At 46.8% G+C, this 72089-nt stretch overlaps 1 long non-coding RNA gene across 1 annotated transcript; it reads right to left on the bottom strand.

Moving 5' to 3' along the window:
• Positions 1-11491: 11491 nt before the first annotated feature.
• LOC148053253 (uncharacterized) lies at positions 11492-35780 on the bottom strand. The gene is made up of 3 exons (XR_015708757.1): positions 35348-35780; positions 34450-34530; positions 11492-12912 (listed from the first exon to the last, which is right to left on the bottom strand). It is a non-coding gene; the product is annotated as an uncharacterized LOC148053253 (long non-coding RNA).
• Between the last annotated feature and the right edge of the window lie 36309 nt (positions 35781-72089).

Below are 72089 nucleotides of genomic sequence, written 5' to 3' on the forward strand. Positions count from 1 at the left end.
TAGGCTCTGTGCTAGTCAACATTTTCATCAATGAGCCAGAAGCTTGAAATTACCACTGGTAATCATTTGTTGATGACACAAAGATTGGCAGATGGGTAAACAGTGCTGAAGGCATAGCAATGACACTGCCTGACTGTATCACTTGATAAATTAGGCCCTTCAAACAACATACGTTTAATGAAGCAAATGCTAATACATGCACCTAGGAACAGGGAACGCAAGTCTTTCATACAGCCCAGGGATGACATTCTGGAAAGGGATGATTCTGAAAACAATTAAGAGGGAGAAGAGGACAACTGAACTTACCAAGTCTAGGGCTCTCTTAGGGTTAATACAATCCCTTGAGACATAAAAAGGCTCATAGAAGAAGGCAACCTTTCCATGGTACTGCTGAAAAAAATGCCAGCATGCTGCAGTCAATTCTGCTTGCAGTTTTTAGAAGATGCTTGAACTTTGAGGGAGGGTGCTTATAAAAGAACCACATAGAAATCTCTATGGATGTAGGAAATTTTCTTATAGAGTGTGACTTAGAAAAGAAAAAAAAACTAGGCTGCAAGGGACTGCTTCAGGCCACTCAAAGCAGGACCAACTTCAAAGCTAGCAGGTTGCTCAAGGGCTTGTCTGCCCAAGTTTTGAAAATCTCTGGCAATCTCCAATGCTTTACCACTCTCCACAATGAAGACTTCATGTTCAGTCAGAAAATGCCCTTGCTGCAACTCCATGAGTACCCCTCCATGAGAAGTCTGTCTCCACCACCCATTAGATAGTGGAAAACAGCAAGCAGCTCCCCCTTAACCTTCGCTTCTCCAGGCTGAGCAATCCCAGTTCCCTCAACCTTTTCTCACACACCATATATGTCCCAGCTGCCAGCTATTTTAGTGGTCCTCTGCTGGATTCTCGCCAGTTTACCAGTATCTTTCTTGTACTTATGGACCTCTATTTGTTTTGCCTATCTAAAGCCAGAGTGAGAGAAGATTTAAAGACATGAGGCCTCTGTAAGCCAGAAGGAAAGGAAGATCAAGGATCTACAACTGAAAGCTGAAGCCAGATAAATTGGATTACATTGTGGGTGCTTAGCTACTAAGCAGCCAGTGCAGGTGCTGGATTCTCTAGCTCTTGATGTCTTCAAATCAAGGCCAGATGCTTGTCTGGACATTATTCTTCAATCAAACAGCACAATCTTGCCTGGGCTCAAGGCAAGGCTAACAAGACATGAAATTGTGAGTTGGTGATATGTGAACTGCAGGACCCAGCTGCCTCCAAACTATGAATTGTTTTTGGAATAGTGCTTTCAAGGTCCAAACCATTGTAAATTCACAAAAAAAAAAAAAAAAAAAAGCACAGACTGACTCATGGGAGAAATAAAATAAGCAAAGAAGAAACCAAATATACTGTATATCGGACAGGAGAAAGAAGTTTGTAACAGTGAATGTCCCTGATTGCGTTTTCCCTAGCTGGACACTCACTGGACTTCTGGGGCCTGTGTCTCAGGAGGCTTTCTTGGCCTCTCAGAAGAAGATCCTCCAGCTGAATAACCTTTGGCCCTAAGGATCAGATGCCCAAGACATTCCAGTTCCTTAAAAATACTGTCTCTCTAATCAAAAGCATGTGATTGGCTTGAGGCCACAGTTTGCAATTTCAGGGATACATAATAGATATAAGTACACAGAGGTATGCTTTGCACAGAGATTTTGGGCACCATTTGTCTTTATTCAAATGGTAGAAGTGGCATATTCAGGCTTCAGAAGACAAATTCCTGAAAGGAGCACCTTCCCTTGTTGCTCACTCACAGGGCCATGAAGTGAATCTGTGTCAGGTTAGACTCTAATCTCAGATTCAGGAGATTTACAGACTCAGTCAGTGGAAAGAAGAGTTGATGTGATTTACCTAAGCTTCTGTGACGCATTTGGCTTGGTATCACACAATATTTTTATTAAGGAAATATGTAATACAAGGCACCCTTGAAACGATTAACAGTCAACTAATAGGTAGGGTTTCAAGTGTCATTCTAAATGGGGAGCTGTTTCTCACCTACTTCCTGCAGAATTCCCCCAGACTTCAGCTCTAGACTCTCTTTTTATTGATGGCCTGGAAGAAGACATACCTCCATCAATAATAATAATTAATAATAAAGTCTCATCCAGCCTTAGAGAGGTGTGACATATGTGTTAGGCATGACAAATTGCCCCCTAAAAAAGCCTATATTTCTCCAAAGCTTAAAGGGAGGCCAGAAAGCCAGCTCAGACCAGAGGTGTAATTTTAGGTAGCTAGTTAGGCTAGGTGGATCCCACGCTTAGACGTTGAGTTGACACTTATGGTGAGATCCACAAAAAAGACAGGAGTGTTTTGATCAACATCTTTAGGGGAAAAGAAATTTGACAATTATCCACTAGACTGAAAAGCCTGTGAAGACAAAGCAAGATTTTATATCTGGTAAAGAAAGAGGCAAACTAGAAGCGAGGCAGCAGTCAACTAGCTACTGGGGCCATGCACTGAAGGTTTTGATGAATTCTCTGCCATGGATAATCTTTGAATCAAACCGTCTGTTTTCTAAAGGCTCCTCTGTAATCCAAGCAAGTGTAAATTCAGGGTTGCTCTAGTAGCTTGTGGTATGTGTGAGTTAAAACTAAATGATCCCCTTCTGACCTTAAAAACTTAAGAGTGTCTCTATGCCATACCTGCAAGTTCTGCAGTTCTTAGCTTTGGAAGGGGTGTCCTTCTTCTGAAGTTTTTATTGAAGGGATAAGAATGTAACTGGGCTGTTTCTCATGACCTGGCAAGCCACGTTAACTCATGATGTCTCTGAAGAGGGCGTCTTTTTGTCCAGTGGTAGTGACTAGAAGCAGAGATGGCTGTATAAACACAACAGTTTGACATTGCCTGTAGTATGATTTTCTGTTTGACATTTTTGAGACTAAGTTGTACCTGCTTTGGCTGGCAGATTGCTGTCTGGGAAAGGGGAATTGGAGGCTTCGTCAAAATGTAGAGCAAGAAGCACCCAGGCCAAAATGCAGTCTGTAGGCATGGCAGGAGGAAGCAGGGCATTTTATATGGAAGTTTAGAGCTCTGCTAATTTATTGTCTGGTCTTGTGCTTCCTACTCAACAAACAGGTGGCTCTAAGAGCTCTTCCATTGAAGGGTCACTGCAGAGATTTGGTACAACTCTCCAGGAGAAAGGCTGAGCATTACTGGAGTTTTCCTTAACAAGTCCTTTGCTAGTGCAAGAGAATAGAGAATGAGCAATAGCTTACACCAGTCTTGCTTTCTTGTACTTTGTGCTTGTGACTTTTGATTCTTTTTTACATTAGTTACAGGTCCTTTTCTAAAGGACTATTTTCAGGATGTTAGGAGGCGTCCCATAGTCATACTATGTCTTATGTGTGGTGGTGCAGAGAGTACATGTGTTCCTACTGGAGAAGGCAACAGTTGTCTAGCTGTTGAATGGTAGACTTGATGACCAGAAAGACGCTATTATGCTCCAGCGCCCTGGTGAGGCCCCCCCTTCCCAGGGCAGGCATTCCAGGCTGCAATCTGACTTTCCCCTGCTGAGACGGTTGCTGAACCAGCCCTTATCTCAGAGACATTCTGGTATGCTGTAGAATCAAATATATCGGAGAAATTCAATCAGCTAGAACAATAGGTTTGCATTGCTAGCTTGAACCTGTGTGTTGGGAGGCAGTGATTCAATACATAGTACTATGGAGAACCATGCAAGGAAACCAGTACCCAGTGGTTTACACACAACAGGACTAGCTACACACACCTTTTATTTCCCACTTCATGTTAAAATTCAATCTTCCTTCTATGAGAACAAGCATATGCATTCTTACTCTGTCATGGCCACTCCACTAGGCTATTCAGCAGGACAAATTCAGAATAGTAATAGCTGGAAAATAACCATTATATCCTGAATTTGCACAAAACTGTAAGCTCACTCTGCAAAGAGGTGACTTTGTTTTCCCCTCAATCTGGTTTTGATGTTCTCTTTCTCCTTCCTTTTATGCAAAGCTCTCCACCCCAGAAGGCAGGCAAGCAGCCAATCCACCTCTCTGCCCCACTCCAAAATAAATGTTAGATGCTAAAGAACGCACAAAAGGGAACTGTGAAAGGGTTTGTAAAAAGGGTTGCTGTTTTGGTTTTTTTTTTTTTCTAATTTTGAGAGGTTTTGTGTGTTTTCCACAGTGCACACTACTTTGTTCCACCGAGGTTCCTAAACTGTGGCTCAGCCTGACCATCTGACAGGTCAGAGGACATCTGCCACACAGATAGACCTGATGGTACAGTAAAAATGTCACACGCCTTTCCTCTGCTACATTCCTCCTCTGATGCAAACAACATACCGTGGGCTGATAAAACGAGGACTGCGTTGAGAGATTTGTCCAAAATATTGGATACCTCTGTGGTAGATCTGAAACCTTGCTTGTCAGATCCATATCCAGGGTGATGCAGATCTGGCATAGCTCCACCCAAGACCAGATTCTCAGCTGGAAAAAACCCCTTTGCTGCAGCAGAACTAAAATGATTTACAGCAGCTGGGGATATAAGCCTACAGCACACAAAATGGTGTGTGTACACATTGGATGCTCTGCTTGCCCTGTTCAATCCAGAGAGTCTTTGCTCACTGGCGGTTATTCACTGGCCTCTCTTCCTTTCCCTGAACTGGTGCATCTCACTGTTCCATGTCCCAGATTTATGCCATTATAAGAAGCCTGGGAATTATTGGGCTTGAGTGGTGATTGTTACTACTCTTACAGAGATGCAGCCCGAAGAGCCCGCATTAGGAACACCAGCCCCTCAGCTAAGCAGGCACCATCACAGTGCACAGCCAGGAGAAGATGTGGAGTCCCAGTAGCACAACTTGTTTCCCAATGCGCTCCACAGAGGTGCCACCGAGGCTATGGTGCAGAGCGTGTCGTCCGGGGTGGGACGTATGTGCTCCACACAGCCCCTCCGAGCTCAGAGAGGCTCTTGCAACGCTGATGTTACAGTCGTATCTGTGGATGGTCAGTGCCTGGATGGCTCAGATCCAGGCTCCCTCACGAATAAAGCATGTGGAGATACTGAAACTCCAGCTGTTGTGCCCAAATTCCACTGTCTGCTGCAGGGAAAGACAGATTGCTCACAAAAGGGCAAGTGTGAGTGACTGGCCACAGAGATCTGTTCTCCCCAATCCATCAAATATTTCCATGTGCTCCATTCCAAAATATTGGTGTGCCAAGCCTTGGGAGCTTTATATTTAGCAAGGATCATAAATCACAGATGCAGGGGGCAGCTTCTGTAATGTTTCCTGGCTTATCAACTGTACTACTAATAGCTCAGAGGGGCTTGTAAATTGGACTGTGAACACCACAATGCAAGCAGGAAAACAACGCCATTTACCTCTGGCGTAGGCTGGGAAGTGCTTTCTAGCGACAAGTCCTCTAGGCCCTGTCAGGAACCTCCTGGCAAGGCTCCCAGGGGGCTGTGAGATGTCAGTGAAACAAATGGGACCCCACCAATTCACAAACCTGAGGGTTCATGGATTTCCCTGGATTTGCACTGAGGATCTGGGCGTAGGCTCCCTGTTACTGCTGCATCCAAAGGGGAGCCATCGGGCAGAAGAAGAGGGGAGATGGAGGGGGTGAAGGGGGCTTCTGGCGTTATTTCAGCTTCACTGTAGTCTCCGTAGACACAAGGGCATGCCAATATACCCCAGAGGTGCACAGAGGTTTGCCACAGCACATGTCCTAAGGCAGAAAGTGATAAAAAAGTCAGAGGGCTGGTCTCTTTCTTCTTTTTCTTTCCTCTTCGTTTTGTTTGTTTTCTCAGCTAAGAAGCCTCACACAGGTCCTATTCTTTTCATTGGAAAGTGGCTTGTAAATTCAGCATTTTGGATAAATAGCCTGAGAGCATAGGAACACTCTTGTGAACGGCATCAGCCTTCCCCTGGCTCGGAAGGTCATCAGCCTTCCCAGCACATTCAAAAGCGATCCACTGGTGTGCTATCGCAAGGAAGGTTTGAGGCCTCCCCCTTTGTAATTCATTGTTTTATGCCTCTGAATAACTCAGTGTTTGATTTAATAATAATGCTTTTTATTCCTGTAGTTCCATCCATCTAAGGACCAAGAATTGGTTTACCAACATCAAAGCATCTGTCCTCTTGCATTGAATTTTGACATCAACTGATTTTCTTAGAATCAACATTCTGACAGATTTTCCCTCTAGCAGCTTGTCCTGGCCTTCAAAAATTCTTTTAAGCAGAATCTGAGAACGGCTTTCCTGCTTTCTTCTTGAGTTCACAGCAAAACGTGCCAAAAGGGAGAAAGTAAGCATCCAAAACAATGACAGTAATATGCATGAGGTCCTGCCAAATGCAAGGAGTGAACAGCCTGAAGGAGATAACCAAATACTTGCTTATTCACAGGGCTTGTTCACTAGTGGCCAGATTATAATTTTAGCAATAGGAGGTACCCAGTTTTGGACAGATGGGATCTGTGAGCTGGCATGTCCCTCCCAGAGCTTCATTGTGACCCCATGCGGAGAAGCACTCGCATCACTGAAGCACACACAACTGTACCCGGCCTGAGGGTCTGCCTGCTAGGGCTGGCTTCACAGGAGCTGCACCGTGGGAATACAGTGCCACGATGTTATTGCATTCAGTTATCTCAGAATTAAGCAAAGGCTCAGTTCTCTTGAAGTCCTTTGGGAAAACTGCCTTTCCGTAATTTCCCAAGTCTCTGGAGTTTTTCTGACTTCTCCCTCTTGCCTAAGCTCTGTTTCACCCCACGGTCCAGCCAGGGCCATCAGTGGAGCTTTTCTAGGTATTAATGCACGGGTGTTCTTTTGCAACTGACTGCAATAATCCCCCTGGACCTGAGAAAACTTGCCTGTGGTCTGTTACAATAAGGGTTTTGTCAAGCCTGTTTTCCTTTGTTCCTTTAATTGTGCCCAGTCCTTACCTTATTTTAGAGCTGGCTGTCCACAAAGCAGTAGCATCCGCAGTACAAATGTCTACAGGGCAGGGCTTCTTTGTCTGTAACGTACCCAAATATCACACTGCTGGCAAGCTGACAGGACTGCACACTCTGGATACCCTTCTATTGTGCAATGGGATTTTACTCCATTTACTTTCCGTGAACTCTGTTAACATTATGCAGGGCTCTGTTTGCACTCCTGTGTCTATTTTAAAATGACACACCTTGTGGACTTCTGTCATTCAGAATTTTACAAATACTTCACCTTTTTTATGACATGTTGACTGTCGAAGCTAACAACAACACTTTGTCATAGTTTTCTCCTTCTCTGTTGCCTCTGGCGGAGCTTATTTAACTCTTTCTGCAGTAATTAATCCCTCCTTTGCAGCCTTTCCTCACCACAAATCTAGAAAGACATCTACCACACACCTATGATCGTATAAATCTTGCTCTTCTAATCCTTCTTCACTGCAGCCATGTTTTGCCACCGATGTCTTTCCCGTGGCCACCAGCTTTTCTGGATTTTATACTCTCAGCCCATTAGGCAGGGTTTCTTATCTATATCATTTCTGTGAAGGGAACCTTAGGAGTTTGGACCCCGCGGTGCTGAGACCTGTGTAAAAACAGTCTGGAACAGTGGTCCCTGATCCAGGACAGCTAACAAATCTTTTTTGGCTCATGTTATGTTTTAATGCCTTGACATTACTTAAAAAAATAAATTACGGTGACCAGACCAAAAGCTTCCACTAGAGGCATTTCTCTGGGTACCTCCTGCCCCTGTATTTATTAGAGAGCACAGTTTCATATTGCTGAATGTCTTTGGGCTGTCAGAAGAACAACCTGTCATTCACAGCCTAACAAAAGCAAGAAAATGCTCCTCCTACACTGTATTAAATGACGTTCTGTGTTTACAAGCCAGGACAATCACATAATGGAGACAGTTATCCTCTGTCTATTGAGACTTCTTCTCTGGGATGCTATGCTCCTGCCACCCACAAACATTTAAAAAACACAGCTCAGGCACTCAAAAACATAAATCTGGGCAGAAATTGCAAGATTTCAGAAATATGTTTGGTAGGGAAGAATTTTCTTCATTCTGATGCTGATATCAAGTATTCAGACACACCAGGTTCAACGTATTAAACTTTTTTCTGGAGCTTCAAGCATTACAAACATGCATTTAAGTTGAGGCAATCTCATGATTTAGCATTGCCTGATAATACACCCAGTGCCTTTTGATGATATAAAAGGAGCTGCTGGAGGGATGGAAGAGGGTGATGTCAGCCTCAGGTAAGATGCGTTTAACAAAGCTGGTAATAGCCCAAACACTCTGTAGACAAAATCTCTCTTGAGGGTTGGGGGAAAGGAAGCAGAACAAGTCAGTTCAGCCCTAAAGCAGGTAGCAAGGCAGAAGGATTTCTTCCAATATCTGCCCACAGTGCCTTAGCTCTAGTTCCACAGCCACGTTACCTCCCCGAGAGATACCTATTTCATTTGAAATACTCCGAGGCAAAGGAAACGGTGGTCACTGGGTACAATCACCAGCAGCCCTGCATGATGTTTAAAGGCCAGAGCTGACCCCATAGCTTCATGGAGGACCTTGCCAGGGTGCACAGAGGAGCCCACAGGCAAGGCACAGCAGGTAAGCCTTGGAGAGGGGAGGTGGAGGAGAGGATGAGGCCAGGGCAGCTAGCCCCAGCCCTTTAGAGGCTGCTAGCCCCACTCCAGCTCCCTGCTCTGGATTCTGCACTGTGCAGTGCCCGGCCCCCGGGTTGAAGGCCTTGCTTGGCATCAGATGCCCAGAGGCACTGCATGGCATATTAAGCATCATGTAGGCATGTGATCCTAAGTCGCTGGCAGCATCCCAGCAGACTCATATTCCCATTGCATTCCTTGGATATCTCCCAGCCGCTGACTTGAGAAAGTCACTAACCTTAGTATGCTTCGTTGTTCTGGCGGGGTGTCTCAGTCCAGAGGGTGTCTCGTGATCTCTACTGACCACTGCGTGTGCACTTGTGCAGGTCAGCCCTGGAGCAGATGGATAGCTCTCCGTGGCATGCACTGGTCCCTAGCACCCACCACCAGGAACCAGCACTGTGGTGCGGCTGGACGAGTCTTTCCAGCCAAAGCATGTCATCATCATTCCCACTAAGATGTTCTCCCAGGAGTGAGGAGAGGGGCAGTGGGCAGTCTAACAGGGTTTGAGCCCTAGTATGAGCAGAGTTTGGAGAGTGGATCGCTTGGGGAACTAGAGCCACGGGAGCATGCTAGCAGGAGCTGGCTGACAGGCAAATTGTCGTCTCCTCGGGGCAAGCAGTGTTTATTCCCCACGCTGCCTGCAGTCCTCTACTCCTGAAAGCATGAGGTGCCTCAATACTATAGCAAGGGCAGTGACAATACAACCAAGACATGATTTCTCCTCTTTGGCCGTCAGCGGGGTTGGCCTGGCAATGTGGACACATTAGCCAGAATGCTTTTTAGGGTCTGTTTGCCTTGGACTCAAAGCCACAAGCACTCTTTGTAGCCTGCGGCTCTGCCACACAACAGTCCACACGCTTTTTCTCCCTGGGAATCTGGGCTGCTGATGTATCCAAGATCCTTCCCCAGATGTCTTGCCAGCATCCACACCCTTATGCCAGAGCACTTATTCAAATAGGAAATAATCAGGCATGGGTCCTGGACTGCTGCCGAGGCACAGGTCTGCCACTCTGCAGATAGGGCCTGAGGGTTTCTCTTAAACTCAGCTGCAGAAGAACAAAACACCTGAATATTGTCCCACTCATCTTTCCTCCCCTGGCTCTGAAAAAAGCAGGGATGATTTTTTATTATTCATCAGACCGAATAGGCCAGGGCAACCCGGCACTCTGTGCTAGGAGATATCTCTGAGGATGGGAGAAAGGGAGCAGAACAACCAAGCCTGGTCCCAAAGCAGGCAGCAGTGCTGAGGGATGAGCATGGCCAGGGCAGCTGTGCTCAGCGTCTCACTAGGCATGAGACACTGGCAGGGCTCCTCTGCAGTGGGAGCTGTGCAGCCGTGCTGGTAACTCCCCATTTGGAGATTGCTTCTGAAGAGCAGGTCTGTGTTTAAGGTAGACCAGTGATCCCACGTGCTCACCAGTGGCTGTGTGGGGGATCTGAGGGCAGTCTCTCACCTGCACGTCCTGTGGTCTCAGTGCAGCAGGTGGGTGCCGTGTGCTGTGAGATGGCCAGAGACTGTGAAGGGACACCTCCTGCCTTTGGTCACAGCTGACAGACAGGGAACTGCTGAGCCCAGATGTTGGACCAACAAAGAATCGGAGAAGGGGAGTTCTATTTACTTGAAGGATGGAGAGGAGGAGATGAAGACCGCAGCAGTGAGAAGACCCAAAGAGGTTCAGTGACAAGCTGCCAGGGAGAGAATGTTATCCTCAAATCTGACACAACAGCATGGTTGCTGCCATGAAATACCAGCTTTCACAGCTCAGGGAAGAGGAGAACTGTCAGCTAGAAAGTCATACAATCAAAACATGGGTCTGATGGGGAAGGGAAGGAAGGTGCTGTACAGACAACACAAGATTTACAGAAGTATACATCAAGATTGCTTGATAGACAGATTTTTGGATGAAGAAGATGAAGAATGCCTGAAGAAGAGACTGTGGAAAACACCAGCCAGTGGAGGAGGAAGAAAGGCTTGCTGGAGGGCAGGTGGGTACAGACAACTTGACCAGTTGCTCACACAAGAACAGAAGCAATGACAACAGAAAGGGACACAAACCCTCTGGTGGTGCAAGAACCAGAGCCAGGACAAGAACCGGCTGACTTAGGTTGGGATGATGGACCACTTTTAGCTCTTCATCATTTCCTATTATCTAGCAATTTTATTTGTACTGACTTGGGTTAGGAAGTTAGGAAATGCTTCTCTTTTTCAAGCATTATTGCATTTTTATGAGTTATTAATGAAATGACTGTAGGCTCCCATGTGTCTGATACTATTAAACTCTTCATAAGCTTAGAGAAGCGGGCCAAGGTTCAGTGACATTCAGACTACAGGGGGTACCAGAGATTTCTCCCTTGCCTCTTTTTTAATGTACAATAAGTAGAAGTTACAATTACGACAGGAATGGAAAATATCCAGGACACTTGCAGAAGGCAGGTCCAGTTTAATTTTATCAAACTGTTTGATACAAAATGAAACTCAAATATACTGATGATATATATTGCAAGATAACTCTCCAGCTGAAATGAAATTACTGACATATCATGTGGAAGAGGCTGTGTGCTATCTTCGAAAATATGCAGAAAGAGAGAGACTAGCATCTTCCATTTCCTGAAATACATGGATTGGAAAAGTCAGTATAAACTTCAGAGCCTATTTCTTTCATGCAGCAAAACAGGGAGGCTGAGACAGCAGGAGCAAAATAGTAAGCAGCCACCAAGCCAATCTGCAGGCACAAGGAGGGTCAGGACCAATTATTAAATTCAAAACAGCATCTTGATTAGGGACTTTCATTATGAAGCCATTTATTTGTTCCATGATTTAAGCAACAATAAATCACGTAGCACGTGAGGTAGGGAGGAGACATGAGGAAGATGTTCAGCTGGTGGGAAAGGCAATGTTTTTCCAGCACTGGAAGTCTACCTGCATCCACTTAGAGTTTTGCATACAAACAGCTACATTAAACAAACGTGCATCCAGTGAAGCCCACCAGTCAAAAGTTGCGGTCTAGAGACTTCACATTGCCTCTGCAATCTACATTCACAATCCTGAGAGTATGGCACCATGCAGCACTTAATTCCATGAACACCTACTATTTTTCCATAGGGTTTCTGCTGTTTTAACTGTATGCGTGGTTATTCAGTTCAGCTATTTGTCCTCCTTACCCGGTGCATGGCCTGCAGGCCTGTTTTCCACAAGCAGCCCTGTAAACATCATTACTGAATTTCTTTGTGGTCTTACCCTCAAATCAGAGAGCTTCAAAAAATCGATGCATGTTTCTTCATAGCATGCATGGGAGAGGGGATGGTGCTGCCCCATAATGAGAGAGATCAAAGTTGCCAGAAGTTTCTTGCTAATTGTAGGTGCCAAAATGAAGGCACTCAGGGCTTAATTTCCCAAAGCTGTTGGCAAGCTTACAGCATTTTATACATTCAGCATGCAGCTCCCACTGATTTCCCCTCCAGGTGTGCGTGCTCAGCACTGCCACGAATACCATCTACAGGAAAAACACAGCACACAGTGAGTGACAAACAGAGAAAGTCTGAGTGGACTCTACTGCTGCCCAGACAGGGAGGAGAGCATCTGTTTCTCCAGCGCAGCATCCCTCTGCCTCACCTATCAGACACTCCTCACTGCTCCTGCCACGACAGCCACACCAGTGGCATCGGTGGCCCTCAGGGCAGGTGACCCAGAGCAGCTTCCTTCTCCACAGCCCGATTCCTTCCCAGATCAGCCAGCCCTTGTGTGCTGAAGGAGGCAGAGGTCATACCAAAATACAGTATGTGCTCATGTAACCAGAGAGCAGCAGCATGTCTCTTGAGCACAAGGCAGAGACATTCCTCATGCTTGGCATCTCCTAACCAAGTGATCAACTCTGCAACTATAACATGAAGCGCTGCAATGAAAAACTGAAGCTTTTAAATTAAAAAAATGGAAAAAATATTTTGTTACATGGATTTGTATTGATCACCCATTTTGGCTGCCATGGAAGTGTTATTAGTTTCAGTCAAGTAATAAAGGTCTGCACTGCAGATTTGCTGCGTTAAACAAGCTGTTCTTTTCTTCATGGACCAGCCGCTGGTTACAGGAAAGGAGGGGAGGGAGTAGGACACCCATTTTGGCTGAGAGTTTCACAGCTATTTGCAGACAACAGACAAATAGGAAGACTGAGGTCTCATGGGTTCAGTTCCAGGATGCAGATAGTCATCAGGACGAGCAGTTGCACACCATTCTGCTCTTACATCTTCCCTCACTTCTTTGCTTCTGTAGACAAAAGAAAAGATAAGAAGTATTAATAGCAATCAAGTCCCCACCTCCATATAAAACCATAAATGATAAGAAATAAGAACAACCTGGTACCTCTCCTAGACAGATAACATTACATATATTTTCAGTGTGAGTCTGGCCATTGAATCTTGGTCATGGTAACAAAAGTGTCTGAAGAAAGGTGAGCTACATGTAAGTTTAAACAGTAGCTGATACTCTTGGTGTGAGTTTGATGCATGGTCGTGGAACGTAAAAATTGCAATTGATTTTGCTAAGTAGCTATTTCAAAGTGATAGAGGTTTTTGCCGCACTCTCTGGGCAGCATCCGTTTCAGAATGCCTCGGAGACGTTGCCTCATTAATTTTAATGAGAAGCCCAGACGTGCGTCTGACACAACCATAAATTGTTCTTTCTCTGCGTGCATGTATGTGTGTGTTTAAAAGAGCTCCCTGTGTTACCCTGTGAAGGACCTGACTGTGTTACATGCTGACGTATTTAGGCACACGTCATCCTGGCTCCACCACACAGTTCCCTTTTCATGCTTTGGCCACCCTTTACAAATTACCTTCGTGCCTCTCCCTGCCATGCCCCGCATGCACAGACCTTCTTCCATCTCTCGGAGAGAAGAGGTCTTCCCACTCCAGACACAACTCTAGATAGAGGCCATACTATCACCCCCAAAATTCCCTCGCTCAGATACAATCCCAACAGCCATATATTCACGTCAGTACCACTCCATGCCCTGCACTGTCCTGTTTAAACCCTGCAGCCTCTGAAGAGCCCCCTCAAAACCTCTCGCAAGGGACAAGGTTAAGGTTGGCCCCACGCTGCAGGGCTGAGGACAGGTGATGACCCTGTCAGCCCAGGATGGGGATGAGGGAGGTGAAATACGGCAGCTCGCTCTCCTGTTTTCCCCATCTGACCGCCCATCCCACTCTGTGGCTGACCTTAGAGACACGAGCCGCCGATGGAAACCATTACCGAGGGAAAACTCCTCACTGAGAATATCCATTGTGGGAGGGATTCGGCTTTGTACCTCCTGTTAAGGAGTGTCGTGGAAAACCGGTGTCCTCAAAGCAGCCCATTCACCAGCAACTGTGAGCTCAAATCCCAAGTGTCTGCTGTGGGCAGTGGGCGCTGGCTACTTAAGTGACATTGCCAGATGGTACAACAGCCGTCTGTCCTGGCAACTATGCCATTTTATCTTACATAAGAAACGAAACGAACAGCAAAAGGTCACCTCCCATGGTACCTGTGCTCCTAAAGTGCCTTCCTCTCAATGCCTGCATTTCAAAGATGACCCATTTCCCCTTCCAGAAAGATCTTTGCTCCCTCCCTTTGCACAATAACCTTACTCCGTGACATGCTTAGTCCTCCTGGGGAGCAGCTCTGCCTGTGTTTCTCATCGAGGCTCCCCGCCGTCCCTTTCCTCAGCTACTTGCTAGGCATTCCACCGTCACAACCAGTTATGAGACATTTTCAACCCATCATCTAATTCTGACACTACCCAGATCATCTCAGACTGGGGAGGAGATGTTTGGCTTGGTCTTTGCAGGTTTCACTTTGCCTGACTGGTATCTACTCGCTCAGCAAATACCCAAAATTAAGGTAAACTTTACCATCTCTCTCTTTCCTTGTAGGACTCAATTCTTGCCCAGTTTGTCAGCCACTTGGGTATTCCCATCAGTGAGTATATTTATGTTGGTTTTAATCCATCTCAAAGCATTAAAGGCCACCCACTAGCTCTTTAAAAAGAGATGCTGCATCTGTTCAATGAGCAAGTTATAGATCTGCATTTGTAAACTTTGATTTAACCCAGATACTCGTGTGACTTAGGCTTCCTCCATTCTCTGTGTCCTGATTAGCATCTGCCTTTCTATAAACATCCCATGTAGCTTGGCAACACAGACTCTTTGTGTCCTGTGTGACCACTTATGAGTGCATTGCCATTTTGTCTTAATTATAAAAATAGAAAGTCTCCTCTGGGACCAGCAGTATTTCAGAATTCTAGGGTGTCCGTCTCACCCCAATGTCACAAAGCAGCCTCCTCTCCAGCCTGACTGGGTACATGTAAATGGAAACCTGAAGAACCACAGTTTTTGTCTCATCATCAAACCTATCAGTTCCAAGCCTTTGTCCCCTCAACCATATGTGCATAAATGCACTTTGGTTTTGTATGTCTTTGCCCTTTGCCAAAAGCAGCATACTTCTGTTAAATGGGATGCTTTTATTGAAAGTTTGTAACTAAATCTCCTTTGTCAACTCATTGTTTTCTGCTGCAATTGCTTCCATGTTTATTGCAAAGTAATCTATTCTCTACTTTCTGTTTACCCTGGCACTGGCTTTTGTGCCCTGGTACGCATCTTTAAGTAGATTCACTACCACTGGCTCACTGCTTGTTAACACTTCCAAGTACTGGTTTCACTAGATTCCCAGATTTCTGGTGCTACTTGTCAACTCAAGTCCACTTCTAGCAGTAACCTCCCCCTGTGGCCAGTCTCCATGAATCACCCACTCTCAGATCAGCTGCCAAACGGCTATTAACGAGCAAGGTTTAGTTTTAGCCAGCAAGCTGATAAAAATGGTCCACAGCATCTCTTGACAGGAGGTCTCTTGTACAGTTGCCTCTGGGATGTTTCTGAAGGGCTGGAGAGTAATCACCACCATGCTGGAATGGGCTGCTGATTTCCCATGCATCAGAGAGAAAACCTTCTTACTTCTGTTTCTTTGAAACACCATTTGCTTCTAGACAAGCTCAGACTCAATGCAACCCAATTCTTTTGATTCCTCACCAGGTTCTTTTTAAGCCTAAGGAACTGAATCTAGGTTTAACAGGTTTGTTTCCTTCTGACACTGTACAAGAGAGATGCTGCTGCCAGGGGTCCTGGTGTGGAAGACCAGCGATCCTCGTCTGGCACATGGTGTGTGGCAGCATGCAAAGAGTAAACACCATGTCCTGTTCAGGCTGGTCGTAGCCAGGGAAGCAGTGGAAAAGCTTTTTCCCTGACAATCGCTCTTTCTCTGGTCTTGTTTTTCATGTTTTCCTCTTTCCTCCATCCACTAGCTCTGTGCCCGCTCCCTTTCTTCTTCTCACAGCTTCCAGTGTGGTCTCTTTTCTTTCCACCCTCCACCTTGCATTTCTTTTTGTCTTTGCCTGGCTGCGCAAAATTACCTCCCATCCAGGGAGCAGCAATTCTCTACGCTTGGTGGACTGCTAACAGGACTCTCTCAAGAAAGCGCCTGCACGAGCAGCATGATCTTTGCGAGCCCAGCCTTTTGCATCAGATGGAGGGAGCCACATTTCATGGAATATGGACCTCCTCTGCAGCTGAGGCCTGCTGTTTGAGTTTCCATCCCTCGGGTGCAAGTGAATCTGAGCTTAAATGGGACATGTTCTCCAGTTCCTGCTTCTAAAAGTAGAACCCATTTAACTCAGTAGATTGCCCAGCTGGAACTGGCTATTTACAGCTGTACCTGAAGCTCCGATAAGATAATGGATACGTTGTAAATACCTATCACATTATGTTGCCTTTGGTTAGTGTTTGGGATCACAGATGAAACAAATGGCTCCAAGGATTGAATAACATCTCAGGGTTCCTCCTTGAAGCAAGCTGGGAATCCCATAGGATTTTTCAAGTTTGTTTATTTTACCAGAAATTTCCTGGGGACCTGGTAAAAATAATTTGTTTGCATGGTAAAAAGCATGTGTTGCAGCTGGGTTTCAAGGCAGGGAGTCAGGGTGGGCCATTTTTCCAGTTCATTCATTTAATAGGTGTACATTTCATTAAGTGAGATTGGACCTGATATTTATTGAAATTATTAAGGAGTGGGGAAAGGAGTGAAGTGGAAGGGCTTAGAATAAGGAAGCAAGCAGAAAACATGTGTGCACATCATGGGGTGAAAGAGGATTTGTTCTTCCTTCCTCCCTCTGCCCTCTCCCATTCCCAAAATTTAGTCTGCTTTCAGCGCAGAGAGAAGACAGTCTTCTGTGCGGTCACCGTGAGGTTCTCCCAAATTCTGTTGGTGATGGATGGGGAAGGAAAATGCAGAAAGAGGCTATTGGAGGAGGGTTTGTCCAGCCCAGGTAGCTGTTGCAGGCAAAACCTACACAACAGAGATGTGAGGCAGGCTGGTCAGGAAAAGAAAAGGCTGGTGTGGGTCATATGTGCTCCACTGTTGTTAGTGCACAGGGAGGATTTTCCAAGGGGATTGGGTGGGGGTTAGGCTGGCTCTTGGGGAAGGGGCAAGGGAAACACAGCAATCTCCAGCTCTTGTTTGGGGACAGGCGATTAACCCTATCTCCTTCTCTGCACCGCAGTCCCCACAGTTCACCAAGAAATACTTGCAGACCAGTGTTGCCCTGACAGCTCCCGCATGGCAGGAGGCAGCTGAGGTGCTGCTCTCCACCGACACTCAGCATGGCTGCTCTCATCTCTGCTGAAATGCTTTGCAGAAACCACCCCTCCAGTAGGAGTCCTTACGGGATCCACACATCGTTGCGCTCACAGACCACACACAAGCTGCAGTCAACACTGGATGCTCCATTTGCTTCGTGTTGTTCCTCTTGGAGAGGAGGGAGATCCCATTAAATGTGAAAGCTGTGCTCTGCCGTCTGCCCCGGTTTCCTGTCCACGTGCGTGCTGTAAGAGGCAGCCGGTGTTAACCTTTGGGGCACCATGCAGAGCTCATCAGCATCTGTCCTGAGGTCATCAATAAGGCATACTTTTTTTTTTTAATTTAATTAAGCAGATTTTTCTATTTAATTGCTGGACCCATCCATCCTTTGGCTCTGTGCGTCACTGTGGTTATATTCACACAGGCACCCCCAACCTGAGGAGCTGGAAAAAAGAATCCCCTGAATCAGGCCTGAAGCACAGCAGAAGATGTGGTTCTCTCCCCCTAGCAAACCATAATCAAGTTCATATGTGTCACTTAAATCCACTATTTTCTGTGCATCCAATAACTGCTGCTTGACCCATTAGGTGAAACAACTGAAAAATACTAGGCTCTTCTGGCACCAGAGCTAGAACCACAGCAGAGCTGCCGGAAAGTCAGGAATATTTATAAGGCAAGAAAGTCAGCAGCTGGGCTGTTACTCCAGGATTCAGGAGACATCAGCTCCCTTCCATGTTTGGCTGCTGTGCCTTCATTTTCACTCCCACCTTTTGTCCATCCTCTCGGAGGTACAGACTCTCTCCCTCATTAAGAGCTCATACAGTGTCTAGCATAACAGGGCCTTGACCCTGTGCAGCCCCAGGCCCTGCCTTCATAAATCAAGTATAAGAATGGGATTACAGCACTGTCACCCGACAGTAATAACATGTGCTCCAGGTCAGAGACACTGAAGGGCAAGAATTGCTCATTAAGGAAGAGAAAAATATTGGATTTTTCGCTTGACATTATCAGGAAAACATGTTCATTCATGTTTACAGAGTTATTGTAAGAGCTTCCTGCAACACAGATATCCTCTGATGGCAAAAGTGAAACTGCACATAGCTGCTCTAGGCTGACCTCCAAAACTGAACAAAGCCCCCACGACAGAGGGAGGGTTTGGGGCCCGGAGGAATGCCCCAGGCAGCGCTAAGCTCTTTGGCTGAAGGGAACCTCTGTGCTACGCCAAACCACCAAGTGGTCACACGTTCCTCGGCTAGACCAGAGCTGGAGGAAACAAGCCCCAGCCCTGCAGCGAGCGACTGAGGCCCCAGGGCTGGATTCACAGGCATTTTAGCCCCACTGCTAAACAGATCTGACCTTTTCCCACTTGGCTCAAAATGTAGTTCAGGGCCAGTGGCAAATTCTGCAGCCTCTGCCAGCCTCCAAGGAACTCTGGCCAATACTGGCACCCCAGCATAGACCCCCAAGTGTCTTGGTTTCAGGAAGAAGAGACTTTATTCTGTAGGTTAGCAGCTTGGCTTTTGTTTTCCTAGAGAAGACATTTTTCCTTCAAGGAAAGCAGCATTTCTAACCCATTCCCAAAGATATCCCAGCTCTTTGCTGCTTCTTTTCCAAGAAGTGAAGTTCCTCTTGGACTTGCAGAGAAACTTTGAGTTACACAACTATCGGAGAGCCAAAAAAGGAGAGAAGGCAGCCTGTGATGTAGTTTTGCAAGCCAGGTATACTCACATCTAACCCTGCTTGGGTACCTGGCATCCCGGTGATGCGTCTGAATGGTGGCAGGTATGGGTCAGGTGTGAGTTCTGCAGAAAAGGGATGTGATACAGCTAAAGCAGCCTGGCATCCTTGGCGGACCGGAGCCTGAGCCCTTCACCTTCTGAAATCTGTGAAATATTGTCCTATGACTTGTTGGGAATTTGGTGACTCAAGTAATATGGGGTTTCAACTGGCCCTGCTGTGGAGGGGAAGGCTGCTCCTTCCCTTCACTGCCCTGCTCGAAAGGAAGATAAAAATTTCTCAGGGCTGCAGGCAGGGCAGAGGTGAGGGCAAAAGCAGGGTCTGAAGCTCCTGCTGAAAGCATTAGTGAGGGACTCGGGGAGAGCTGAGTTCAGCTTGGCCAAATCCACTGAATAGTCTGGGGCAGGTCATTTCATCTCTGGTTCCCTGGCTGTAAAAGAGAAGAAAACTTTTCCCTACCTCAGAGTAAATCCCTTGGTTCTTGTCAAGCACTTAACTACTACAGCAGTGAGGGCCATATAAATTATAATTACACTGAGTGCCTGGTGCTGCTGCCCGGAACTAGCACTTCATTCTTTAGTGCACAAAATTTCTTTTTGGTGGGGAAATTAGCTGCTGCTGCAACCCTAATTAGGCTCCCTGTCTTGAATGACTCATTTCAGCATATAGAAATCCGTTTTCTTTGTCTCTAAAGGAAGCCTGAAATCATGTTTTGGAATTCAAACCAGGTTATATTTGCCCATAACACACAGCCCCCAAAGTCTGGTTAGGACAGGGTGGGGAGCCAGGGGTGTTAAACTTAGAAATGGATTTAATTAACCTTTGCTGTTTATTGCTTGCTTCCAGAGTTCAGCCAGGTTAGGAAAAGAACAAGGAATGGGTCACCCAGTGTTTACACGGGGCTTTTGAAGAATGGCCCAGACACTTTTTTCCCTCCCTTGTTTCTTTAAACATTCTGAGTTTAAAGCTGTGGCTTCATTTTGGAGCCAAGGAAGGGGGATGTTGATTCAGAGAATGGTAAATAGGTAGTGGTAGGAGGCAATATGAACTCCTCTGTGCTACCTTTAACACCAGTGTATCCTTCCACCTCCTCAGCTTGCTGCGTGCAGGAGGCGGTAGGAGAGCCTCAGCACGAGGGTGACAATTCATTTCCATGCTGTGTTGCATTGTGCTCATCTGTCTTCTTACTGTTCCCCTGTGAAGGATCTTTTTCATTCACTGTGTAAGCTGGGAGTATAACAAATTAGGGTCTCGTGAATGTTACGGTAAACCCCAGAGGTACCTTCCCCTATGAGACGTCTTTCTACACCCCCTTCCATGCAGAGCCTCCATGCCCTGACCATACGTTCATTTCTGACAGGAATGGACAGATCTGCCATATCCTGGGTGAGAGGGTGAAGAAATGTATTAACTCAGTGGGCCACTTTTGTTTTGGTCTGACAAAGTATTTCTGCTTCTCCATGCTGCATCTGTACCCGCACACACATCGGTACAAGCACAGCCAGAGAGGTGAGGAGGGACCTGCTGGAGAGGCAGGCACTGCAGCCCCAGCATCCTCTCCGGTTTTCCTGGGCTCAGGAAAGGGGAGGAGTGGTCAGCCTAACTGAAAGAAGATGCCGTTTACTTCCTTTCTCCCAAATGAGTCATCCCCAGATCAGGTTTTTGTTGAAAATAAAGTTACTGTGCACAATGTTGCAGAGTGAAAGATTGGTTTTCAGAATTTGATGAGCCTGTCCAATGGTATGGAGCAAGAAGCCACACAATTTAAATAGCTGTCATTAGACTGGCATAACCATGACAAGAAGCTCCAACAGTGGCTCTGGAACTTAGGAGTGACACAGGAAGGTTTAGGAAATGATTAAGCCACCAAATTGCACTGTGAGTGGGAAAAAAGAGACACTGCACTTTTTCAGCCCTTTATTTTTAGGGTTTTTTTGCCTGGTTACATGAAAGAGGAGAGGAGAGGAGAGGAGAGGAGAGGAGAGGAGAGGAGAGGAGAGGAGAGGAGAGGAGAGGAGAGGACAGGAGAGGAGAGGAGAGGAGAGGAGAGGAGAGGAGAGGAGAGGAGAGGAGAGGAGAGGAGAGGAGAGGAGAGGAGAGGAGAGGAGAGGAGAGGAGAGGAGAGGAGAGGAGAGGAGAGGAGAGGAGAGGAGAGGCGATATGAAGGAAAATAAAACACACATAAAAAGAAACAAAGAGGAATTTTACATACTTCAAAAAGCAGTGGTTTGAGTTCAGTATGTGACAGATTCCTTCCCTGAAGACCTTATATTAGATTTTTGGATGGTATAACCAATTTACATCCATTGACTTTGGTGAAGTCACACTTATTTACATCAGTTGGGAATCTTGTCCCATAAACTAGCAAAACAAAAGAAGAAAGAAAGACCAAGGATATGGAGATTACGCAGGACAAGGTTTTGACTCAAATGTTGTTTGTAGCGACAGCAGTGTCAGTCTGCAGTAACTCCATCGGCTTCCACCAGGAGTTTCAACAACTACAAGAGATGATCTTGGACTGGGAACTCAGTAGGGTATAGGCACAAACAGTTGTAAAGAAAGAAATGCCCTGCAAACAGAAGGGAAAGGGCTATAGCAAACAGAAAGGAAAAGAATATCAAATATCAGAGCATCCATGTGCAGGCTGCCAGAGTGTAATTCCTTCTAACAATCACCTAGAAGATACCCTATCGTTTTGTAATGAATGCAAGCTGTGCCTTGAGCTGGAAGTAGAAAGCAGAGGGTCCTCCAGTAGAGTGGGTGTGATGTCTGCAGTCATGTTTTGCCTTTTAATCTTGTTTTCACAGAAAGAAAGAAGGAAAGAAAGAAGAGAAGGAAGGAAGGAAGGAAGGAAGGAAGGAAGGAAGGAAGGAAGGAAGGAAGGAAGGAAGGAAGGAAGGAAGGAAGGAAGGAAGGAAGGAAGGGAGGGAGGGAGGAAGGAAAGGAGGGAGGAAGGGAGGGAGGGAGGGAGGAAGGGAGGGAGGGAGGGAGGGAGGGAGGGAGGGAGGGAGGGAGGGAGTGGATGACCTTTGTGACAACCCTGAGCCATGAAATGCTGATGCTGATTGACTCAAAGAAAGAAAGGTTCTCTGGTAAAGTAAGCTCAGTCAAACAGGGTGGAAAGATGACTTTATGGTTACAGGACAAGTCAGGAGATGGTGAGCCAACACTTGCTCCTTCCAAAGAAAGAGAATCAGGAATAGTTCTCTTCTCTTTGTTGATCTGTAATGTAATGGGAGTCGAGATGGTCTCTCATTACACTTTTGGACAGCGTCTGGGAGAGTGAAACCTCAGTCACGGCAAAGCACTTCTGGAATCTAAGTGAAGATGAAGATGTCATGGAAACTTGGATCCAGACAATCCAAAACATTCCTCCAGCCTTGCAGTGGAAGGCCGTGGAGATACTGCATGACAGTAAGTGGCAGTATTAGCAAAACAGAAGGGGATGCAAGCAAGCTTGCTCCTTTCTAATTATGGAGAAGAGCATAGTTGATTCAGCCTTAAATGGCCCCTGGAACAGGAACATGCAAAGAGAAAATTTCCACTTGGACTGAAATACTGACACAGTTGGTGGAAGCCAAATTCTTCAGCAGATTAGATGGACTGATAAGGTTTTTCAGATCTCCTTTGGCATGGAAAGCCCAGGGTTGAGCACCTTCAATATATTTATTGGGCAGGTTCCAAAACATTTCACTGCACAGATGCTACAAACCCTGTAAAAACTGAAGTGTCTACTGATGATATAATTGTCTGGGACAGAGCTGTCACTGAGTATCAGGAATTATTTCAGCATGTGCTTACTGAAGTTGCAAGTGGGGAAAGGTTTCAATTAAACAAAATGAAGTCTCAGTTGAAAAAAAAAAAAAGATGAAAGAGAAAGAAATAAGTATCCTAATTATTACAGATGCTGACCTCAAAATGCTAAATTTAAAGTTCTGGCTCTCATAAATGTTGTCTCCGTAAGTTCATGATAAGATTTTCACAACCTGTGTGAAATGACTTCCGAAACACTGCCAAGGCAGAGTGACAACACAGAAAGTTTAACCATTTGTAGTATGTACTGATATTAATCTAGATTGCATTTTTGGGGGCCTATTAAAAGAAACCAAGTTCTACACAGATGCTTCAAGTGGTGACTCAACAGCTCTACTTCACCCAACATGTTGCACGACTGAGTAGATGCTCGTAGTGCATGCAGAGAGCAATGGAGGTAAAAAAGCGAATGCTTGCACAGCTTAAGAAAACAATGCTCGGTCTTGCACATGGTTGTCCTGATTTGCCCAAGTTTCCCAAGGGTTATAAACAATGCAAGCAGACAACAGTTCCCTCTGAAACTGGAAGAGCACACTGTGAACCTTGAATTGATGACCCAGGATATGATTTAGTCACAGCAGACATGCTGTTGAGAGCGTATGCTCCACTTGTCAGCACTAACCTGATGATGTAGAACAAGCAGGAACAGCTCATGCAAACACAGTAAAAGCCTTGTGTGCTGCATCTCCTGAGAGAGGGGAATCCTCCAAGAATGAAATAGAGCAAGTATCAGAGCACACAACTGAAAACTCATGTACATGCTTACTCCCTGTATGTGCATGTGCTTCTGGGATGAAAGAAGCAGCAAGCAGGTGAAGCAGACGAGGAGGGCATACATAGCTGTGTCTAGCTATTTATGCATTCATTTGGAGTCAGGGATCGTCTCACCCTCCGACACTGATTAGCCCAGCCACACTGAAACCTAAGCCAACAAGACAGATTTTCTGCTGGTGCAAGTTTGCATCAGTCCACTGACAAAAGCAGGTCTCATCCTTGGGTGATGTGAAGCAGTGTCAGCCCACTGAAGTCTGTAGACCGATAACCCAGCCTTGGCTCTGGAGAAAGTCAACAGAGCAGCAGCAATCATCAGAAGCTGAGATTTTGGCCCACTCCCTTTTGTTTTACAGTAGATTAGGAAGACAGAGATTTCTCCAAAAGGCCAGTGAGGCGCACTGACAGGAGCGGGGAGGGGAAGGGGAGGCAGGGAGCCAAGGTAAGGAGCTTTGCCGGGCTTATTAGTGTGGGCTCCAAGCTGATGCTGCCAGAGCCAGCAGTGGGACAGGCAAGGAGGAGGTGGCTTGGGAGGCTGAGCGGGCAGCTGCCACAAGGGGGAAGAGACAGGCACCGAGGGACTGGCCTCGGGCTGGGTGAGAAGGCAGCAGGCCTGGGGGACGGGGCCAAGAGGAGGAGAAGGGAGCAGGACCCGGCAGCAGGACGAGTGGTGGAAAGGCATCTGCTGTCCTCTGACACATTCGTGATGTAACAGCAACAGCTACACCATGGGGCTTTTCTTGAGCCGTCATTGTGCTTCTTCAGCAAATTTGCTGGTGTGCTGAATTTAGAAAAGTCATCTTTAAAAAGAGAAAGAGGGAGACGGTGTTTCAGTAGAGGCGGTAACACCTAATGCTGAAGTTGCCTAATACTTCCTATTAAAAGGCTGTTTTCAGTTACTTATAACTTTGTCACACTAACCATCTGGCCTGCAATTCCCCATACTGGGTGTCTGCCTCGAGCTGAATGTGTTTTGTTCGTTTGTTTTTGCATTTCTGCTTAAGTGGTGCTGCTGTTTCTGAGAACAAGGAGAAGAAAAAGGCATTGTTTCCCTCATGGTGAAACATTCTTACTGGTCTGTGGCTCCCATGCCTCAGAACAGGCACCCAAGTACAGGCCTGCCCTCATATCAAGGATGTGCTCTTAGCAGCCTCATTACAATCTACTCCTGTTTGGCCACCTTATAAGCCAACATTTGCATTTTGTCTGCAGAAGAGGCAAGCCAAGCACTCATTTTCCCTGAAGCTTTCCTGGCTATCTCTCCTGGCTTTGTGCCCCATCTCTTCCAGCTCCTCTGTGCCACCATGCAGGAGATGTAGGTGCACACACATGTTCCCGCCTGGGGACATAAGGATCGAGCAGGATTGCCTCTGCCACTGCTCCTGGTGAGATCTCTGGCTTTGAGAGGACTGTTCCCACTCTGCCTTTGAAGGCAGAGGTAAGTGGAGACACAAACTGGAAGGAGCTGGGGGGTAGGGATGAAAAAACCATGAGGCACCAGCCAGAGCTAAGAAGAGACAGGGTATGAGTGAGAAGGGGCAAGACAGAGGCAGGGAGTAATGGTACATGGGGGTACATCACTCAGGATCTAAGTGATAGAGCAGGAGCATTAAAACCACAGAAAGTTCTCCGTTGGAGAGTCTGCGCCTGTACACCTCAATGTCCCTTGGCAGCCCAGGCTCCGACACCAAGCCCAGCATGCTCCTGTCCCTGCAGTCTGCGGGGCTGATGGGCTGCTACCCTCCCGTCACCTCAGGTGGGAGAGGGCTGCAGATCTCCAGCTCCCTATCCCCTGGTGACCTGTGCCAGGGCCAGCCCATCTCCACACTGCACCCTCTCTAAGGGGTAAGAGAGAAAGCTCTGAACCTTTGTTGTGGTTCCCCCCCCGCCCTCCCCCCGTAAGCCTATGCAATAGCACATGGAGAACTATGTTAAAGGAACATTATGACTGCACAGCAGAGTGAGGAAATGCTGGTCCGGAGGCTTTCCATACAGCATTAATTCATCTCCTTTGTGCCTGTGTGTTATAGTACAGCCTTTAATTACATGATCACGTAGCGTTTTGTTGGGTTTTTCCCACAGGACCCCTGCATCCTTTATTGCCAGGCTGGAGGGGTGTGTAGGAAATGAGGAAGGGGATTGGAGGTGGAGAAGAGATGATCTGGTCATTAATGCAGCTGAACTCTGCCTAGCCCTGCTCCTACCACTGAGTCCTTGTGTGCTACTGGCAAGTCACTTAAATAAGCATTTTCTAAGTTGGCCACTACCTCCTGTTCTGTTTGCCAAGCTACGGACACCTGGGGCCAGACTGGCAAAAGTGCTGAGCGTTCTGCATTGCAAGCAAAGTTGCTGGGAGCTGTGCCGTCAACATGAAATTATGGGAGTCTCTGGCACTAAAGGTTCCAGAAATCCTGGCCACTCTTAGAAGTTCCCTGCCCCACACTCTCACTCTTCAGCTGAGGATGTGTTTTACCCCTAGAGGTAGTTCACAGCAGGCCATCACAGGTTTGCCAGCGATTCCCTTTGGGTGGCTTCAGTATCAAAACCTGCTAACAAGGATATTCTAGGGGCTGCTTAGCTCACCTTTTTTCTGTCGTCTCAGCTCTATGTCCTGCCCGAAGAGGTTCTCAAGTGCTCATTTTATTTATTCAAGAACCTTCCACAATATTAGAGTTTCTTGTCTACACACCATTGTCCCTTCCTGCTCTCCTCTCCAGTCTTCTCAGCAGTTCTTATTTTTCTTTTTCTTGTTCTTTTCTCTCAGTAAGTGCCCAGCTCTCACATTCACAGAAAACAATTGGTTTTGTTATATATCTGTAACTTTGTCTTTCACAATAGTCACTTGGAGGGTAAATCTCTGCAGATTTAAGTAACATGCCAATGTCTAAACATATACAGTACACAGACAAAAAAAAAAATCCCAAAAGAGCAAACTTGTAGAGCTGTAAAGTGAACAGCCAGAGTGAGCAGTCCCAACTCTAATGTCTTTATCCTCGTTCCACTTTGGTAAAGTGGAAGCAGTACTAGCTCCTTCCTCTTTTCATAAGGGCTGTGGTAAGGAGAAATCTGTTCATGTTTGTGAACTGCTCAGATTTAGAGTGAAAGTGTCACAGGAAAGCCCATGAGGAAATGTAATCAGTTTGTGTTCTAGGCAGAGCTTAAGTGGTGTTTAGTAAATAAGGTCTGAGGTCAAGTGAAGAGGGTAAGAAGAAATTCTGAGCAGTTACCCAGTGAGCATGGTGATGATCTGTCCTATACAGTGACAATCATGTGACTGTGACACAATGCAGATGCATACAAAAGTTTGAATTAAGGCATGAAGAGCAATCACGACTTTAGTATTTCTTATTTCTGAGCATTTCATGTTTCCAACCTGAGTGTTTTTTTAATGTCATTATTAAGAGGTAATAAGGACACTGATAATATAAAAATAAGTGCCCATCTAGCTGAAATACTATGCAGTTAACACATTTAGAAAAGAACTACTTGGTTATCCATTTGTCCTCTGTGACAGTATGGAACTGGACTTTATAGGGTACATGCCGCTACCTACTTTTGAAAGCCCCAGACAAAGAGCCTGGGGAGATATTCATATTCTTATGCATTTCACTGTAGTTTTTCCCCACAACATTAAGGTTACATTTTCCCTTAACCCAATTTCCTCCCCTTTTTATACCTTTACATACAAGCACTGTGTTAAAGACTCATTGTCCTTACTGCTCAGAAATCAATACATATGAACAGGTATTAACATGCCCCTACAAACACAGGCAGCCAATACATAGCCAAACCAAGCAGATTTGGATCATTCTCCCATTGCACTCTTCAAAAACCCGAACAGGCTTGGACAATTTCTTTAGACCCTCAGTCCCTGCTATTGCTTTGCTTTGAAGACCATCCAGGTTATCACTATCTCCCTCATTTGGTAGGCCACTGATTTCAGAGCAAGATCATAACTTCCTGGTCCTGTTTTGTGTGCTCTTTGTGCCAGCAAGACCAAACTCCACTGACCATCCTTGTGGTCACACTGCATGCCAAGATCTTATCAAATCTGCTCCAGGTATTGGCCCACCTACCACCTTCCATTTGTTGAGCCCCACATCTGGCTTTAACCAACACACTCACAAGTTCTTTCAATATCACATCTGCCAAGGTTTTTCCTCCCTTCTCATAGGCTGTGTATTTTGGGTTGATTAATAGGTGTTTGTTTTGCGGGTTTTTTTTCAAGATGAAATGGCATTTTTTTTGGCTGGCTTTCTGCTCCTCCAAAGTCACATTGTATTTGTTCTCTGCCTAAACTTGCATTTGCAATTCAGCCCAGTTAAATAGCATTTGTTAATGCCATTAATGGGCTTTTAACTCCCCGCAACCCGATTAATAGTGGAGATACTAAGTATACCCAGAAGTAATGTTTACAAAAGCATCCACGTGATTTAGAAGCATGAGTCCTGTCAAATGTCTCCGCGTCAGCTTTGCCTTTGAAAGTGAACTTCACAGTCTGGCATGGACCCAGAGAGCTGGGAGCATGCTCCATTTTTTTGGGGGGGGGGGGGGGGGAGTTGCAAGCTTATCCCTCTGTAGCAGGACATTGGGGTGAGCATCAAATCAAAGTTGATTTGCGTACACTGACATTTTTCCTTCCTTCCCTGACTGCTAGCAGTTTTTGCAAGATCTTGTTTTCTGCCTTATATTCTGTTCAGCCACTCTTTTTGTTTTGTCCTTGTGTTTTTAAGGAAGCAATGGGGACTCTGTCACTTCAGGCTCCATCTCATTTATGCATGGATAAGCTCTCCAGTACTACTTGTTTTCACAACCTCTCTTTCTAAAATCCTTTCATCTTTCCTTGGCAGCAAGAACTTCCTTCAAATTCTTCTTGCATGTACCCTTTCCCTGCAGCAGGTAATGACTGAGCATTCAGATTTGGTTGCTTTCCCTACAGCAATGGATATTAACATATCTAAATAAATACACGTATTTATGCAGGAGACAGACAGGTATCCACAACAGACAGTGCTTGCTGTGTCCCTCTAATACTCACCTTTCTAATAAGCCTCACAAATGCCTTATCTCAGTTGAGCCACCCTCTGTTTGCTTTCAGATCCCTGTATGGGCCAGTCCTAATTCTGAGGGAAGAACAAGACTAGACACCTAGCTTCTTTCCTGGGCTCCTCCTTCAGGAAGAGATTGTTTACACCTCAGTACATCTGAATAATTTCCCAGAACAGCAGCTAGCTACTTGGTGCTAATTCATCGCAGCAGAAGCCACACAGCTCCATCTCACTCAATGCACAAAAGCACTGAAGCTCCAGGGTCCCACATCCTGCTCCAGCTGTGAGTTCTTCCCAAACATTCATAAAAGGAGGAGGGCCTACATTTCCAGCCAGTGTCCACATAATTAAATTGCTGCAAAGTTCCCCATTGGCATTCCCTGACCTCGGGTCGGTGCTGACCGCCTTAAAGAACAAACTCAACTTTTGCATCCATCCCCTTGTTGTTGCCCTGCAGAACCTTGCATTGCATTCTCCACCTGAATTAGAGGTATGGAGCTAGTGGGCCATCCGCTGTGCTGACATACAGAGACAGTTCCCATATTAGCCCTGAAGAGCCAACTTGTCTTGTTCCAGACACTGTATTAAGCCTGAATGACATTCATCAATGATTCAGCAGAGACTTGATGGCTTTTGGCTCCTGCTTTCTTGTTTGCATGGCAAAAGAATGCCATCTATGATAATTCGGGGGCCTTGTCCATGCTGGCTTGCTCTGAGGTCTGCTGTTTGACACAAATTGAATTTTCAAGGGATGATCATGCTAGATGAGCACATGCTTTCGGCTCCTCATGCAGCAGGAGAGGAGTGGTTCCTTGTCTGTAGGCAAATGCACGATGTCCCAGCAGAGCTGCTTCCCTCTCCCACTGACAGTTTTTAGTCACCAGATGACTTGCAAAGACCAAGATAAAGGAATGAAAAGAGAGGAACCTCCAAAGTTGCTCCATGGAGCAGGGGAAGGATGGGATGTGACTGGACACTGCACCAGTTCTCTGCGTTTCCCTAGTACATATAACTAGATATTACAGAAGAAGTATACTATTTAGAAGTCACAAGATTTCCCATCACACAGATGGCAAGGATTGTCTTTAATATACATATTTTTTATATTTCTAAAGCCCAGTGCAAGGGGGACTGATCTCACTCAGATCAGGACCCTCTGGGTGCAATGTGGTTTTGAGCACCATCTCAGGCACTGTTTTACAGTAGCCTGGCACCTCCTGTGGCCCTGCAGAGAGGGAGACCACTTCAGTGAATCCTGTTTGGTGGAAATGTAATATGTTTGAAGAAGCTTGATGGGATGGTGATCTGGAGTGGCCTGTTAGCACATGGTTAGAGGGTGGAATTAGACCTATATCCATCTCATGGCAGCTGGCATGACAGAGAGGGGCAGAGTTAGCCAGGGGGGTCCAAGTGTCATTTGGTACCTGGTGAATGTGAGACATGGACTAGTCAAAGGGGGGATGGAGGATCACAGAATGCACCCAAGGAGCAACTCTGCTGGACTGCACGCTGCTTCCCCATGGGCGTCTGCCAAGCACAGCCCTGCCTGATTTCAGACACCCTGCTGTGGATGTGTTTCCAATAAAACAAAAGAGAAAAGGGCTTTATTTCAAGAAAAAAAACACCCACAAAGAAATTGAATAAATGCTATTTGAATCCTCTGTCTCCTTTTCACAAGCTTAATAGAGAACACAGATCCACCTCAAAGTCCCAGCACACCACAGAGGGACTCTGAGACCACCTCTGCAGGAGACCTGTCTCTGATGTGGCCCCATCCACAAACCCCTCTGAAGCACTCCATGCAAAGGCAAAGCCAAACCAGCAGCTCCAGCCACTGAGAAAGCAGCTGGCTTTGATGGAAAAAAAAAAGTCCGTGTCTCTCTTGCTCATTAAAAGCCTTTGGGTTTTGCTGAAGACAGTCTTCTAGATTTAGCCAGGGAGCAAAACATCACCTGTTCTCCTGCACAAATGCTATGGTTCTCTGGGGAAGCAGAAACCAGATAACAGGAATGGGGTTGCTCACAGAGGGCCCAGCCTTCCTCTGCCCAAGGGCATCAAGGGCATGCTTGTGCACTGCAAACATGAGCCGTGGTTGGGTAAGCCTGAAACCTCCAGGGCCCTCAGCTTCCCTGTCAGATTATGGTCTGACACTTCTTTAGAGGTTGGTTCAAGGAGGGGGGGTGCAGTGTGGGAGCTGTAAGGAAGTTCTCTGTCTTCTTGGAGCACTGGGGAACCTCAAGCAAGCAGTGTGATGGATGAGGGGTGTCAGTGAGCGACCTGACAATGGAGAGCATGACTTCTTCCATAACCAGCATCCTTCTCTCTAGGGCAGGTTTATACCCTGCAAGGACCTATCTACCTCTACATCCTCCCAAGTGGTATGAAATTTATTAACACGATCATTATTATTTTTTATGAGGACTTTGCAAACATGAGGTGAAGATTAAGCCCTAGTTGTAATAAACTCTGCATCAGCTGTACAAACCTGTCCCAAAGAACCGATAGACACAATGGAGCAAGGGCATAAATCACAGCATGGGGACTGAGGGTGGGAGGGGGAGAATCAGGAGGGTAAGAGTGGCTGGATGATAAAAGAGTTGGCAGATTGGTCTCAAGGGCACAGTTTGTGTCTGATGGTGCATAACTCACATGTGAGCTGTCCCTATGAATAACAGCCAAGCTTCACCTCTGTTGCCTTCTCCTTTCTTCACCTCTCACCATGATGCCTACTGGAAGTAAAACTCCAATCACAGATCAAGGGGAAAGAGAAACTGGGACATGGGTGTTTACAGCTTACCATGTTCACATCTATGTCAATGTCCTAACTAGTGGTTAGGAGGACATCTGCCAATGCATGCAAACACATGTTGAAGAAATTGGTCTGGCAAGTTCAGAGATGGTTAAAAAAAAAAAAAAACCACAGGGAGGTCTGTAAGCAGGAGAGCTCAGGCTGAGCCATTAAGAGTTGGCCAGTCATTAGGAACGCAGCAGTGCCCTGATGGCCACAGCATGATAGACAGGAGATCATCAGCCCTTCAGTTCATCAGACCGTGGTGAGGGGGCACATCCCCTGCAAGTCAGCACTGAAGTTACTGGGCCAGGGAAGTCTGCAGAATGGCATTACTACCAAGGCACGATATCCTCAGGTAGTGCAACTTAGTGCAGCTTCACTAAAAAGTTAGGTGATGATCTGTCCCCAAAATTTTTTTTTTTTTGGCTGGTTCAGTGTGTGAACTTTTACCACAATCAGAACTCTACCCTGTTGTTATTTCGATAAGAGACAGAGGATGTTTCGCAAAACTTTGTGGCAGAACACGTAACGCTGGCCAGAGGGCTGTCAGATTTGCAAAACTGGGGGAAATGTTGCAAACAGGCAGACTGGCGCCATTGGAGAGCAATTCCGAAAAACAAACTCCCGGACACTTCCCGCTTTCTGCCAGGCACCCAAACACCCTCCAGATATGCTTTTAACAACTCTCCTGCATCCCAAATGCTGTCTAGCCTCCAGGACCTCAAAGCATTGCCCCAGCATCTGCAAAAGGATATAAATAATGAATATAGAAATCTTATAAAAAAAAATAAAGAAGCCAGAGGTTTGACTATAAGCGTTTAAAAAAAGTATTGGCTTTGCACTCAATAGTTCTGCAGGAAACTTGCCATCCCGCGATGCCAATGACCGAAAATGCCACCAATATGTCCCTCTTAGGGGCCACCCAAAATGTCTGAGTAGATGGCCACGACATTGTGTGATTCCTTAAAATAAAATGACTATAATTGTGGTTAGGCTTTAGCTATCCAGGAGCCACATGAAAGAACATAAAAGCCACAGAATAACTTAGCTACATTGCCTACTGGGACTTTGCCAGGGCTATTTCTGAGATGTTGAAATCTCTATCTCTGCAGAACTTATGCTCAATTTCAGGTTCCCAGTTCTCTGATTTACCTCGCCTGGAAATCAGCTGTATCACCTTGAATTCACTGGTGTTTGTTCTTCCGCAGCCGAATCCTATCATGGAAATGTAATTAAGGATAAGCTGTTCTCTGGCACCAACCTTGCTCAGGAGGCCCAAGTCCCACCCCAAACCCAACACAGTCTAAAGAAGAGGCGGTCTGTTCCAGGACGTTGCATAGGAATACACGACTGTCCTGCTGAGTCACCCTGATAGAAGGAACCTCTGCCATGCAAAGGTATGCAGTTATTTTTGCTTGGTGCCTGATCACGTGCAAAGCCAAGCCAGCTCACCCAAGTATAGGAAGGGGAGGTAGGGAAGAGCTGCAGTTTGTGATGGGAGCAGCACAAGGGGATGGCTGTGCCAGTGAAACTGTTCCAAAGTCTTTAATTATCTGCCACCGCGTGGCTGGTGCTCTTGACTGCTTTTCAAATAACAGAGCTGCAGCAGCAGCAGAATAAGTAAGAATTATTACCTACAACCACAATCTACACATTAGGACACACGTCTAATGCTGAGAGACCCAGAAATGAGGAAAAACATTTTCTCTTGCAAGGGGACTGGTGGAATCCCTGCATTTGGGAGGAAACTCCGGAAAAAGGGGGACGGTACAAAAATCTTGGGTCTCTGTATGGGACATTTGAGAACGAACTTTCAGTCCTTCCTTCCCCCAGAGAACGCAAGCAACCATGAAAGAGAAGCCATTTCCAGACAAAGTGACTTAGGACCCTAAACCCACATTTCAGAAGTGGATTAGGAGGAGGGCTTTCAGGAAGAGAGGTTCCTAAGGCCTATCAGGTTTTGAAAATAAGTCTTGGGTCCTGAAAGGTTTAAACCGATTAAGTGTTTAAACACCCTAATGCCCAATTTTTAAAGCTGCAGAAGTTCCCACACCTGCTTCCATGTTTGTACCCCGCTCCCATTCCTCCGCAGAGCTATGCTGGCACTGTGGTCCCGCCAGGCAGCTGCAGCAGCCTTTGTGCCCTGCTCTTTGCATATCATTCCTAAGTTATTAGAGCAAAGTCGGCCAGTGAGCAGAGTCTAAGTTGTTAGGTTCAGAGTCGGCAAGTACAGTAGCAGTGTAAACAGCAGACACATCCAGAAGCTCCAGTGCCGTCCCCTCTGTCTCCAAGGCTCATGCTTCTCTGCTGTCCTGAATTTCTGAATAGTTTCAAAGCTGATGCCAGCCCTGTGCTACCCCAGCAGAGCAGGTACAACTAATCTAAGAATTTTGGTGGCTGGGGAACAAATAGCCTTCATATATCACCTGCCTATATCAGTAGTAAAACCTTCTCAAGCTGCCCCACTGATACATGGCCAGTGATTAGAGAGAGCAGGAGAGAGGGGCAGCAAATGGCCCACCCCACACAGAGCACATTTGCATCTTCCACTGTTTGTTCAGCCATGATAGTCCCCAGTTAGCAAATCCCCAAGGTGCTGCTCAGGTAAGCTTGAGTAGGAGAGTCCATGTCCCAAAAGGAGCTGTTGGTGTTTCTAAGCCATTCAAAGAGCCTGATCATCTGTTCATCTCCTCTTCCCTCTTTGTCTCTTGAGTTCTGCTTTCATTCCCTGTTACTTGCATTACAGGTGCTTGTGTGCTGATGTTTAAACGTCTCATACTGCCTGTCCCTGCTAAAGTCATCTAGCTCATGAAACCCCTTTGGAAAAATGTGTTGATCTTCTGACACATTTCAGCATGGACCTCACACACGCACCAGGAGCACCTGGCGGGACTATGACCTGACACACCGTTCCAGGCACGGAAGGGTAAGGGGGCAGGACCCTCCCAGTTCACGTTGCCCTGATCAGGAATTACACACCCAGGCAGGCGATGAGGTCACGCAGCTGCACAGCTTTGCCCACCGCTGTCCAGGGGATCTCCTTCTGCTTCCGTCTCCCCCCTGCAGTCACAGATAAATGTGTCACGGAGCAGCTGAGGAGGGACCTTGCTAGTGCTCCCCTACCTGGGTGGAAGGGAGATGGGTGTCGTGCCAACTCCAGCTCCAGAAGTCCTGCTATAATGCAGCAATTTTAACTTTTACGTAAAGCCAGTTTCCAGGCATCTATGCTGAGAAAAACTTGACAATGTGAACCGTAACAGCTTGAAAACTAAAAGGCAAATAAGGCCCCTGCCCCAATTACCTTTCTTCTTAGTGCCTGTGCTCTTTAAGGCAAACCTCCAGGAGTCTGACCCGGGGACATGGGACAGCTGAGGCTGGCGATAGCACGTAAGTGGCACGCAGACATTGTGCCGTCCTGCACAGAGGTGAATGCACTGGCAAATAGGAAGGCAAGGGATAATGTGCTGTGCTAATTATATATATGCCTGTAACCAGGGAAGGGCCTACGTACATGCCAGCGCCTGGAAGAGCCTGGAAAGACAGGCATGATAAGCAGAACTGCTATTTGTCCTTTCCCATCTCTTCTCCATTCAAGGCACTTACACAGAACACAATTAAGGATGGTATTTATTTATTTCTTTGAATGAAAAAAAAATTTGTGCCTGTGATTTGGGAGGAGAGCTGCCAGAAAAGGAACTGGAGCCCTTCCAATACCTCACAGTCTAGTAGTTAAGCATTGCCTGAATTGGGCACCAGGGAATCTTGAGTCCTGCTTTCTTCCACTCACTGGTTTATAACTCTTGGCATTTAAAAAGGCACCTTGTAAACATTTATTTCATTGTTCTTCAATATATAATTGAGTCATTTGCTGGCTTACCTTGTTAGACGGAGGAAAGCACAGGGAAAAGGGAAGGGAAAGCTTCCCTGCAAAGGGAAGTTTTCTCTTTTCCCGGCAGCTCGGTGCCTTCTGCTTCCCGCCAGCTGCTTTCCAGCTGCCTCTGAAGGGGAGGAGGTCACCTTGGAGAGGGTCTTCTCTCTGCACTGCCAGATCTTCCCTCACATGCGTGGCACCTGCTTCATCTTCCCGCATCAGTGGTGCTCAGCTGGCTGCTGTGCCAGCCCAAGCCCCAGTCTCACCTCCCAGGTGAGCCAAGTCAAGACCTTCTGCACGGCTGGTTCATGTGAGACTGGCATGGAGGTGTGGTTGCCTCCTCCCAGCCCTCCCTGCTGAGAAATGTGGTTGCTAGTCTCAGTAGCGGTGCTCTGAAGTTTGCCCAGCTATTCAGCATGTCCCTGCTATCCATGTGAGGGTGGCATACGCATAATGCTGTCCCCAGCGTGCCTGGGGTTGGCTGGCTCCCTACTCAAGTCAATATGATTTTTTTTAAATGTTTTATTATTATTATTATTATTACTTGCATTTAATGCACAGGCCAAGGCTTGTTTGATGCTGTAGCAGAAGCCCTGCCTCTCTGTTATACCTTATGTACAAAGTTAGTGGAGATCTTTGCTGCGTTCCAATAAGGGACTGAGCAACAAATCTGCTGGTTAATCATTTATTGCTGTGTGAAGCTGCTGAATAGCAAATATGCTAGAAAGGGGAAAGGAAAGGGCATGGCAAGAGATTAACTGAGGACAGTCAAAAGTCAACCAGAAAGGAGCGTGGATGAGGCTGGAAAGGTCAGGTGGCAAACAGAAAGGCTACTGTAGTGTAAACACTGCCTCTCAGCAGCTCTCAGTTCTGCTGGCACTCGGGTGGTGGGGAAGGGGAATCGACTCTAGTCAGAGAGTGAACTTTCCAGGAACGGACTTCTCCAATGGACCACTGCTTCTGCAGTGTGGTAGGACTGGTGGGGCAGAGCACAACATGTATCTGATAGGACCATAAGTAGAGCTTGAGCAGAACAAATGCTCCCCTCTTAGAAACTCATGGGGTATTCACTTTAGCCCTCCCACAGCTGAAGACCAGTGGGCTGGAACAGTGAATATGGCCACTGCCACCCAGGCTCTGGCTGCCCCTGACCACCCCAGTTAGATGGTAGTTAACTAGGAAAGCAGACATGACCACCCAGGCACCGGCAGGATTAATGGTGTGTTTTTACTAGTCTGTGGATGGCGGGATGCTCAGCCCCATGGCAGCAGTGTCTGGGTAGGCAGCAATCCCACGTGGGCTGAGACAGGGTCTACCCCCATGCTAAGCACACCTCCAGTAGGGAAAGCAGATGGGAATGGCACCCCAAAGCTGAGCAAAGGGCTCCATTTCTTCACCTGTTGACATAGCAATGGTATGACATTGCCAGCATGCTCAGAGCATGGTGGCAAAACATTGTACCATGGGATATCTGCCCAGAAAGTGGGGTGTTTGTTTTGAGAAAAGCACAATAGTGGGTGAATACCACAATTCAGAGAAGGAAGTACTTCAGCCAACATAAACAAAGTAGTTATTGATATATTTATACAACTGAGGTTCCCGACTTGAATTGTCACCATCCATCAGACGCAATTGCCTTTTCTTTGCTCTCCACCTCAAGCCTCAGTGTTGACGCAGACACAGGAGTAGCTCTGAGAAGTCTGGTTGATCATCATACAGCTTTGTCCATGTTGATGGGGGAGACTCTGGAAAAGCCCATGGTGCCTGCATGCTCGAGCCTGCTGCCTCAAGCAGCCCCACTTCTGCTTTGTGGAGGGCTGTGAGCACCACCACCACTGCCCTTGCTCCATCCAGTCTGGGATATCCCTATGAGCTTTGGCTTCATCTGGGGTCATCAGTGATGGGAAGGCTGTGGCGAGTCTTGGTGTCTTGATGGAAAAAGGGGTGAAGGTAGAGCCTGTTCCCCATAGCTGTGGGTGTCCCAAGAGCTCATGTCCTTCTCCTGAGGTGAGGGGCAGAGAGCAGTTGTGTACACCTTAGCCAAGGAGAAGGCGGCTACACCCACACTCACAGGGGTCAGCAGAAACAGCAAATGCCCCCTAGCAAGGGAGTCTGTCTCCACCTCATCTCTTGCATTGCACTTGCTGGCCATTGCTTTGTTCATTAATTACTTGAAGACGTCTTAGGCTGTTCCCAGTCCTCCCTCATTGCCTTGTTGACTCTGCTGGGATGCAGTTGAGTCCTCCCTACCTTCCATATCTTCTAACAGGCATGTGCCAGATAGATACTCATACAACAATAACACTCCCATCTATGGGGCCACGGTACATCAAGAAATAGGGCAACAGAGACACAGCTCAGCTTTTACTGTCTCCGTACCAGTCTTTATGCCAGCTGCAGGAAAATAGTTCTTTTTCCTCCATCTGCTCATGCCAGACTGATGTGAGCTTAGGAACAGTAAGAGGTTTGTCACATTTTTCTCTCTCCTGTAGAAGACCCTGGTCCAGTTTTCAGCTGGCTGGGAAGGAAGATAAGTTAGGAAGGGTAACAGGAACCCACTTACCAACTATCTGAGGACTCAGCAGGCTGGCTCTTCAAAGACAGAGAAGAGTTTGTTACTCTTACTGCTTTTTAAAATAGTAAGAAGTGAAAGAACAAAATAAGCTATTGCCTATTTGATGGCCCCAGCAGGATTATATTGCTTCACAGTGTGCATGACAAAACCAAACAAACATGTCTACCAGAAACTCTACTGTATTTGCCTGCACACGAACACAATTTGTACTGCAAAATATTTTTGCAGTCAGTGTTTTCATTAAAAGCAATTAAAATAAGCAGGAATGTTCTGCCAAAGCTGAAAATATCTATCTCTGTCAATTTTATTTGGGCAATTTACCTTGCAGCAGCTAAACATCAGCTGAAAATGAGAGCATTGATCAAACAGGGAACCAGTATCTCCCTTTTCCAGTTTAAGGCTCTGCCAAACTACAGCAGGGCATGAGCATCAGGGTGGGGAGAAGTGGGAACAGGTGGTTGAAGAGAAAAAGGGAGGGAGAACGAGAGGAATGGAAGTGGCATTACTGCCCAGTGGTTATATGATTTCATGCCTAACAGAAATAAAATGTTCTGGCATTTCAGTTTTTCCATGGAGCAGGCAGCAGAGTAAGGGAGGCATCAGCACAGTGCAGAAGTCGAGGCTCCTAACCACCCAGGCAGCAGAGAGAGGATTACTCCCAGCATGGACAGGTTGCGTCTGGCTGGCTTTGAGGACCACTTCCACATTTCTCTTTGCATGTGGCATGTCAGAGAAACCTAAATGTACCAAAGAGTCTCCTCTTGGCCAGGCCCATGCTTCATTGGCCACCATGTCCAGGATGTAGCTGCCCATCTGGCAAACTTCCAGCCTAGCTCTCCACAGGACTTTGCTGGATATCTTGAGTTCCTCCATTTCATTTTACCTGACACATCCTGCAGGCCTCAGCAATCCTGCAGATGTTGTTACATTACAGCCAGACATGTTTCTGTCTCCTTAAGCCCAGAAAATACTGGACTTCCCATCAAAGCACCAGCAAGCCATAGCTGTCAGCATGCAAACCTGAGCTCATCACTAAACAGAGCTGTGATCTGAAGAACATGATGCCAAATGACAGTGAATTCCCTCCCAAGTGAAATAGTGAATGGGGAGTGGGATGCCACATAACTGACAGTAGGTAGGCGAGGGAGGCAACCACCCATGTACAAGAAAGTAAGGCAGTTTTGTTCCCCAAAATACTGATGTTAACCCCCACCTAGAATGTTCTTGTGCAGACAGGGCCGAAGAGAGAGTTTTTTGCAAGTTGTACAAGAAATGAGAGGGTAATTATGAACACAGTTATAAAAAGGTGAGTGCCACCTCATGGCAGAGCAGGACCCTCTGCTCCCCTGTGCCAGTTCAGACCAGAGGGCTACGCATCACACAGATGATGAGCAGGCCTTCAGCTTCATCGCTGCACAGAGGGGTTCTCAGCCATCCCATTCTTCAGGGCTGGCAGCTGAGCCATAGAAAATATGAAGATCTCTTCCTTGGGGACTTTCTAGGAACTCACTTCAGGAGGATTCCTGTTGCTGAAAAGGACATGCATCAAAGCGCTATATATCCTGTGGGAGGAGAAGGAGAATTCTTTCGCAGACATCATCTCTTCCTTATGTAATTAAAAAAGTCAATGGGAAACGAATCCAGACATGAATATTTATCTTTGGCTTCCTGGTAAGCATTTCGCTGCACTAATTTCCTTGGCCTCCTTCCAATTTCCTTACAGAAAGAACCCAGATACAGTGGCTCCCCATAAGGACTTGGGCACCTGGGGACATGTAGCCTGGGAACCTGTTGACCCTCAAGTTGTCTGACTGGGCTGACACATGCATCTCCGTCTAACATATCCCCTGAAGACTCACCCCTCAAAGTAGTATTTTCCATAAAGGGTAGCACTGCAGTAATACTATTAACGAGCAGTGCTGTGAAATTGCCTGCTGGTCCCTTCCCACACACCATCCCTCATCCTGGGGAGATGTCCGAGGGGGTAAGATGGAAAGGGATCTGTCAGCCCGTCTGCATCAATTTTAGACGTCAGCAGGACACAGGCCTCCTGTGGACATGCTGCACAAGGGTGACTTTCACTGGGCTTGGGAAGGGACCACAGACACACCCCAAGGCAGCATTTACGATGGCGTCCTGCTGTGCCTTCTGCTTCCCCATGTGCTCTCACTCCACAAAGCTCTCCAATGCAGTTCTTCCCATGGTCTGGGGGAAGAAAGAAACACAGCCAAGGACTCGCTAAGCAGACCCCATGTCCCTGCTGCCAGTGCTCCTCTGCTCAAGGATGCTATTACCTACTCTGATTCCTTATATGTGAGGGAGCCCCAGCCCTCTACAACAGAGCATTCCCTCAGCCCGCTTTTTGTGCACAAAAAGCTCTGCTCAGAGCCTGGTAAACTTGCAAAATCAAGGACCACCAGGCTAGGAAGAGCGTAAGTTAGACTCCACTGTATAACTCTACTTTCCCCTCCAATACAAGCACTATGATACAGATTTTACAAGCAAAAGGCAGTCTACTTTTACCCCACAGGTTTCCTGTCCGCACAGAGCAAACTATAATATGTAATCTATACAGGTTCAGCATTCCCTCCTGCTTTATCCATGTTTATTTGCCACTCTCTATCCAGTCTCTGCCCTGAACATACTATTATTCATTTCCTGCTGTGGTGCTTTTCCCATTGTACCTGCTCCTTCACAAACTTTAATGAGATTAAAGCTAATATGATGAGATTAAGCCTCAAACTTTTGGATCATCCACCAGTTTGGGCTTCCGCTCAATCCGGATTCCCCCATGTCACCTGGGGTCCCTACACTGGGAAGGTGACTGCCTGATGGCACCTCTATAGTTAGTGGGCAGAGTTAGAAACCCCAACCATCTTGTTGACTGCAGGTAATGACTCTCCCTTTTGAGCCTATTTTGGGATGGCTGCTCCTTGCCACCCATCGGTGGTTTCCTGCCGCCTCTCAGTGGTTTCCCTTTCTGAGCAGGTGTTGCTCAGCAGCTCAGATAGCACCTTCAGCCTCCAGCCCGGTGCAGGAGGATGAAGTGGCACAGGCTGTGCACAGCACTAGCTCACCGGCAGTGCACCAGAGCTGGCCCTTCAATGGGGATGGGAAAGCAGCACAGCAGTAAGCAGGGGCACGAGCTCTGCTAGGGTAATACCTTCCCACCAGTGAGTCAGAGACTTTAACCCGCTCATATTGTCTCACACAGAGCTAATGTGACTCAGATGGTACTTGATCACTTGATAACTGTGGTAATGCATATCTAATTGCGAGCCAACAATGTCCTACTATTCCCTGAAAGTGAAAATTTTGCATGAAGTGTGACAGAGAAGCAGGATGAGTCCAGGTGAGATACATGAAGTGATCTCTCTTCTCTCCTCAGCTCCTGAACAGCCCAAGCTGGCCACATATCAGAAAATGGAGGGTAACAAGAGGGGAAAGGAAGAGATTAGAAGATACATGTCCAGAAGAGATGAATTGTTTAGCCTTTGGGAGACAGAACTGATGGGAGACAAGGTTATCCCCCTTGTATGTGCAAAAGGGAATAAGTTGTTCTCACTGCCCACATGAACAGGACAAGAGAAATGGGATGAGGCTGTAGTGAGGGACAGTTGGTGCTAGACAGCTGGGGCTATACATCCTCTTTGGGAAGCTGTGGTCTACAGTGCATGGGCATGATGCGGGAAGTTGTGAAACACATGATGGTCACATCTGGTTTAGGCAGCACTGACTGTGTCTTGGGATGAGAAGATGGAGTTGGTAACCAGGAGGGCCCTGATGGGACACCAGCTGGGCACCTGCTTTGCCACTGGCTTTCCCAGCTAACTGGGGCAGAAGAGCTCGGGCATCCAACGCTGTGTTCAAGGCTGGGGAACAGCCTCTTACTCTAGGACTATCAATTGCTCTGTTCCAGCCACCTTTTCCTCTTGTGTCTTCCTCATCTCCACCAGCTGCTCATTTTCACTGTCCTCTCCTGCTTGTCACCCCTAGTCCCTGTCTGTGATCTTCCCATTCTTCCCACCTCCCTTCTCATCAGCTTCTGATTTCTTTCCCCCACCCCTTCCTACTGTCCTCCCTGCAGCCTCCACCAACCAGCCCCCTAATTCTACTCCTCTCCTCCTACCTCCTATCGTTCTACATTAACACTCAGGATGCTCCTCCCCTACGTCGTCTGAAGTCACATCTGATGTGACACCATGATGACGTGGAAAAGAGACTCACCACAAGTTCCCACGCACCCAAGGCTCAGCACCAGTGGTGCAATTGCAGAGAAAGCCTTGCTCAGCGAGGAGGGATCCCTGAGACAGCAGCGCAGGCTCTCCTGCACCCCGGGGCTGGTGAAAGCCCTGGGAGGGGCTGGAGCGGAGGCGATGGAAGCAGAGCCCTGGGAGAATTTAGCAGCCAAACTCTTAAAAACCTTTGCCAAGAAGGTGCACATGACAGCTTTTTCAGAACTTAAAGCTTGGTTAGCTCTGGATCATTTTTTAACAAGGGTAGCAACCAGTAACACATTGAACCCTTTCTGGGAAAATGTCAAGGCCCTCTTCCAAAGTACTCAGTGAAAATACCATAAAAAAGGAAAGATTATTACAGGGCAAAGCAATGTTATTTTCCTAAACTTATTCTCAGAAACCAATGAATCATTTTAGCCAAAACTTTTTTTTTTAATTAATTAATTAATTAATTAATCATGCTCAAGGAAGAGACCTTCATGGAAAATTTTAAGCAAAATAGTGACTGGCAATGTTATGAGCAACTACACGGGGAGGGGGGGTGGGGGGAAGGCAGAATAAAACAAAATGCTGGCTAACTTCACCCATCGCTGCCCCTAATATACAGATGGCATTCGCACAACAGCAATACTCCTGTCAAATCTGTCAACGTGGTCATGCTAGTACCAACTTAGTGGGAGTTTTGCCTGAATAAAGGCTAAGAAAAATATTGAGTAAGAACTTAGGATGCTGCCTGATACAATCATGGTGCAAATAAGAAAGTGCAATGGCACTGAGTGTTGTCTTACAAGGGCTGTACTTCCTTGTCAGTCAGGAAGCCCAGGTAGTTTACAGAGCACACGAGATCAGGAAGTCCATCAAGATGTTCCTGGCAGAGATTAGTCACAGGACTATCTATCCAAGGGTCAGTCACATGTGTGGAAAATAAAAAAATAAAAAAGTAGCAGCTGACAATCTGTTGGTCTGTGAGCATAATCGATGTGCGCTGTAATGTTCCATGGATAGCATGGTACGCGCATGCATGCCCGTTCTCAGACTGAACATCCTTCATGTCAAGAAGAGGATTTTTGTGTAAATCTAAACAGCGAAGTACAACTCTGAATTACAAAACAGAGAGGCGGGACCTCACTGCAGAACTGCCAACATCCTCTCCTTTACAGGCAGATGGCAAAATTGCCATAAAAAGATGCTTGAGGAGGAATTCGCCAGTAACACTTGGAGGGGTGTAAAGAGACTGTCCCTCCAAATTGAGGAAGGAAATGTCAAACCAGTAGCCCCAGATTGTTATATCTCTGTATAGATTTGTCCCCAGAGAGAGTTTAAAAGTCTTTGCATTAGAAAATCAGCAGTTCTGGGATACGTCATTGCAGAGTCACTTCTAGCAACCCAACTGTTCGTTCAGCAGAAGCAGGGGAAGATAGCACCACATCTACCAGCCCATTGGCAGGAGAGGTACCGGGCTCCTGGGTGGACATGTGCAGATCACCCATGCTAAGCACAATGAAAGAGGAACAGACATTTGGCATTAGTGACTGCCATTAGATTTGCTGCCTCTCCCAAGTGCTGGTGACTCAGAAAGTGTTATATATGTCAGCTGGTTTCTACCTCAGAGAATGTTTGTGTCCTGCTCATACAGAATTGGCTTTAATTAATTTCCCTACCCATTTTTACAACTTAAAGGCAAGCCATCTAAATTACACTGGCAGCTTTGCAGCAAAACCCAGAGCACAGGGTCATTGCCATGAGGAAGACTCAGAGAAGTGTGCCGTGGGAAAGAACAGGCCACGTGGGGAGCACAAAGAGGAGAGCTTTTCATGAGCAGTTAGAGCAGATGAGCCCAACAGTGGTAACTGAACCCAAAACCTGAAAGCATCGGCCTATATTAGGTAGCCCAGCAGTTCAGCTAGATGTTGCCAAAGCCCATGGCACGTTCGCATCCCCTTCACTAACCCTGCGGTCATGCTCCTCTACACACAGCAGCCCATACCAGGGTAAGACGGTAGAGGAGGGAGGTTCAGGACATAACACACAGTGAACAGCAGGTTCCAACAACTTTCTCACCACGCTGCACAGTATTTTTTGCTTTCTTCAAGACTCCTTCTGCTGCAGACTCCCAGCAGAAGAACAGGCATACAAATAGGGAGTGTGAGTGGCGCCTTCCCCAGACAGATTTCACACTTCCAAGGCACAAAGAAGGAAACCAGCATCACTGATCGAGTGCTGCACGCTGTGTACGGTTAATGGCAATACACCACTCCCTCCTGTGCTTGACACCTTGTCAGTCTGGCATACTCACTCCTGATCTCTGAGTGTTACCCCTTTTCAATAAAGGAAAATATTTTCAAAAGTGTGCAAGTGACTTAGGAGCCCAAGCCCCATCACTGCTCGATGAGGCATTACATCCATCTGACTGTAGGCACTTAACAAAAGTACTTACAGGTTGGTCACTCAGATGTGGAGTGAGACAGATGTCACCACAGGGAACTTGAATCTGAATCAGACACCCTCTGGAGGTGCCCATCTCCCTTCAAAGAGAGCTGGAGCTCACTGTAACACATACTCTGGCCTTTCTAGGAGAAAGATCCTGCATCTAGGAGATGCAGATCACAACAGCAAGACCTCACTCCTAGGTCCCAGTCCACAGCCCAGCCACATCCTGCCTCTAGTTCAGCTCACAACTGAGGTGTGCCCATGAAAACATTTCATTATGTATCAGCATCTGATCACCTAATTCCTGCTGAGGAGCACTTCCCTCCAGAAATGAGCCCATGACTTGGATGGGCTATTCAAGGACTGCGGCTGCTTCCTGGGAAGAGATGTTTTCAAGGGCTCTTTCACAGCCGGGTCTCTGCTTTTCTTCCCAAATATGGCTACTCGTGAAGGCGCTGCCTCCGCCCGCCATCGCTCAGAGGGCAGATGAGACCTGGGGTCAATGCTGCCTGCAGGCTGAGGGGGTTTCAGTTCACGCCCCCTTGGAACTATGGAGCAATAGGGCCTGCAGAGGTGAAGGTGTTCTCCTTGCTGTCAGAGGGGCTCAGTGAGCCTTGGAAAGAGAGTTCTAAAGCCTCTCTATAGCCAAAAGTACACTCTGCAACCTAGAGCATCAAGGTCCTGTGCTGCAGCATCTTTTGTTCCTCCAGCACAGCAGGGTCACAACAAACAGTTACCCTTACACCAGCCCCACTCCCAGAGCTCAGTCACCACATTCCTGCTTAGGCTGCTGAATGCAGATGATGCAATGGGTATTTATGTCATTGTTGCCGCAGAAGAATTGCCCTGCATGGGATGACTTCTCCACCAGCATTATCTAGATGGTGCACCTGTGCCTTGCACTGTGAAGCAGAGATCTCGGTCTCATAAACTTTGTGGGCATCAACCATTGCCACATCAAACATTGTCCCTGCTGTTTCCTGTGTGATCCGAGCGATGTGTCAGGGAGCAGAAGCCATGTGAGGGCATCCTTAAGCATGAGCACCAGGTTCCCCTAGGACAAGACATGAAATATTCACTATGACATATCAAAATAAACCAACCCTTCCTTCTTTGGAGCCAGCTTGTGAATGTGTAGGGTGTGTGTAGTCAGATGAATGTCATTGCCAGATAACAACATCTCGCACAATAATGCAGAGTGAAGAGCCCAAGCAAATGCCAGTTACTGATCGCTGTCACGTCAGTATATTGCAAAATAATGACTGCTCTATTTGCTGTTGCCACATTGTGATTTTGCAGAACATCAACACTCATCCATGAGCAGCTTCTGAGACTGTCCACAGTGAATGTCTCTCTGCTTTCCCTTTGTCTGTGACCATACCTTTATACCAGGTGACTGCAAGTATAATCATGTGCAGGGAAGGAATGGAACTGAAACCACACACTAAAACAAGTCTGGCTTAGAAGATGCTATCTGGGGCATACAAAGAGAAAGTCTGTGGCCAAAGCACTTATAAAGTGTAGCTAAACAGAGCAAAGGGCAATACTGTGGGGTTTTCTTCCCTGGGCTAAGGTGGGCACAGTGGGGAACCTTCTGAGCTCTTCAGTTTTCCCAGCATTTTCCCATCTGTACTCTGTACAAACCTACTTCGGGCAGACTCAAATGAACACAGAAGTGACCACAAAGAGTTAAAACTGTCAAAGTAAATTGATTTATTTCTGGAGTGCTATTTTCCATCCTGCTTTGCACCCTCATTTCTATGTAGGGGAAAAGACCTTTCATTTCATACAAGTGTAAATAAATGTCCAGTGCCAGACACAGCCACCGTGACTGAGCGATGGAGGAGGAGATTTAGCCCTTTCAGACCATGGAAGCAGCCATAGGAAAAGAGCCAGTTTCACAACATATGGGAGGCTGTCAGATGTCTCCTCATACTGGGAAAGATGCAGCCTGTCCAGCATAGATTTAAATCCAAGAGAAATATTTATTTTAAAAGATAACAATGGATTCACAGTTGCACTGTCGATAATAAGATGGTAACAAGCAGGGCCATGCAAGAGGAACGTCTCACCCATTACCCACGTAGGTTCAGGGAGTGTCTCATCCAGATCCAGCATCTGCCCAGGTGTTTGAGCAATGACTTCAGTGGAGACCAGCAGTCAGTAAACATCTCCTACCTGAGCTGCAGCAGTACAGCCAGACCTAGGGGTGGCATAGAAAGCGTAGGCTTACGTTGCACCCACACTACAGTAGGAGGTCTGAGAGCAGCAGCCTGTGGCCAGCTTTTGGCTAGCCAATTTGGGTATGCAGAGCAGTGTTTGTGTGCTGGCGAGGACCCCAGCAGAGACTGCCTTCCCCTGTAGGAACCTGGCCTCCATCGAGTGCTTGCTGCCTCAAGGTTGTGTCTTTGCTGCTGCTGCTGCTGCTGTCACCTGAGCCACCAAGAAAACAAGCACACTCAGACATAGTCTGCTCGGCCCACTTATGCTGAAGTCTGCCAGGTGACCTTAGCATCTAAAATGAAGGGGAACCCTGCTTGGTATCACATAAAAGCCTTTATAAAGAGGCTTCTTTAGAAAAGGAATCTAATACTACTAGGACTCTGCTTTTTTGTCTTCCACAGCTGAAGATACAGAACATGGGCACATCAAGTGATGAGGGAAGAAAGGCAGAAAAGCAGCAGAGATGTGTCATGGCCCAGGCAGGGGCCAGAGGAGCGTCTTACGGAGAAGTCAGCAGACTGGTACTGGGAAGATAGGTGCTTAATTCCCATTGCGGAGGCCCTGTATGACACTGAGACACACATTTCCTCTGTGACACATAGGAAACAATTTCAGCTGCCTGCATTCCGATTCCCCCTGTGGAAACGGGATCGTCTGGTGCTCACTGTTCCACTCATCTCCCATAAGGACCAGTCCCACTGGCATTCAGGTGCTTGCCCAGGTGCTTTCCTCATGGGGACCAGCTAATCAAACCCTCAGGAGAGGCACATCCCATCACACTGTGGCAGCCAGCGTCTAATGAGAAAGCAGGCTGTGTTAGAGAAGCCTCAACTCCACAAAAACAGAGCCTGTGCCGTGCTCTGTGCTCCTGGGGCTGGCCTGAGGAAAGCAGTGGGTACAGCAGGGAAACGATGGGTGGGCTGGTGCCTGCAGCTTCTCTGGTGGCAATTGGGAGGCATCCTGTTGCGGTTGTTACCCTGGCAGCCAGAGGTGTTATCTGATGTGGGTGGGACTCTCATCCCCCTTGTCGCTTCTGATGGTGAATGTGCACAGCCTGCCAACCCTAGACTTCTCTCCCCTGCTAAGCTCAAAATGCTGGGTGGTGCCTCCCTGTGTGCCAGATAAAAAACACTCCACAAAGATTTGTTCCATATACCTATAAAACAGTTCATTATGAAGCTCCTGTTTCTCAGAGGGGCCTCAAAGAATGCCTTTCTCATCGAGAGCACCAAGCAATGGGGTCCCCAAGACATCCTACTTTGCTGCAGGTCTGATTAAACACCCACTCAGCTGCCAAACTGTGTGTTATAAATGGTGAAGGTTACTCTCCTGCCTTCAGCTGGGCGCCCTCCGCCCCGGAGCACCCCACTGCCAGCACCCAGGCACCCCTTTCCTCATTTCTGCGAACCAAAAAGAAACACATTTGCAAAACCATGGGTGTACATGGGGCAGTGAGGGCTTCTTCAGGGTACACGGTGGAGTGAGGGCATGAAGGGAGGACCCAGGGAGAAATTGTCGGAGCAGATCCTCTGCTAGAGCAAATCGAGGTGGCCTCATTGACTTTGCCTTGCCCTGACTGGGTTACACCTCCTGTGCCATGTTTCCTGAAATAGGGATCCACATGTCTGGCTAGATGAGAGCAGGCTGTCCTAGCAGTGTTTAGAAGCTATGTAAGTGGAAAGCATTTTTACACAGACTAATTTGACATGTAGCATTTCAGGAACTTACAATTTATTCCATTCACATTTCTAGCCAGAGACAGCATCTTTATTTTTATGGTTTGTCACAAAAAAAAAAAAAAAAAGCCCAGCAGGAAAAAAAAAAAAAAGGGAAAAAAAAAGAACACTGAGCAAATAATAACATGTGTGGGTGGGTTGGTGTGTAATACCCCAACCACAGGGCTATAGCAACATTTGGTCTCATTGACCTTTTTGCTCAAATTAAGGTAATTACTCAACTACTGACAATAGTCTGCTGTGTTACGTCTGTGGATTAGCCCATAGAGACGGACATGACAAATACTTTATAGTTTGACACATGCAGGTGACTTCAGACTTGATCCAAAGGCTAAGGCCAGACTGCTCTTACGTGCGGAATTATTAAACCTTGATTAAACCCCAAGATATTGAAAGACAGAAAGATGGAGAGGTGGAAAGGTGGAAAGATAGATACATAGATAGATAGATAGACAGACAGACAGATAGATAAACTTTATGTACGTTGAAATAGAGCTAGTCAGGAAATTTCTGCTGTAATCTCTTTCTGAGAATAACAGACTTTCTACAAACATCAGCAGGTTTTGTTTCTCAAGGACTTTTTTTTTCTTATAGTTTTCCACTAGGAAAATCAAAACCGTGTATTTTAAATCAGATAATTCAGTGTGACTGACTATATGTTATGTTGTTGACCTGGCCCAAAATACTCGCAAGTGCATTTGCATACTGTGACACACTGTCTCCGAAGTGTTTGCATTTCTTTCCCATAATACAACAGTCTTCTGGTTCACATGAGGAAATGGGGCTACCATTCAAGCTGGGTCATGTGCCTCCATACAAATATTCTTTGTAATACTGAACGGACTCAAAAGGAAGCATTCTGGTAAACCGAATGAACTGACCCAGAACGTTGTCACCTGGAAAAGTCAAACAGTCCATTCCCCTCAGAAATGTCAATAAAAGCAATTTACAGATATAAACATTTTAGATTTTTTCATTCAAAAAACTTCTGTATTTCAAATGTACATTCCATGTTTGTTATAAAACAAATGCTGAAGCATCTATTTCATTAAATAGAAATTCTGATTTTTGTTCTGCTTTCCTGCTGCATAGCAGCAAACACCAAAAAAAAGGTAATATTTTCCTAGATTAAGTTATAGAGCAGATTTGCTATTATATAAAATAAATGACGGCTCTGACATGGAGACCTCATAACTTACATACTTAACACAGTGTTGACTACCTTTAAATGAGTCTTAGAAACTTTTGCTGCTTGGGGTTGAATATTGCATCCGTGCACTATTTCTGCTTACAAGGGCAGAAGTGCCCACTGAACGTTGTTAATACAAATTTTCTCTTTACAATGAATGAAACACCTGGGATGAGACACAGAAGACCTCAGGTCATAAGATTTGTTGCATGACAGAATGATATTAAACTTAGGAGTTTAGTATCATTGAGAGCAAGCCCTGGGAGCTCACTTGCCAAGCAGCAAGGTTCATCCCTGAGGCCAAGACGCCTGCGAACCCTTCTGGTGCTGAGCCATCTGGTCCCAAGGCTCAGTTCATGTTTGCAGTTTCCCACTGTAATTTGCACACCCACAATCTGACATCTCTTGGGGAAAGAGGGCTAGTATTTTTGTAAAGATTCGAGAGTTCATATTTTTACATCTGACTCTTCTTCTTAAGGATTAAGAGCACCTTCAAATCCAAAAGAGGTATTTGGAAATATTCACCAACTCTGGTGCAGTTTAGACTGAAAGATGGAGGCTTAACTAACCTACTAATTTTGAGCTATGTGTGGAATAGGCCTGGTGTTATTTGTTGTCCTCTAGGGAGAAACAGATAACCCCAGGGAGAAACAGGAGCTGGAAGGAGACCTACAAAGCTGAGGGTGAGAAAATGCAGAAGGCATTGATGCTCCAAGCAGACGGGTGGAAGCTTAGAGGTAGATGAGGGAGGAAGTTAGTATTTATGTCTTGTTCACAGTGTTTGCATATCAGCCTTATCATCCAGATCCTCAGCTGAGGGATATTTTGGGCCAAAACTTCAGCTGATGTTAAGCAGTACATCTCCATGTCACAAGCCCTGATTTAGCAACAGAAGGGTCACAGATACCAGAAAATGAGTCGTTCCCTGTGGATTGCTTAATTGGACTTTAGCTACCCCTGGGCCACATTTGCCCAAACCTCTTTCTAGATGTCCACTGCCTTTCTAGATGTCCACTGCCTTTCTAGTCAATCTAAGGCAAGCTAGGAAACCAAATCCATGGTCTAAGCTGGTAAATCCATGCCTTGGCACTGCAGTAGCACCAGTTGATTGCTTCCTCCTTGAAAACACATCCCAGAAATATCTGTGGGGCTCTCATTTCCCTGGTGGTTCTGGAGGTCTCGCCTAAAAGCCCAGAAAGAAACAAGTTCCACAAAACTGCCTCCAGCTTTCCCTCACAATGCCACCAGACCGAGCACAGCAAGCAGAAGACTCCAACAAAACAAAGCCAAACAGCTTCCCACTGTTATTTTAAGCCAGGAGAGGGGATGGAGGGAGGGGGCGGGGGGAATGAACTGCTCGGCGTACGCTGGGAAATCATTTCGTTTTGGCCGATGGCCTCTTGTGGCTGTGGTTTCCACAACATCTCAGTATTCTATCTGTGTCAAGATGGAACCAGCCTCCTGAAATAGACTGAATAAGCTAGACAGGAGCTATTTTAATACCTGGAGCTTGTTCCCTTTAGACTTTGTTGAGTGAGGGGACAGAGTGGAAGAAGAGAGACAACAAGCCAGGGTGATGTTATTTTAACACGTGCAGCAGAGCTGTCAGAGCATAGCAGTTTGGCTGTCTCAGCACACACCCCCGTCTGCCCCATCGCTACTACGTGCAAGGATGCACAGCCTGAGCTAGCACCCGCGTAGACCAGAATTAGCCTGGTCTACGCACGCACACATCTTATTGGAAAAGTGTCACGGTTTCCTTCGTGTCGCACCGAGAGGGAAAAGTGAGTTAATGTCTCCAGATGGGTGTGCACAAGGCATGATGGACGAGTTGGCAAAAAGCAAGATGGGTCTTTGTGACCCAAGACACACACAAATCACTCCCCTGTCATGCCGCTATAATAGGTTGGCCACTACAGTTCTGCTCAGAAGAGGAGGGCAGCTCCTTCACAGCATCAGATGTTGGAAAGCTGGGAAGGGTAGTAGGACAGTATGCAAAGCAAAGTCTCTAGAACACCAAGTGCTTTTCTGCACTTGCAGCCAGAGTTTTGATAATATCTGATGCTGTGTGGTAAGAGGGTAGATTTTGAGACTTCATCTACTGAAGCAATACAGACCAGTCCTTTCCCCAGGCCTGCTGGGATCCTGGTTTCATGACAGCTGAAACCACAACTTCCCCTCAGTTCTTCACTGATTTTGCAGCAATAAATAGTATGTCTTGAAAATGGTCCCTCAGATTGCCAGTGTTGCCCTTTCAAATCTTGGTGCAGGAGGAGGCTTTAACATCTGTTTGCCTACGTTTCTGTATGGGAGGATGACATTAAATTTGTCTTGGCTGACATTAAATTTGTCTTGCTTATGGCACACTACACTGAGGGCTCAGCCCCTCCATGACAACCTCGAACTGAGTTACCCTGATTTATACCTGCCCCACTGTGGCCTGATACGATGCCACAAAACAACACATCAGCTATACCCCTGACACATAAGAGCTCCACTTTCTTTAACAGAAGAGAGCAAAGCCATATAGCACCTTATATCACCTCTAGGCTGGTCAGAGAACAACTTGCTCCAAGGAGGATATTCCTCAGGAGCAGATGAAGCCCCTTTGGCAACCCCTTCCTATTGCTAAAGTCACAGGGGAAAAATCTCTTGCTGCCCCACTATTTGGATTCCTCTTTATCTTTGCACAACCTCTGTGCTGAACTAATGCCTGAATCCCCTGTGATACCCCTACATTACAGCAAATCAGCCTAAAAACATATGTGAGGCATTGTGCTGCTACTTTCAAGGTTAACTCTAATTTCTTTGCCCTTGCAACCAGACCTCCCCGACACAGTCAGCCAGTGAGGTCATCTTCTCTATCAGATGGAAAGAGCTAAAACGTGACACAGGAGATCTCAGCTCCATTGGCTGCTTATCTCAGTACCTGCGGCCAAAACAGAAAGCTTACTCAGGCTGCCAAATAAAAATACCTCTTGTGGGCACATTCCTTGCAGAGTACGTGAGAGAGAGAGCTGAGAAGTCAGCGAGGAAGGGCAGCAAGCAGCAGTCAGACAGAAACAGAAGAAAGGATAGATAGATAGACAGATAGATAGATAGATAGATAGATAGATAGATAGATAGATAGAGACAAGACAGTAGGTGACAGGAAAAAACAGATGTGAAGACCTATGAAGACAGAGACAAGGACACAAGTGGGACAGGGGGCACACTGGTTTCACTAGCAGTAAATGTCATGGCAGACAACACAACTGTATAATACAGTGCTTTCTTAGGCATGCTCAGCGAAATCCTAGACCTGTTGAAGACTATAGCCAAAAACCCATTGACTTCAGTAATGCCAAGACAAATGGAGATGCCCTGTGTCTTCCAGCAGTCAGCTCTGGCCCCTGTCAAAATCCCTCCTGCAACCTGATCCTGCTTCTCCAGTTTCACCCATCACACTGCCAGAACCAGACCCAAAGGGGCAAGCAGAGAATAGCGATGCACAAATGGTCAATTTCTGTTTTTCCCATTTTCCATGTGTGGCAACAAACAATGCAGGCAGCTAAGGGCAGAATTTAGCCCATGCAGCCCATCACCCTTCAGAACGGTCTTCAGCTCCAGCAGGATTTCCTTCTCAATGTCACTGTACCTTGTCTCTGCCTAGGGAAAAAGACCAACTCCTAATTACTACAAAGGGTAGCTATAAGGTTCCAGGTAGCTCAGAGCTTTATCTAAAATCACTGAAAAGATTTCCACTGCCTTTGGAGAGCAAAGCGTGCAGTGACATTGGACTGATGTAGAGTGGCAGATGCACAGCAGTCAGCAGCCAGCTCTCACAACAGGGTGGACTGCAAGAGTTTGCTTTGTCTTATTTCTCACCATGATTTGATTACGCAGTGATCAAACCTATGCAATGTGGCAGCGCATAAAACCTTCAAAGCGTTAAGAACTCCTTGCAGTGCAGAGCCACCACAGGACAGGCTGTCCCCAGGACAGCTGAGATCTCTGCCTTTCTTGCCTGGCTTCCCACACCATACCCAGCTAAGTTCAAGGTCAGAGTCATTAAATTCAAGGTGTCCCACTGCAAGGGCCAGGATAACTGAAGGACCAGCTACCACCTGAGATGAACATCATGGCTGACAGCTCGACTTCTCCAGCATTTGGGAAGTCGCAACTCCAAGACGAACCTTCCTCCAGCTGGCTGGACCAGACACAGGCTCATGAATGGAGTGAGCCTCTACAAGACAACACCACATGTCTTTCTACTCCAAGTGTGAGGACATTTCTTCAAAGAACCTTTTTCATCCTTCAAAGACACAAACCAAAAGTGAAAGGAAAACTAACCCACCCCCAAACTTCAGCACAGCAAGGCATTCCACCTTTCCTCTGACAACAATCATACCTGTCCTCATGCTGCTCAGATGTTCAGAAACTGGGTGATGACAGGGTTGTAAAGATCCCTGCACAGAACTAGCTCAAAGCTTCTCAGCATGCTAGGGAAAAATGGCTTTTGTTTCCCTGGAACAAAACTGCTGGGACAAATGAGTGAGACGAGTCCACCTTGCTGCTCTTTCTGCATCTGGAGTGGGGGCAAAGCATGCTTTCCAACTCTTCTCAATATCTGCCCACCCCAGTATCCCAAATCTACCCTTGGGGTGGACATCTTGGGGTTTTTTGTGCTGTGGTGTTGTCAAGGTAGGCAATAGCTTATGGCAGTTTTGCTGCCTCTGCAAACCAGCTGCCCTAAGTCTTTGTCTGCTTTGTCAATGTTTAGTATGAGTCATATCATTCAATCAGGAGAAAGGGAAGGGAAGGGAAGGGAAGGGAAGGGAAGGGAAGGGAAGGGAAGGGAAGGGAAGGGAAGGGAAGGGAAGGGAAGGGAAGGGAAGGGAAGGGAAGGGAAGGGAAGGGAAGGGAAGGGAAGGGAAGGGAAGGGAAGGGAAGGGAAGGGAAGGGAAGGGAAGGGAAGGGAAAGGGAAGAGGATCTATAACCAATGCAAGATGAAGCACTGTTTTACACCCCTGTGGCTCTGGCGCTTCGGTTTCAGTGGATGCACATGCGCTCACACTAAGTGATCTATTGACTCAAATGCCGCAGCGGACATAAGTGACATAAACATTGCCTAATCACGAACAGCTGTCATCTTGTGATGCACATGTGCTCAGAACCAGGTGCGTGTCACCTCAGTAACGTTGGAGGATATTACTCTGACTTGGCGATAAAAGGAAAGTGGGGGGGGGGGCAGGTTGTGGAACCCAGGGAAGATATGAAGATATGGACACTGCAGCAGGTACTGGAAATTGCTCTTGGCTCCTGGCAGCATTGTTTGATCTGTTCACTGGGTCATGTGCCAGCCAGCCGCCTCTCTACGTGTGTTTAGGCAGCTCTTGCATGTCTGAATTCTCCTGGCCAGCTGGTTGCTTTAACTCCTTCAGCTGCCTTGACCTCCAGGAGGCAGGCAGTATTGGAAAGAGCACAATAAAACCCAGCAGGGCAGGAAAGCAGCACGGGGCTTGAGTTAAGCAAAGATGCTTTTTGGAGTGGCAAAGGAAACAGGGAATTTGCTGGGACCCTCGAATTAATGGTGCCCAGTGCTGTTGCTGTTGATAAAAAGTCATGACCATCATCCTCCTGAGAGGTGTTTCCTAACATGTCTTTGATGGAAAATTAACCAGGGCAGCCTCTGCTCTCTCAAGCTTTGAAATCCTGCCATGGAAACCTGTAGCACAGGATGAAGAGACAACAGCAGCAGCAGTGTATAGCACAACCTGGTATTGAGAATAACTAGCAGGGAGAGGTCTGTATGCCTGTCATGCCATGCACCTTCAGTTGCAGGCATCCCTCACAAAAGCAAATACTGAACCTAAAAAGCCTGGAAAAGTGACACTGTTCACCAAAGCTTGTGGCAAACCTGTGACTGAATCCCACACCTGTGACTCCTCCCCTCCTATGCCTTACCCCATTGTCACTTGACAGCTGTTAGAGTATGGTCTCTGCGTTAGTGCTGTAGGCTAAAACAGGCTTACATGGGCACCCAGGCAGTGCATTGCCTGGGGGGAAGTTTTCTAGGCCTCCTGCCTCTCTGTGAGTCCTTTCGCTAGAAATATTCACTAAAAGATCTGAGACAGGTTCTGATGTGATGACCTGTTGCCCCTGTCACATATTGAAGCTCTTATACCAGCAACTCATCTCTCTTTTTGCCTCTTCTGCTGTGCTGATCCAAATTCTCAGGTCACTGGTAGAGATCCAGAGTCATTGCCTGGGGCTTATTCCAGCCCGTCAACAGCACTGCTGAGAGCTGAGCGCACCCTGCTATTTCCCATCCCTCCGTCCAGGATGACGGGCTGGTTGTGAGGTGGACTGTGACATCTCACACTTCAAGCATTGCACTGGTGTTTGCCATGTTGCAGCCTGAGCAGACCCAGCTGGCATCCCGGGAATTTCAAACAGCGTCCATGAAGACTTCTTTGTTCCGCTTCCTCCCTGCTTCTCCCATGCGGGTGATCTGTTGCCTTTTTGTGCAGCTCAATAAAAGCAAGGGCAGAATCCCAATCATGGAAGATGAGCTGGGAAAATCCCACAGAGAAATGGGAATAAAGGAGGGGTGGGGATGTCCTTCCACTCAGCAAACAGGCCTGGGGCCACCATCATCACACAGTGTCTGGAGACCATCCATAACATGGGGAAACCATTCCAGACTATTTTGCTGGTAAAACCACAACACATTCCCACTGGTGTTTTCACAAGCTAAATGGTTTTTGCCTTGCTGACAAGAAGGTTTTTCCCATCCAGGGTGCCACTGAAGTTAGGAGAGTCACACTGGTGTATAAATGACAACAGTGAGAGCAGAAAAAGGCTGCAATTTTCCAGCAACAGTGAGAAGAGCAGCCTTTTGCCTTTCACCATCTCAGCCACGACTCCCAGGGAGGCAGACTCTCCTCCTCATTCCTTTTATTATTCCATGGACCTGCCTTGCCAAAAGGAGGTTGGTCAGGCTCCCAGACAGAATGGGAACCCAGGCTAATGATGGAGGAGGTTATGGGCTTGGTTCTGTGATGCCTACTCTTTCTTCAAGAGGGAATGCACTGGTATACGCAACTGGTCTGGTAAGTGAAGAAGGGAAGAGGAAGGCAATGACATGTCCTCTCACCGTCTGCTACAACAAGTCTTCCACTCGTCTTTGCCTGCTCGAGGTAGAATATGCTGCTAATGCTACCCTTGACACAAGTCTCAAGCAGGGTCGACAACACATATTCTTGCCTTGTTTCTCTGCATCTGCCCCTGCCCCAGCAAGCTGGATACCTGCCAGAGGGACTCGCAAAAGCTGGGTCTTGTTTGCTTTCAGTTGAGTTTTTACTGTTTTACATCAGCAGCTGCAAATGCCAAGTAAGTTGCAGCTCAGCCCCCATTTACCATAATCAGTGAGCACTGCTGGTTCCACCGGGTGGAAGATTAGTAACCAGCCCATTGACTGGCGGGTTCTGGTGTGTAGGGTTGAGGAAACAGGCACCACTGCAACCTCCATCTTCTCAGAGACAAGCGCCAACAGATTCTTTGGGCCTCTGCTACCTCCAGGCCAGCTCCCTCTGTCTTTAGGTCAGCCATCAAAGGCAATGCTACCTCCTCCCCACACTGCTTGTCTCCAAAAGGAGTTCCTAGCTGCTAGCTACACAGCCATGAGAAGTCCTGTCATCTCTGAGAAGCAACCTTTATCTCTGTGTCTTCCTGAAATTATAGACGTCTGCATGGATTTTTCTGCAAGCAGAGAATAGGACTGAACTTCTGCAGGACTGGAAGAATGTCTGAATTCCCACTTAGGCTCTGCACCTGTGGAAGATGCTACAACTGTTGGCTTTTTGGAGCTAGGGCTTAGGGACTTCTGAGCCCTACAGAGAAAGGCCCCAGGCATTGCTGTAAAGGTATCTATCCACATGAAGAAAAGGACCTTCCCAGAAGGTTTGCACTATGAGGTAAAACAAGCCCAGATGAGCTGGGATGCCAGCCTCCCTGGTGGGCATTAAATCAGCAATGACAAGCTCACCTGGAAGCCTGGGTATCAGCGAACAGAGCATAGCAGTGGAAAGGCCCTTTCACATCCAGTCCTCTGTTACAGCAAACAACCACGACACATGAATGTGCTCAAAAGCACCTTTGTAAATCAGGCTGACAGATGCAGTCTACCAAAATACCCTATGGGAGTGGGAACTCTGCAGGCCATTTAGCCGGCAGCAACGAGCATAGTGGCAGGGCAAATCGGACTGCAGTCAGCTTCAGCAACCAAGATGGATTTGTGAGATCAGGACATCAGCACTGTTCCTAATAAGTGTCTGGATAAAATATCACAAGCATCATGTTGGGACTGATTTTACCATTGATAAACTGCTTTTATAAAATTGTAGCCTTAAAAACATGAGGAATTCCTATCCCTGTCAACCTTTCATGCCCTAGCCCAATGTGCTACTTGCAGAAGAGACAAGAACCACTCCCTTGCTCAAGCTTTCTACTGTCCACACATGCCACTTTAAAAAAAATACATTGTTTTGTTTGCTGAGGGAGGCAGGGGGGAGAACATTTAAGCATCAAAAGCTGAGAATTTATCTACCATATTGAAGTCGCTTTAGGCTTGACAAAATTCCCCTGGTTAATTCAGAGCAGCCTGCAAGGAATTACAAGGCAAAATCAAATATTTGAAATGTTTATTCCTATTGTTACACTGCTCTGTTTAACTGCTCTGGCAAACCTGCTGTCAGTTATAAATTTCTTCCCTGTGCCAAGCGAACCCAGCAATAATGAAATGTGCGTGGTCCTGAGTTACCCCAGGTTCCCTGGCCTCCTGGCAGCCATTACTCTTTCCTACCTGTGCCTGTGTCTGGGCAATTCTTTGAAACCGGTGTATGTTCGTGGAGGCTGCAGCCTGTGAAGAAGACACCTGGCCACATGTGGGCTCCTCACCCATGCTCTGCCAGCACACACCACCCTCGGGCTGAGCATCCCAGGTGTCCTCATGCTCAGCAGCCAGGGCACATCTCTCTCCCTCATCCTTTCCCACACCTCATCCCCCTCCACCCCAACCTGCCTGACCACCTAAGTCCCCACATCTAGCCCTAGGTGAACATTTAGGTCAGTGAGGCCATCGCTACGTTCTTATGTGCTGTGCATGATCCGATAGGTCTTTTCTATTTTTTTATGTGAACATAAGTTCACCAGTAACTCAAATACATCTCACTTTTCAAGAGATGACAGATCTCCCAAGACAAAATGCCTTATGCACTAAATGCTTGCATAGCCTGGCCCCAGAGTGGTCCTGTGTTTATTGAGATCACACGTGGCCCTGTGACTCCATCGTCAAGAATATCCCCAGGCATTAGGGCAGCCTGTTACATTCAGGGGATAACAAAATGTCCACAGCACCCCATGAGCACCACCACCACTGGGAGACCCTGGCCTCTGCTGGCATGCCGTCACCAGCCGAGCAGACCAGCATGCCCCCCGGCTTTCGCTGGCATGCCCACGACACCATTGAGAACGTGCGAGGAGCCCTGCGTGTGTGCACCCATGCCCTATGGACTCTGCCTGGAAACCCTGTGCAGCCCTGTGATCTGCCTGCCTTGGCAGAGGTGGCATTCAGGGAGCCACACCTGAGGAGTAAATATCTGTCACAGTGAGCAATCCTTCTGTCATATTGGCTGCCAGGAGGAATCACACCAGGTTAGAAAGACACACCATCCTCCTTGCCTATCACTTGCAGCAGGTCTGAGTCAGCAACTGAGGTGATGTGGATGCCCCGTATCAGCAAGCAGCAGCTGGCTGCCTAACGTGTATGGCAGCAGCCGGCAAAGTGGCATGCGGATCCCCTGAGAAAGGTACTCAGGTCTCCTGCGTCCCTACAGTGAAGATCACCTGCTGCTTGCAGGCGGTATCCAGTCAAGCACGGGAATCTCCGCTTCCTGTGTCTGTGCTCTGCAGGAAGCCATCTCAGCATGGTTTCACCCCGAGATCCTGAAAGCTGTAAGACTCACATAAGCTAGTGCCAAATGCTTCTCAGGGGAAACCAAAGCCCTGGGTAGGATTTGGGACGTACACAGTTTTTGAGGATTCCCTCTACATAACAGTGTGGGTTCTGTTTGGTATGTGAATCCACACACAAGGGGAATGGTCCCATCTGCACGGCCAGAGAGACTCAGTGAAGCCCTTGTCCTGCAGCCTTCAGACAGAGCCATGTTGCCCAATTGGAACATTCTCAAAAGTGATGTTGTTATGGGTGGGATAAAAATTGCCAGATGTAAGTCGTGAGCACGGCTTATTCCTGACTATGTACATCTTTCAGAACAAAACTAAATCTAATTTTTCTTTAGGCAAGACCAGGAGTCACTCCCGTAAAATTCTGGAATAGACATTTGTTTCACGTCAGTGGAGAGGAAAGCAAAGTCTGACCTTCGCACTGAGCTATGTTGTACTTATATGGCTGCATGTCACCAATGCTGCAAACCAGCAGGTCTGTTGGTGTACTCAGTGCTGCACGTGCATCCCAGATTCTGGTTCTGAGCACTATCCCTTCGCCTCCAGCCCAAGCAGCACATGTTGTAGCTGGGATGTCCCGCTGGGCCTTTTCAGGAACAGAGCATGCCCAGAGCTCATTAGCAACCCCGTGAGATCAAGTGACGACGTAACATTGAGTAGCTGCAGAAAGAGAGATACACAGACTTCAAAGGGAGGGCATGCAAGCCCTGCAGGTGCCCTAAGAATTGCACAGACTTTTGGACATGCTTGCCTCGGGGCATGGTGCAGCGCAGTTGCCGACTCCAGCGTATGCTGTTAGGTCTACCTACTCTGCCTGGGTTTTGCTTGGTGCGGTGACTTTGAGTTTCTTTCATGGCTCAGGATGTTTCCTGTGTGTTCCCTCTACTGGTACTTTGTTAGAAGGGTCAGGGATTAATTTGTGTGGTTTTATAATTGATGTGCCTGCACCTGGAGGTCACAATAGCAATTTGCACCAGGAAGAATGAAGCACTTTTAGAGGAAAGCCTTGCTCATTTTCTGCACCACAAGGGAAGTCTCTGGACCCTGCACATGACTCAGCCATGGTCCACAGCAACTGCAGGATTCTGGCATCAGCCTAGTGGTTTTGCAGGGCTGCGTGTTGTGCTCTAATCACCTGCTCTCATCGGGCAGCTGCACCAGCGTGACGGGTTTTCCTGCCTCTTCAAAACACAGCGCTGGCCAATGGGCATGGCAGAGTTTACTGTTGTCATTTTTCTGCATGGCAGACATGTCCTGTTTGTCTGTGGGAAACCGCTGCCTGGGAGGAAGTGGTGACTTCCTTGTACATCCTGCGTGTTACCTTTGCATTCCGTCTTCACTCTAAATCTCAGGACTCAGATTTTCAAATTGCCCAAAAGGCTTTGAAATTCATGGCTCCAGCACCTTCATGCAAGAACCGCAAGCTAAAATGCTCCTCAGTGCTTCAAACATGTTCAGTTGCTTCAAAGCATCCTTCGGAGCATGCCGAGTGGGGATTACATCTGACAGCAGTGACCAGAAAAGCCAGTGTTAGCAGCAGGAAGGATCCAGAGAATTGTTCCCTTCACCCAACTTTCAGTAAGGCAGGTCCCAAGAAGAAGAAATCCTAATACATACGTGCAGCCCTTGGAGACCCAGAGGGTCAAGCAAACCTCAGTGCCAAGTGCTCACTAGACCAGGTCCTTCCCTTGTCGGTCACTGAACTTGGGAGTGAGGCCCAAAGAAAGGCAGGTAGGTTTCGTGGCAACTTTAGCCTCCGCTCACCAGTGTCAGTAGATGAACACACTGCAGAGGCAGCACCACGAGGAAAGCAATGAGCCAGTTAGCCTGATGTCAAATACATGATGGTGAATGAAATTACTCCAGTCCAAAAGCCAGCCTCATTTGCTTGAGGGCTGCCATCAGGATTTAATGCTGATGCCAGAAAGCATGGTGCAAGAGATGAACAGTCCTTCCACAGCCCCCCAGGGAAGCCCTATCTTCCTAGCCTGAATCCTGAGCTTCTCTGAGCCTGGATACAAATGCATGGCCTGCACACCGAAGTAGAGAAGTTGTGGAGCATGGTACTTTTGTAGAAGCAAGGACACACAAATGCATACAAAGGTTATGGGTGTCTTTCTAATGGCCTGATGTTTTCCTGCACCAGGTGGAATGTGGCGAGGGGATCGGCAGCCCTCTGGGGACTGAACAGCCAGGGAGGTTGTTTCACTCGCTTGGCATCTGCAAGGACACAAAATGAGTGTGATTGCATCAACGTGACCTCTAATTAATGTTTTGTCTGCTGGACAAAACCCCTCTGGAACTGAAAAGAGAGACCTGGGAACTTCAAATGAGGCAGGTGATAGAGGGTGACAGCCAGAGAGGGGGAGAAAAAAGTCCAGCGTAACATAGGCTGTAGCCCTGATTTCTACAAGAATTGTATGCATCCCCTACCTGTGTCTAGCCAAGGAATGTGAGATTGTACGGGTTCCTGGCTCACCCAGCCCGGTCCTCAGTTCTTGCAGGCACTACATTTCCAAAATACATTGAATTCCATCTTAAAAGCGGACGGGCATTTGCCTGGAGTAGAAGGCTGTTTCAGAGCCCAGTTACTGAACACGACCCCTCCAGCATCATGGCATGTTTAACAGAGGTCACGAGCTCACTGCAAAAATTATTGCAGAAGTGGAGTTTTGGCTAGAGGCTGGGTAACCATCAGAAGCAGTATTGAGCCTCCTTCGAATTTCCCTCCTAATTTGCTGTCCTTGCCCCCACGTGCATTGCCTTCATGCCTTTTAAGATGGAAGAGGCAGCATGCATGCTTCAGTAGCTACCCATTGTTTGTTTATTTTTTATTACCTGTTTGTCTTAAAATGATCTCGGTCTATTCTGCAATTTCTGGACTCCTTCACAGAGCAGCCTTAAAGATACCATGTAAATCACAGCTCTCCTCATTCTACGTACACAAACAGGGAGCAATAAAGAAGCTATAAAAAGAAATTTGGCACTTTTTCAGCTTATCGTCTAAGTGTAATGTGGTTGTTCTTTACACAGGAAAGAAGCTGACCTCTTGCCTATATTATTTGTCTGGAAGAGGAGAAGAGACATGGGGTTTTAAGGTGGAAAATTCCTGCAAAAGCAACAAGTGAATGGCACAGAGAGGTCTATTGGCCCAGTTGCCAGGTCTAGGTTTCACCCTGGCTCACCCCTGCGTGGAGAGGAAAAACATGTCTCTTCTCTCTATGGTGCCGGGTGAAGGAGAGAGTTCAGAGCAGCAGGGACCCTGATTTACAGCCCAGCTGTCCTCACTCAGAGGACATGATCAAAGCATCCTGCGATCCCCCACCGGAGTGATGGGAAGAAACGGCCGACTGGCTATCTGCTTGGCATGTTCAGCTCTAGCATGAGGCCAAGGCAAGTGCTTTGTTTTCATGGACCAGAGCTTCTCAGAGTGACTGCTGAGGGGAAGTGACTGAAAACTAATTCTCAATTAAGTTGGGGAACCAGTAGGTGGGAAGTTCCACTCAGGCCAAACGCCCATAATCTCGTCTAGAGGTGACCTTGTGTTAAGAAAGAAAAGGGTGTGAGACGTCCTGTCCCCAAATTTCCTGGTGTGCCCTGGAGGAGGTCATGACCCCTGAAAACTTCTGCTCCTCTCCCTGAGGGCTGATGCACCCGTTTGGAGACCAAACTACCAGAACATGTGCAGATCCCCCACCAGATGTAAAAAACAGAGCAACATGGGATGCAGCCCTCCGTGTTGGGTCACTGGACCAGGCCATAGTCCTCCGTGTGGTTATGTGATACGTGTGCACCCTCCAAGGCCACAAGTCACGAGCCAAGGCTGAGCTCAGCGCAAAGATGACTGTGGTCTTCTCGCTCCTTGGCTGCAGCATGGAGAATGAGGACATCTCCAGAGACATGGCTCCACAGGAGCACACAACTTAGTGTCCTGAAGGAAAGGCATAGGGCATGCCTGGTGCTGTGCTGTTTCCAGAGCATGGGGCCAAAAGGTTTCTTTGGACTTGAGGGCACATGCGTGTAATCGTACCGCAACTTGAGTTACGTAGCACGATGCCACGGACCCCTCACAGGCATTGGTGATGGCTGGCTCACCTCTTGACATGTGCTTGTAAAAGGAAGGTTTTCTACCCACAGTAAGCAGATAGGAAAACTGGCTGAAGTGACCCTTGTGAGAGCAATCCCACTCCCTCCCCACAACCCCTGCAGCACCTACTCCACCACAACACAGTGCTGTGTGCGTTGGATTATTTCATCTCTGGGACCATCTCGAGGGGAAAAGCAAAGAAGGGTCTTTGTGGAAACGTCACGCAGCTTGCCACCAAAGGGGCGGCTCAGGGCCAGCCTCAGGAGGTGCTACGCGCTGCCTATGCAGGGCTGGCATGACCACAGAGCACGTGGGCTGTGTAAGGATATCAGGTCCCCTCCCCAGGGAAGGCTGCCAAGGAAGGTGATTAACGCCTGAAGAGGTGATTGACATTCCCTGGTGAGCCTGGGGAGGGAGTGGTTAGCGGGGAAAGGGGCTGTGATTTCAGGACATAAATATGGGCTATGGGAAATAAGGGAATCAAAACGACGGACCCAGCCAGGAGGCATGCAAGGAGGACAGTTCTTGTGGTAGGTACTCCTTGGGTGTACATAGGATGGAGGTGGTCGTTCTGGACAGGGATAGCTTTCACTTAGGGCCAGCCATGCAACCCCAGCTGTGATTCCTCAAACTCCCAAGGTGGAAAATACAGCAAAATGCGTAATTCCACCTCCAGCATGTTTATTCCTTCAGATCCTCCAGCCACCTCCTCACCTCAGCCTCTTAGCTCTAATCCTCCACGTTTACATCACACTGCCTACCAAGGAGACTAGCTCTTAAGCTGCATAGGAGCTTGCTTCTTCAGACGTGCTCTAGCCATGGGAGTCACAACCCAAGGTCCGAGCCACCTGCGCGGCCACCCTTCCTTAACGTCACCGCCAGCCTGACGGAAGTGGTTGAAACGCGGAGCCCATGCCTGGTCTTGACCCCTGGCGTTGTTGCCGTTTCCAGTTTTATTCAGTATGGTTTCCTGGATAAATAGCTGGATTTTCCTCTCCTGACCCTTCGTAAATATTATTTCAAGAGTTCCTTTGAAATTGTATTAACAATCACTTGTTTTCCACATTCACACAATATTTTTGCTGTCTAATATGCAGATAGGTCTTCTTAGTCCCTGCCTAAGTTAGCATTCTCCTCCAGTGGCTCCCACTTCTGTTTACCTCTTAAGCAACAGGTTATTGCCTTTCACTCACAGACTTGAATTTCTTGCATCCCAAATAATTTCATGGTATTTCAGTTGCAGCAATGACTGAGGGATTCTTACAGTGCTAGAGGCCTGTACCTACCTCACATAGATATCAAGGATCCTGTCAAAAAGGCCTAGCCTGCCAAAGTTTTCTTCTTTGAAGAACTAAAATGCTAAATCTTAATATTAGTATAGCATATGAGCGAGTGAGGGGAAACCTGCCTTTAGGTGCCTGAAAGCTTGTCTTTTTTCCTAACTGTGTGATTTGGTCCAAGCAAAAGGCATACTTTCTCCCCATTACATTTTATTTATTTATATTCTTTTATCTACCACAGCTATAACATGAATATAGGAGACTATAAATGTGAAGGGCTGGGGTGAGGCAGCAGAAGCAGTCACCCCATCTGTATTTCAGAATTTAGTGCAACCATAAAAACTGTTCCTGATAAAATACTGGAAGTAAAATCAGCAATGACTGCATCATCATCATCATAAAGGCACTGAGAAATCAACTAAAAACAACAACAAAGGGGAGTCAGAGACCTCCAAATTTTGCCGACATACTGCTACTGCTATCTTTTTTTGTACATATTAGCTGCCAGCCCATCTTGAGCAACCTCTCTGAAGCAAGCCGTGGACAAGTGTGGCAGCCAGAGGCTGTTTTTCCTCTGCTCTCGTCTTTTGCTTGAAGACCTTTGCTCCCTCAGCAAATCCTGACAAACTATATGGCACTTGAATGAACAGCTTAACTGTAAACACAGAGCAGGACCAAAGGTGAGATAAACAGGAGGCCGTGAAAAGCAAGCAGCATAGCCCAGCAGCTCTCAGTGATCCGGGAACAAGGGGCAGAGTTGACGTCCAAGAATTGGACTGAGACTGATGTTTGCTTGCCCCTGAGATCATAGGACGCTTTTTGAGGACCCTTTCCATGGGGTTCCTGTAGGAAATTCACTGGCTGTTAACAGCAAGGTGGAAAGGAAGAATAAAAAGAACTCCGCAGCTCAGACCATTGATTGACCCTCTGACATGCTCGCCCACTGCCCGGTCATCCATCACCCTGCCCTCATTAGCAGATATGGGGTCCTCCTGCGGTTTATGCTCCCTCTGCTAGCGTAGCTCCCTGGGACAGGAGTCTCCCTTCACCAGGTTTGCACAACACGCAGACCCAGGGAGAATCAGTGGAAATACTTACTAATAGATAACCGTTGTTTTTCTAAGAGCAGACTTGCATTGCTCTTGGCAATATTTGACACAGCCAGCTTCAAAACACTTGCCCTAGCCCAGGAATGTGAAAAAGCTCAGCAGGACCTCACCGAGAGGGAGCCTCATTCCTCACAGAGAAGGCTGGGATCAGTTGCTGCCTCCCAAAAGCCAGTGCTACCTGCAAGACCTGAGCTCACCTGCCTTCCCAACACCTCCATGAACGCACGCACTTCATGGTGCAGTGAAGAGAGGTGTCAAGGGCCCAGCCGTAAGTCCAGAATGACTTAACCAGGTGATATGTGCTTGGTTTGCTGCATCTGCATCGCACCAGCTGCAGACATGCCAGCAACATGTTGGTGAAGCTGCTTCTGCATTATACTGTTATTTACCTCCGTACCCCACCCAGCGGGGCCACGGCTGAAACCAGTGTCTGCAGACAGAGCAGGCTGGAATGTTTTTAAAAACAGCTTTTCATCCTAAAAGATGTTTTGATTAAATGCATTGTTTTTAATAACCAGATATTGATGTCAATGGAAATTTCCCCTGGCAAAATATGTCAGTATGGGCATCTTCTTTGTTCTGGGCTGAGAAATACGTTTCCATAAATGTATAAATTTCAAAATTTTATCCCAATTTTCATTGTAATGCATTTTAACTTTATGAGAGCTCCTCAGCGTGCACATCACCATATGAAAGACTTGAAATATTGGAGTTCTATTTCCTTTCTTAAATCATGATGGACATCTGTTATTTAGTACTAATTAAAACACCTTATCTTTTTTCACAGATCAAAGTGTCTCCTGTTTGTTTTGTAATGAAGCAGTTTGACACTTTTTGTGTTTGACTTTTGTCAGACTGTTTCATTACAAAACAAACCAAAGTCACTTTGATCTGCAGAGAATGATAAGATTTTTTAATTAGTGCTGTATAACAGCTGCCCTTAATTGTGTTTAAAAATAAAAGAATGGAAGGCTTCAAATCTCTTGCCATATTATGCACTAAAACTTTATCCTAAAACAGTAAGTAACTATTGTAAAACACAAAAAGGACATGAATTAGGATTTCTAACTGATGCTTTGAAATTCCAGAATGTAAATGAAATACAAAATACAAAATGCAAAACACAAAATCCCAAACTGGAAACTCTATGAGAATCCATTTTGTAAGAAAATTCCAAAAAGAATTGATTTGGCTTGCAAATACCTTTCAGAGTTTCTCTTCCCATGGAAAAGTCAAGGATCTCGCTGTGAAAATCAGCAGGCAAGGGCTAAGAAGTACTCACATCATCGGCCCCATTATTCGGCATGTTAGGACAACCTGCAGCCTTGGTGTTCCCCTGGCTCCTCATTGCTTCTAGACATTGAAATAGCCACATCTGTTAGATTCGTATCTGCTGCTCTGTATGAACGTTGCCTTGAGCAGCACAGTCCTATTCTTGGCTGGCACCTAACCACACTGCAGATGAATAGTAATAAAGCATCTTTTAGCAAGGAGACAACACCTCTTTGCCATTGGGTTCACGTTTTGATGCAGCCTTTCCAGAGACGACTGCCCCCGAATTTATTCCCCTTAACTCCGGGTTGGGCACCGACTTCAAACACTAGACCCATTGGTTCTCTGCACCAGCTCTGTACCAAATTTTGGGCCAAATCCAGACTTTCAGCCCTCCTCTCCAAACCAATCCATGGTCTGGGTGCTGGCTGCCTAAGGGAACTGCTTCATGCTTTCTGGTCACCACTGGTCACAGCAGTAATGATTCACCCGAAAATCTGTCTTGAAAGGAACACCAATGTCTGCAGCAGATGGGTGTCTTCCCTGCTGCTGTCTCCTACCCCTGGAGTTTGCTGCTGCAGGGAGCTGGCTGAATGACTACCAGCTTTCACATCTCCCAAGGCCAGAGGCACGTCTCATTTCAGCCAGCTCACCAGAACAACGCCATGCACACCAAATACAGCCCTCGCTGCTGAGAGCATTGAGGAGGGTGGTCTGTCCCATTCACTGCTGCAGAGGTCCCCAGCACAGCTAAAGAGCCTGCTCCAGATGAAAGGCTGTGCGTTGAGAGGGGAGGGATGGCAAGGGAAAAGGGCAGTGTCCCTCCCAGCAAGCCCATCTCTGCTAGCAGCCAGCACCACATGCTTCATGGGAGGCAGTAAAACCCTCGTAGTGGACACATATGCAAGAGGCTTCCTCGTCTAGCTCGCAGCAATTATTGTCATGCAAGATGAAGATTTATATCCCGTGTAGGTTTTTTTCCCAGCTGGTGTAGGGGTGGATGATATTTTTATTGCTCCTGTATGGAAAATGTGAGAGTAATGTCTTCCCAAGCTCTTGGCCCTGGTCGTATTTTCAAACAGTGAATTCCACAGGTTACATATTGCGTAACGCAGTGTGTTCCTTTATTCGTATTGCAGGTGCAGTATTTTAAGTCATGAGCTTTTTCTTTCTCATTCTGGTATTTTAATAAAGGATAAATAGCAGGGTCTCATGTGCCTTCTCCTTGCCATTGTTCTTTTCATTCCCATGTCACATCCCTCTCACTAAATTAATGGTCCTAATCTTTTTTTTGTGAAATCCTTCTAGGTCTTTTAATAATTTGCATCATCTGTCTTTAGATACCTTCTATTTCTGATATGTCTTTATGGCAAAGTGACAAAATCTGAGCACATCTTTTCAAATGTAGACATAATTTTGATTCATAGGAAGGTATTACAATACAACCTTTTCAGTGCTAGCTAGCTATTGTGATCACTGTTGCTCAAGGAGCCTGAATAGGACCTTGATGTTTCCCTGAGTAAGAAATAATTAATTTAGGGCCTGTTGTGTTACATAAGTAGTTTAAATTGATCTTTCATGTTGTATTACCTTGTACCTACCCATGCTGAAATTAAACTGCCAGCCGCCTATTCTGGAGATCCTCACGCTGTCCCCTTTTTGGGTCCTCTAAGCAACATACACAGCCCTGGAGCCCAGGGTCCACATTGAGTCTTGCAAAACCAATACCCAGGGCATGGAGAAGAGCAGCAGGTGCCGCACAGCCCTCCGGCAATCTTGCAATGAAGTGCTGTGGGTAACATGTCGGCCATCCTCCTCCCACTGCTGGGGAAACAGCCCCTGAGTGTTGCTCCTAGACCACAAGCAGGTCTGCAGGGAAGGTGGTGTGAGCCCACAAACAATGGTTGCTGTCTGAGTGGCTAAATCCTTACCTCTGCATGCCCACAGGGATCCTCGGGCACTTTGTGTCCAGCTTGCTGCTTAATACCTGCTTAGTACCAGCCATGATATTATTTCTGCCAGTCTTCTCTTCCTCAAGTCTTGGTGATTGCTGAGCGAAATAAAGCATATCTCTCGGAAAGTCAGCCAAGCTCAACTTGAGACTGCAAGTCTTAGTGATCCCTCTCCATTGCTATATATTTCTCTGTGGGTCAAGCTAGAATTTGCCACATGAACATTGTCTCCCACCTGATGCAGTTGCTTGTGGGTCTGCTCATATCTTTAGGTTTGCTGTTTGTTTTTAATTGTGATCAGTGACTCAGCACAGGCTGAAGGATTTGCATCAGCAAAGCTGAGAGAAGTGGAAAGTGAGCTGGCTGAACCTGGATCATGAAAGCTCCATAAGCTCTTTACAGTGACAAGAAAGAGAAGAGTTTGGAAGACAACTAGCAAAGACCTATAGCTCATTGAGATTTATCTGTTGGTACTAATTCTTGCTCCCTTGAAAGGGGCTTAATTAGAGTTGTTTGTACAGACTTGGCCAAAATTCAATGAAACTGTCAATTGACACCAGATAAGCATGTAGCTTGTAGTACATTCTTGAATGCAACTGGATCACCTCCTTTTCATAAATACCTGGCTGGCAGTTTTCCCTCCAGGATCCCTGCAGACCTTTCCTTCTGGAATCCAGCAAACTCCATGTTCTTGCTGTCTTGCAGGGCATGAAGTAACATCTGAGTGTTAGTCCCATAAAAAAAAGAAGCACACATGGGTTTTTTACAACAGAGACCTATTAGCAAGTCAAAGCAACAGCTTGGAATGGTGGAGGCACAAACATAAGGAATCTGTGGTATTTGTAAGAAATGCAGATAGCAGAGGATTTGACTTATTTCCAAATACTACGGCAACTGTTCCTTTTAATGCACAGGGCTTGCTCAGCCTATTGCATTGCCTGCAATAGTAGTGTATTTATGGATGGCTGGAGGCAAATACACAAACCTTCTTGTAAGAAGTTCTTGCCCTACAAGGTAAAGGGATAACCATCATTCCTACAAATCACCTTTCACCAGCAGATTTCTGGGCACTTTGCAAACAGCAACTTCAGCATCAGTGAAACCCTCTATGAGGGAATTAATTGGTGTTGCTGTACTAAAAGAGTGATTCAGTTGGTTGCTGTAGGACAGTAGGAAAGGCAGGTATTAAACCCCACTGACCCACTTTTCACTTCCAGGCTACAGTCAGTCAGTTCCCAAGCCTGGAACTAGAAGCCAAAATCCTGAGTCTCATCACCAGCTGCAATCTCTAAACTACTTCTCTTTTCATTGGCAGAATAATACCTCCATCTCTCAAGCCCCTAGTCCACACTGTAAACCCTACACTCTTTGTAGAAAGTCACCCAGAAAGACTCCTCCATCTGCTTTAAAATTATGTAAAACCAAGGTTCCCCTGGTCGTGTGGTAGAGAGCAGCTCTGTGCTCTTTGGTTTCCTTTGGAAGTCTCCAAGGGAGATTCTTGAGGAGAGGAAGAAGCCCCAGTTCTCAGTGAGAGACTATTCAACTATCCTGTTTGGGCAAAAGCTGGATAAATTAATTGCAGTTCAATCTGAATCTCTGCTGGGTTTCTGGTGATGATGTTTCAACTCAGTTACTTATTTAAAAATAGTGATTCCTATTCCAGGTGACTTCTCCTTTGCCTGTCGTCTGCTTCCCTATTCTCTACATCACATAGATATTTTTGCTATTTGTCTACTATCCATCACACTATATCCCCCATGTCTTTTACCAGGTCTTATCCATCCTTATCCTACCTTTTTCCATTTTCTTTCTAATTTTTTTCTTTAAGTTCAGTCTGAATTCAATGTAAACTCTCTTGCCTAACTTCAGGGTATCTGGATATTTTGTCTTTTGTTTCCCCTGATGCTGTTTACTGCACCTTTCCTTTCCTCACCACTCCTGTGCAAAGCTCCAGATGGCATTAGCTGTGTCTGTTCTCTGAGGCGTAGGAGTATTTTCCACTTTACCTGTCTAAGTCCATATCCTGGCCACATTCTGATTTCCTGGTGCGACAAAGCCTGGATAAACTTGATTCTCAGTCTCTCTCCACTCTACCCCATGCCTTAATGTCCACAGGAATAAGACCAAGTTGCCTGGGCAGGAAGACACATCTCAGCCACAGCTGTGCTCTGGACAGTCATAGGGCATAGGACCAGAGTCTATACCATAGCCTGCGTCTATCCATAGTGTAAACCAGGTTTTCCTGACTGTAACTGAACAATGCCACAAAAACTCCACCTATTCAAATATCTATACCATACCTTCTTACAATAACTTCAACCAGACATTGCATGTGAGAAATGCTCTGCACCTCTAAACTTAAGATCAGATAGTTGCTGAGCCTAGCAATGAGATAAGAGATAAGAGAAGGCCCCGACAACCAAAAATAGGTACAAAGATGGAGCCTATAATCACACAGCGGGTCAGCATTAGGTTAGGTACAGCACCAGGTCTCCTGATTGTCCCCACTGGTGCCCTCACCACAGACTATATGACATTTCTCTCCTCACTCCCTTCTCAGCCCTCTCTCCATCCCCCCCCAAGCCACTCCTCTCCTTTTATTTTAAGAGCTGAGTCTGCCATTTCCCATCTATAAGGTGACATATGAA

This window comes from Nipponia nippon, unplaced genomic scaffold (genome assembly GCF_047370975.1).
Source record: "Nipponia nippon isolate SJK-2023a ecotype South Korea unplaced genomic scaffold, ASM4737097v1 scaffold_4, whole genome shotgun sequence".
Taxonomy (NCBI): Eukaryota; Metazoa; Chordata; class Aves; order Pelecaniformes; family Threskiornithidae; genus Nipponia; species Nipponia nippon.